The sequence below is a fragment of the Chelonoidis abingdonii genome, chromosome 5 (genome assembly GCF_003597395.2).
Source record: "Chelonoidis abingdonii isolate Lonesome George chromosome 5, CheloAbing_2.0, whole genome shotgun sequence".
Classification (NCBI taxonomy): Eukaryota; Metazoa; Chordata; order Testudines; family Testudinidae; genus Chelonoidis; species Chelonoidis abingdonii.
Window position 1 is genome coordinate 49,383,080 of NC_133773.1, and position 72,089 is coordinate 49,455,168.

Consider the following 72,089-nt stretch of genomic DNA (forward strand, 5'->3'; position numbering starts at 1 on the left):
CAGCAGCTGCTACTACATGGCCATCCATATCCTTCAGCACTGTATCTGATGCTACCCAAGTACTTGACAGTTGCCCTCTGCTTGATATCCCATCTGGGCAGATTATTACAGAGTGGAGAATACATGATGGTAGTGGCCAGTGATTTACTTTCATCTGGATTAATAACCAGACCAAAACACATTGTTTCTTGCCTAACCAGATCAGCCATCATCAGCAGCAATTCACCCAACTGCACCAACAAGACAATGTCATCATTCAAGGTCTAGAAGCAAATCAGTGTTCAGCTCAACACTGCTGACAGCTGCCTCTTCAAGCTTATCCATCAACAATTAATGCTGATATTAAACAATGGTGGTGACAGGATACAGCCTCACTGAACTCCTGTGGAAATAGGAAACGCCATATATCTGCTATTAACTTAAAAACGGCTTTCTGTTCCATTATATAGAGTTCTTCTATCATTGAGTCACATCATCAGACCCCATTCAGTTTCCTTAATGCCCTGAAATGAAAGACATGATGGAAGTCTATAAAAAGTGCTGCAAGTGACTTATTAAATTCAGCCATCATCTAAAAAAGCGGTCTCAAGATGCATCTGAAGAAGTGAGTTTTTTACCCACAAAAGCTTATGCCCAAATAAATCTGCTAGTGTTTAAGGTGCCACTGGACTCCTTGTTGTTTTTGAAGATAAAGATAGTGGACCAACAGGTTTAATGCCACAATGAGTATCCCATCCTTTGTCAGAAAGTACTTCACCACATCAAGGCAATGACATGGAAGCAAATACAGTTGATCCTCCCCTCTGCTCCCACCAAATTTCAAGTTGCTGCTGCAAAGCATGGAGGTGCTACAACTTTTTAACAAAATGGTTGTAAGAAATTTTCAAATAACATATTTTTCCTAATCTCATTCTCAGAAATGGCTGAACCTCTTTAGCTGAAACCTTACAAAATATTCAGCCTTAAGAAAAGCATATGGAAAAATTTAGCCCAAAAAGTTACAGTTTGGCAAAGTTACAAGCAGCTGAAAACAGGGTCTTATAATGGGAAGTTTGGGGCAACCTTAACCTTAGCCTAGGTGGCATCACTAGCTTCACCCATAATAATTGTAAACGTGTAGATGAATGTGCTATCCTCCCAATTGACTGCATAACTATAATGTGCTTGCCCTCATCCTATCACTTCTCCATGCTTAGCTTGTCTTATTGTCTCTGTCTCTGGGTCTGGTTAATGGAATTACTCATGTGAGTAAAGTTACACAGGTGATTATGTGTTTGTGAGTTTGGAGCCCAGGATTGTAAGCTCTTATGGGCATGGAATCTATCTTTATCTGGTTTCTAAAATGCTATACCTAACTGGTGGTATATCAATAACAAGAATACAAATAAATGTTCCTCAACACAAACTTAACCTTAGTTCAACATTTGCATTCTTTTGAAAATAAAGTCAACAAAACATTTTTCCCTATGATGAATAACAACAGCCACTTACATTATCATTGATGGAAAAACGAGAAACCTGAAGGAAACTCAGACACCTGGAATTTATTTTCCACTGTGGTTTTCGTCCCATTTGCACTACTACTAATACATGCTTAATTGCTAAATATAGTTGCAGTTCCACCATGTTTAAATCAGATTAAAAAAAGTTGATGGTTTAAACTGAATCATACCAAAGTTCAAAACAATATCATGATGTGGTGGAGTTTATGATATGAGATTCCCAGTACATAGCATTTGTGCTTCATGGTCGGTGTGGCTCATAATAGTACCATATTGATGGCAAAGGAAGAGAAAAAAACCTTATGAAAAACATGGAAAGTAATGTTACTTTACTTCTTATTAACATTAAAAAGTAGACGTGCCAAGAAATATCTTGGTACTAGGTAAACTCAACAATGCAGAAATCTCAACACTTTTCTACAAGCAAGCAGATTAACTAAAATAAGGGACTTTATTCTACATTATCTAGTATTCTTGTGCAATCATTTACATCTATGTAAAATGAGTACAAATTATGTTAAATGCTAATACCAATATAAGTGAGTGGCAAGTTCATATTTTGTAGCATTTTCCACTCACTTTGCACAGGTATAAATGACTTCATATGAGGCAAAGCTAAGGAGGAGGAAGGGTCAGGCCCAAAGCATTGTTGATTAACAAGCTCAGAATTTCAAAAGTGACTGTGATGTTGGCAGACCAAGTGCCAGCTCTTGCCAAATCATTAGGCCTCAGCCAAGCACTGACATTTTCATTGATGGAAACCACCACAGCTCACTCATGTCTTAATATGGTTAAACTGGGTATTGAACTTACAACAACGTATTGTAGGATTTAGACTTTATGAAATGCTTACAAGTTGCTGCATGCATTAATCTCACTTATAATATCTTTATTACATGGTATAATATAATATTAAAGTTTTTGCTTTATAACTGTAAAAAACATTTGCCCTGAAATTGTCAACCCATCCAAAGGGATCATCTCCTGCTCATTAAGAAGGCTATCTAAATTAAATGCAGCACTGTGGGACATCACAATACAAATACTTTATTAATTGCCTCTTCACACCCATGCAGAGGCTATATTCAAAAGGGCTCATCCCATCAGCTTGAATTCTGGAAGAACAAAATAAAGATAGTTAACAAAAAAATTGTTAATCTCTTTTGAAGTTTGGCCTCTCAAAGGACTGGAGCTATGAAACAGAAGCAGAGATCTCCATGGTCAACCTGGGTTAGCCCTAAAAGACATTCAGTGCTGACAGACTGCTGCAACTCTGACTTTGGAATCATAGACTGTAACTGATATGTGTATATATGTTGCCTGCTTTAACCTCTCTCATTTCTTTTTCCTACTTAATAAATCCTTATTTATTATAATTTATCAGATTGGCTACAAGTGTTGCCTTTGGTATGAGATTAGAGCTATAAATTGATCTGGAGGAATTGGGACTGAAAGCGACCTGAATCTTTTATCAGAGGGGTAGCCATGTTAGTCTGGATCTGTAAAAAGCAACAAAGATTCCTGTGGCACCTCATAGACTAACAGATGTATTGGAGCATGAGCTTTCGTGGGTGAATAACCACTTCATCAGATGCACGTAATGAAAATTTCCTGAATCTTTTGTGATCTTTGTTGTATAGCAACCATGCCTAAATTCAGCTTGCCTGGGTGACAAGATAGACTGGAATGCCCCAGGGGATTGTCTGTGATTCCATGGTAAGACTGTTACAGTGCTTCAGGAGTTCACATTTGTTCCTGGGTTGGTGAAATCTAATTATAGAACATACCAACAGTTTGGGATGTGTGCCCTGCATTTTGACCATCTGCCCTCAGGATGGCACTCATGGGCATGAACTACATCAGCAGAGTGACAATGACTATCGAGTTTGAGAAACTCAATTTTTCAGTGCCCTGTTTCAGGCCTCTGGAAGTTTGGAGCACTAACTCTTTGAAAATAAGACTTTTTAAAGGTGTCTCTAGTTGGGTACACAAAAACTGAGGCAGCCATAAACATTAATCACTTTAGAAAACCTTGGACAGCCTGTCTATTTTGATAAACATTGTAAAAGTGTCATTTGGCTGTCCAGAGAATGAGACATAATGGACATGATCTGGATTCTGCTATCCTTACTCACATTGAGTAGTACCTGACTGCTTGAGTAGTCTCACTGAAATCAGTTCAACTGTTTAGTGAGTAAGGTGTTATTCAGTGTCAAAAGGTATGAAAGAATCTGACCTTAAGGAAACAGCAAAGCACCTTTATTTGTGGGGACATCAGTGTTGCAGTCTTTACTCAGAGGAAACTCCCAAGGCCTTCTAGAGAGGTCCTAGAGTGTTTAATTCTTCACACAGGTCAGAGTACTATTTGTATTTCTGCACTATTAAAATAGGTGCATACAGTCATAAATACAGTGATGAGTTGTTATTATCACCAGGAGTCCTCCAGACTGTTAGCAGAAAGAGGTTGATTAACATGACATCTCCAAATTCCTGCTTATTCTTGCAACCCCACCACAGATGCACATCTCTGACATTGTTTGGAAAGCCAACAGAGACTGTCTTGATCCCTGGTGACCGCAACAAGAACTTTGGTGGATGCTATATTGATCAGACTCTGGGGCTGTTCCTCGGACAAATACTAAAGCAAACAGTTTCTATTGATTAGCCAAATGGTCTAGCCCAGTGGTTCTCAAACAGGGGTATGCATACCTCTGGGGGTATGCGTATCCTTGGGGGTACACAGAGATCTTCCATGGGTTACATCTACTCATCAAGATATTTGCCTAGTTTTACAGCAGGCTACATAAAAAGCACTAGTGAAGTCAGTACAAATTAATTTTTCATACAATTACTTGTTTATACTACTCTATATAATACACACTTAAATGTAAGTAAAATATTTATATTCCAATTGATTTATTTTATAATTACATGGAAAAAATGAGAAAGTAAGCAATTTTATAGTAATAGTGTGCTGTGAAACTTTCTTTGTATTTTTATGTCTGATTTTGTAAGCAAGTACTTTTTAAGTGAATTGAAACTTGGAGCATGCAAGACAAATCAGACTCCTGGAAGGGGTACAGTAATCTGGAAAGGTTGAGAACCACTGGTCTAACCTTCCTGTTTTGTCCGATCAATCACAATAAAGATAGAACTCACTGTGGGAGTGGTGGAGGTGGTGGCAGTGAACCTTTCTCCGCTCACATCAATATCTTTAATCAGGCCTTTCAGTTAATTTCTGAAACTGTTCTGTATCAGCGTCAGTGACTGAAGTAGGATTTTCAGTCTAAGGCCCCATCAGAAAAACCCACATATCTTCCCATTAGCAAAGCCGAAGGTTTTGTTTTGTTGATAGTGTCTTGTAAATCTTATTTACAATCTTAATCCCAACATTGATTTCAGTAATCTTTCCTGCACTAAGAATGGATATTAATTCTCTTAAAGCAGGACCTGGGTGGGTTTTGAAAATCCAAATAATTAAAATTAAGACAAATAATAACACTTCATATATCCTTTAAGAGTTAAAAACTCCATAAGTTATTTTAATGGCACAAAGAATGCCACAATATTCACCAGCCTGAAGACCATGGGTGCTGTTTAAAGCAATTTACTAAGGGCCAGATCCTGTCATCCTTACTAATGTTCAGTAGTATTTTACTTTATGAGTTGTTCCACTGATACTGCTCATAGAATAAGATACTACTCAATAAGAATAAAGACATCAGAATCTGGATTGAAGATCTTAGGAGCATGCTACTTTCGGTAGACTATATGATGCACTGTCAAGCAGATAACTAAGGTTTCTGGGTCTAAGCAGGTCTCAAATCTTGGCAGGACCAAGCACTGTACCACAAAGTTTCTTTTGTCGCTTCTTCAGTCTCAGAGAAGGAAATGATCAATGTTTAAATATGAACATACAGCAAATTTTTCCCCATTAAGAAAATCTGTGAAATCTTGTAAATACCTTTGCAAATGGAGGTTTATGGAACATTATGATGAACCCAGAACATTGATTAGCAGCCATATATTCTTCTTCCATGGATTGCTGTTGAAAAGTGATCACAATGTTTAAGAGATCCTTTCCCAAATCCAAAACCTTGAATAAGGCAGAGGGGAGGGAAACAAAAACTAGTTTCTGGAGGGAAAGGAGGGAAATGATGATCCAAAATGAGCAGTTTTGGAGGTGAGGAGAGATCACTTGCTAATTTTCCACCCCAATCTGAAGGATGGATTTATAAGCTTTAAGACATTAATTTACAGTTCTAAATTGCAGGGTGGAGCAAAAGGCGGCTCTGAAAAAGATTAGTCTCCATTTGGTGAAGTAAATGGCAGCTGAAAAGATGATACATGGTAAAGCTGTATGGATATATAAGAGAGAAGGTGGGTGATGATGACCCCCTTGTGTCTCTAACATGGCAAAAAGAATCTGTTTTTTCACTTCAGCAGGTGGGTATTGTAGATTGAGAGCGCCAGAAGAGTACCCAGAAGTCACCTACTACAGGACAGCTCCAACAAAGAAAATAACAGAATGCCACTAGCCATCACCTACAGCCCCCAACTAAAACCTCTCCAGCGCAACATCAAAGATCTACAACCTATCCTTAAAGATGATCCCTCACTCTCACAGATCTTGGGAGACAGGCCAGTCCTCGCTTATAGACAGCCTCCCAACTGAAGCAAATACTCACCAGCAACTGCACACCATACAACATAAACAGTAACCCAGGAACCTATCATTGCAACAAAGCCTGATGCCAGCTCTGTCCACATATCTATTCAAGTGACACCATCATAGGACCTAATCACATCAGCCACTCCATCAGGGGCTCATTCACCTGCACATCTACCAACGTGATATATGCCATCATGTGCCAGCAATGCCCTTCTGCCATGTACATTGGCCAAACCGGACAGTCTCTACGCAAAAGAATAAATGGACACAAAATCTGACATCAGGAATCATAACATTCAAAAACCAATGTGGAGAACAACTTCAACCTCTCTAACCACTCAGTGACAGACTTGAAGGTGGCAATTTTGCAACAAAAAAACTTCAAAAACAGACTCCAAAGAGAGACTGCTGAACTCGAATTAATATGCAAATTAGATACAATTAACTCAGGCTTAAACAGAGACTGGGAATGGCTGTGTATGTTAAGTTCTCCTCACACCTTCTATGGGTCAACTTAATTATCACTTCAAAAGGTTTTTTTTCCTCCTGCTGATGATAGTTCATCTCAATTGATTAGACTCTTCCTGTTGGTATGCATACTTCCACCTTTTCATGTTCTCTGTATGTACAAATATCTCCTGTCTGTGTGTTCCATTCTATGCATACGAAGAAGTGAGCTGTAGTTCAGGAAAGCTCATGCTGAAATAAATTTGTTAGTCTCTAAGGTGCCACAAGTACTCCTGTTCTTTTTGCGGATACAGACTAACAGGGCTGCTACTCTGAAACCAAACATGGCAAAGGTGACAGCCACCTGCTGGGCTCAATTTTCCTCAGTTTCTTTGACAAATAAATAAATAAATAAATAAATAAATAAATAAATACAACTATAAACCTCTTTTTGTGCGGGCTCAAAAGGCATGCCCAGTTTAAAGATACCTCAGGAGTTCTTATTAATCAATACCCCCTACCGAAAAGAGTGATGTTCGGCATCAGAACTGAAACAGTATTATTAGAAAATGATATAGTGTGCGTTAGGATGTATAATTCATGTTGCCTTCATTTGCTCAGACCAGAGTAAAAATCCATAAATCATTTTCTTGTTCATGTATTGCCTAAGTGCAATTTGTCATTTTGCATTAGAGGGTTGCTTCAGATCATCAGCACTTTTAATTCACTGGTTAGAGTTTAACAAAACACCAGCCCTGCTTGACAACTGAGACTACATAGGAAGGAAGCACTATAGTATGTAGCTTAAACAAAATGGAGAGGTGTGTTTGATTTACAAACATGGAGATAACGCACTTATGTGCTACAACTCTGGCACTGTCCTGAGCTGAGAAAAAGAAAACTGATCTGTTTGTTCTCAGAGGTTCTCAAAGTATTATATACTTGACAACCACAGTGTTTATGTGAGCAGGCTTCTTTGCTTAACCTAGCAGCTCCAGTGTATTTTTAATGTTGGCTGTATGAGAATTCTTCTCACTTGAATATATCCTGGGTGTCAATAGACAGATTAGTCATATTACTTTAAAATATTTATTTATGCTCCACTACTGAAAACAAACACATGCAATGTTCACCTAGAAGCAATGAGCTTGCTTTTCTTAATGAAATGCAGTTTCCTTGGTTTTGGTCGTCATTGGTTGTTTAATCACACAAAGCGGGCCATCTTTAACTTTTGAGAGTCCCTGTTTATTGTTACATCTGGACTTACTGCTTTCACTCAATTACTTTAAAAAAATCGCCTTTCTCGATTCTGAGTACTGAGCTCCGGCACACTGCAATAATAAGAGGCTTTAGATTAGAAACAGATTGCTTTCAAGTCATGTTAAATCACTGCAAATAGTCATATATCTAGACGTAAGTTAACGAAGTGGCTCCCTTACAAAGGAAAATAGGATAGAAATTCCGGGTTTTTTTAAGTTTGTTATTACACAGGTAATTACTGCATTTTAAAGAATGAGGAATGACTGCATTTTAAAGAAAAAATAAACAAAGGGGAAGAAAAATAAACAAATGATCCAACTCCAAAATAAATAGCCTCAGTCATTAAATCATTTTATTATAGAAAAAACAACTAAATCCAAGAGCCAAACTGTGCTCCTAAAACTTTCGTTTGTAACGGAGTGAGAGGTGGGGGAGAGAATTGTTAGTGTAGGGTCGACTTCCCGCTGTGTGAGCACTGGTGTGTAACTTTAATGGTTCACCCCCTTTCTAGGTTGCTGCTCTGCCGTAATTACTGCTCCCGTGGAGAGGCAGCACTGTGTTTGTTACATTGCACTTCAAAGCAGCCGTTATTACAACAACAAAGCCATTTGTTTATGTAATCCCTGTAAATTAAGAGCTGTGGACGCTGCCTGTGAAGGAAAATCAACAGAGCAAAGCGAATACATTAAACCTTAAAGTTGGTGATAAATGCAAAGGAATGCAAAATAAGATCCCAGCTCAGGGCGGGTGGAAAGGGAATTTCATGCGAGATGAAGTATGCTTGGGTCAACATCTGGATGTTTGCTAGATAAAAAATCCATTAAAATTCCCTAACTGCAGCTGCATGCAGAGCTTTGAACATTTTGGATTACTGCTCCTGCAAGCGAATAGAAAAAGGAGCATATGAATAACCAACAATTGAGTAACTGATGTACTGAATATAAACAGCTATTGAGATAAATAAATAAAAGCATCTTACATCACAGTTTCATCCTTTGGAGACACTGGGGAAATCCGAGAGGAGAGGAAAAATGAAGCCAGCGTCCTGCACAGAAATGCCTCTAATGAAATCACATCTTGCCTGCAGTGTGCAACTTTAACCGCTAGGAGGAGCCTGCTACCTACAATTGCAAAGCAAATCCACTCATCCCTTCAGCTACTACATCTGTATAAAACTTAAAGTGTTATAGTTGATGCAGTGATTATTTACAACCAGATCCGTCCATCTATTGTATATCCCTCTCTCTTTAAGATTTCCAGGTCTCAATGAGTTGCCGGCGCTTGCGTGAAACTCAACTTCCATTCCCAGATTGTCTGAAACAGAGATTTAACAATCTGCATTGTCATTCAGATGCTTTATTTTAGAGAAATGCATACAAAAAAACAGAGACTTTTTTTTAATGCACCAAAATTTCGAGGAATCAGCTAAAGCCCCTTCAAGTTACGTGTCCTTCCTTTCGGATTCTAGGAGTAAAAACAGAAGGAAGGAAAGGGGGTTGGGGGAGAGACAAGGATGATATATTGATCCGATGGCTGTATTCATATTCAAATACGCCATAATCTCCTTTTCATTGATCCACAGGTTCTTTTATAAACTGTCTCTCCATTCTCAGCTCCAGACATCACGCTGAAATCATTTTAGCTGCAGCGGCTTTAGCTTGGCTTTGCGGGTTGTAAATTTACTGCAGCTGGAAAAGGATTAGCCATTTTTTTCTGGTAACCCAGCTTTAACTGCTAAAAGATAGGACCCATTCACATGAAAGAAGAGAAGGGAGGAAGAGGAGAAGACCAGACAGCAATGAATGAACAGATAGAAAGATAAATACAAACATTTATAAATACACAGAGGATTTTTAGAAATGAACCGGTATCGAAATGTAATTTCCTCTATTTCCACAATAGAAAAATGCATCTGAACAGACAGCTGGTTGAAATGTATCAAAGGAAGCCATCCTTCCACTGTTTTACTAGTTATGATCAAAGATGTGATCACCAATCGCTGATCTTACAAGAAGTCTCTCTGCCTAATATTTGGTGTTCCTTATAAACAACAACCAAATAGCATTTAGCAAAAAGTGAAATTTATGAACATTTCATCCTAATTGTACCAGGTTTAGAAAGTTATATAAATGGAACTTCAATTTAATATATCACCAGGTATATTATATGGAACACTAACGTGTCCACAGTTTAGATATATGAACACTTGTATCAAAACTAATCTATAAATCTTAACTAGATGGTTTACATTTAATGTAGACACATACATACATATCTCTAAAATGTGTGTTACCTATGGACTTTAAATGCAAAACCTATTTATATCAATGCAGAAATTGTCATTGACCTTACTTATCACGGTCTTCTACGTCTATTGTCCTTCCACTACTGGGGTGGCAGGGGGAGAGAGAGAAGGCATTTCGTGTGCTGGTGTTGTACAAGGCGCAGGACTATCCCATGTGTGATCCTGAAGGGTACTAGTTTAAGTTGCAAAATAGTATTTCAGCAAAGAATACAAAAATGGATATTGTGTACAGTTGCGATAATGAAACAGCTACTAAATAGCATTTATCAAAGTGCTTTCCATGTCAGGAAACTTGAAACAACAGTAAACACCGATAAAAGAATGGTCCTTTGTATCCTGAGCATTTTAGTAAATAGTACTTTTCATCAGCAAACTTCTATTGACTCTTCCCATCTAATCTCCTTCTTCTCACACACAAACTAATTTCAGATCAAGCGTTGTTGACATTTATTCCACTCTGTCACACAAACGATCATATTCTGCTTTGATTTACATCATGTACCATCTCTTCCACTTCAGACAGTGAAGCTGCAGAGGGTGTAAATCAGGCCAGAATTTGGCCCAAATGCATGACGGTGTTAATTAGGTGAACTAGGAAAAAGTGTAGGCGTTTGATGGAAACTTGTACTGTCTCATTTGTCAACTGAACTAATTATTTAAGGCAGCCCAGAGTAAAACAAGGCACAAGTTTCCCTTGTTTATTTTTAAAAAAATGTTTGTTTTACCATTGAACCAGATATAGAGCTGGCCAAATAGGAAAAAAAAAGTCAGTAGCTGATGGAAATTCCTCCTCCACGGGGAAAACTGGTTATTATTGTCGTCTTGGTTTGCATTGATGACGATAGGTGATCTCCGTATTCAGTAACTGCAGCAGGGGAATAGTAACTTTCCGAGGCAGAGATTCCCTAGTAAGCGCTTCGGGAGCTGCAGGGTTATTCTCTCTCTCTGTCTCCCTGTGGCATGCACACAGACCAACTAGAGCTCTGGATTCTCCCCCCCTTTCTCCCCTGTGATGCAGCCTGCTTGACGTGCCCTGGACCCAATGAGCTGTCGCCCTTGTGGGTGTTGCTACACATTCATTGGTTGGCAGGAGCAGGGCGCTGCGCAAAAACAGAAAAGCCGAGTGCTCGGAGCTCAGAAACTGCCAGTAGAGATCACAGGAACTGGAGCCGGGACAGGAGGAGACCTGCAGCGAGAGAGACAACGGCAGAGTGAGAGAGGGTGAGAAGAAAAAGCATCAAGAGAAGAAAGACTGATCAGCACAACAATAACGAGCAAAATGATGGTCATCATCATAACAATGGCAATAAAAGAAGAGACTATAAATAAAGGAAAGAATATATAAAATACCAATAATTATTATTATAATAAAGGAGAAAAATCCCAGAGAAATTCAGGGAATGAAAGTTTTGGGCGGCAAATCTGTTCTCTGCCTTTTTGATATCAGATCTTTCTGCTGGTTATATATATATATATATTTCATTTTTTTCCTGCTTTTTTGCATCTGAACAGGGCATGTGCAGCGGTTCAGCCAGCAGCATCTATCCCTCCTGCTCCCATCAGGAAGGCAAACTGAGGACAATCTTGAAATATAAAAATTTCCTCCTTTGGATTTGCTGCTGCCTCCACTGCCGCTGCAGCGGTGCAGTGCCAAGACTCTCGGAATAAATAAGAGCGGGCTACTGTGTATACTGTGCGTATATCTATCTCCATACAGCTCTAGGTATTATTAGTTGGTCATTTATTTCGAAGATCACAGATGAGGTGGGGACGCCTATCTTCTTCGGTTGATCAGCGTGTGAAATAATCATAAAAGGAGCGAAATGGGGGAGGAAAAAATCCTAATATGAAGCAGAAAGAATAATAATTAAACAAACCCTAGATCTAAATCCCACAGAGATCCCCCTCCCTCCACGCACGCACACTGCCCTCAGTATTTTGAGAGGAGGAGGTGGTGGTTTCTAAAGGAGGAACTGGTGTTGGAGGGGATCTCTTTCCCCATTTGGAGATGATTGTGCTATTCCTCCTTGCCTTACTCTGGATGGTGGAGGGAGCCCTTTCTCAGCTTCACTACACGGTGCAAGAGGAGCAGGAGCATGGCACGTTCGTGGGGAATATCGCCGAGGACCTGGGCTTGGACATTACAAAACTTTCGGCTCGCCGCTTTCAGACGGTACCCAACTCTCGGAGCCCTTACCTAGAGCTCAACCTGGAGACTGGGGTGCTGTACGTGAATGAGAAGATCGACCGGGAGCAGATCTGCAAGCAGAACCCTCCCTCCTGCCAGCTGCACCTGGAGGTCTTTTTGGAGAACCCCCTCGAGCTGTTCCGGGTGGAGATCGAGGTGCTGGACATCAATGACAATCCGCCCTCCTTCCCGGAGCCCGACCTGACAGTGGAGATCTCCGAGAGCGCCACGCCGGGCACCCGCTTCCCACTGGAGAGCGCCTTCGACCCGGACGTGGGCACCAACTCGCTGCGCACCTACGAGATCACCCCCAACAGCTACTTCTCGCTGGACGTGCAGACCCAGGGCGATGGCAACCGCTTCGCCGAGCTGGTCCTGGACAAGCCCCTGGACCGCGAGCAGCAGGCGGTGCACCGCTACGTGCTGACCGCGGTGGACGGGGGCCAACCCCAGCAGCGCACCGGCACCGCCCTGCTCACCATCAGGGTGCTGGACTCCAATGACAACGTGCCCGCCTTCGAGCAGCCCGTCTACACCGTGTCCTTGCCAGAGAACTCGCCGCCGGGTACCCTGGTGCTGCAGCTCAACGCCAGCGACCCGGACGAGGGCCAGAACGGCGAGGTCATCTACTCTTTCAGCAGCCACATCTCGGCGCGGGCCCGGGAGCTCTTCGGCATCTCGCCGCGCACCGGGCGGCTGGAGGTGAGCGGCGAGCTGGACTACGAGGAGAGCAGCGTGTACCAGGTGTACGTGCAAGCCAAGGACCTGGGCCCCAACGCCGTGCCCGCCCACTGCAAGGTGCTGGTGCGGGTGCTGGACGCCAACGACAACCCACCCGAGATCAGCTTCTCCACCGTCAAGGAGGCGGTGAGCGAGGCGGCCTCGCCGGGCACGGTGGTGGCGCTGTTCAGCGTCTCGGACCGGGACTCGGAGGAGAACGGGCAGGTGCAGTGCGAGCTGCTGCAGAGCGACGCGCCCTTCCGCCTCAAGAGCTCCTTCAAGAACTACTACACCATCGTCACCGAGGGGCCGCTGGACCGCGAGCAGCCGGGCGGCGACGCCTACACCCTCACGGTGGTGGCGCGGGACATGGGCGAGCCGGCGCTGAGCACCAGCAAGTCCATCCAGGTGCGGGTGAGCGACGTGAACGACAACGCGCCGCGCTTCAGCCAGCCCCTCTACCAGGTCTATGTGAGCGAGAACAACGTGCCGGGCGCCTACATCTACGCCGTGAGCGCCACCGACCGGGACCAGGGCGCCAACGCCCAGCTCGCCTACTCCATCCTGGAGAGCCAGATCCAGGGCATGTCCGTCTTCACCTACGTCTCCATCAACGCCGAGAACGGCTTCCTCTACGCCCTGCGCTCCTTCGACTACGAGCAGCTCAAGGAGTTCAGCTTCCAGGTGGAGGCGCGCGACGCGGGCGAGGAGCCCCAGCCCCTGGCCGGCAACGCCACCGTCAGCATCATCGTGGTGGACCAGAACGACAACGCGCCCGCCATCGTCAGCCCCTTGCCCGGCCGCAACGGCACCCCGGCCCGGGAGGTGCTGCCGCGCAGCGCCGAGCCCGGCTACCTGGTGAGCCGAGTGGCTGCGGTGGACGCGGACGACGGGGAGAACGCGCGCCTCACCTACAGCATCGCGCGGGGCAACGAGGCCAGCCTCTTCCGCATGGACTGGCGCACCGGGGAGCTGCGCACCGCGCGCAAAGTGCCGGCCAAGCGCGACCCCCAGCGACCCTTCGAGCTGGTGATCGAGGTGCGGGACCACGGGCAGCCGCCGCTCTCCTCCACCGCCGCCATCCAGGTGGTGCTGGTGGACAGCGCTGTGGAGCGCCAGGGAGGCAGCGGCCTGGGTGCGGGGGGCGGCGGCGGGGGTGAGGGGCGGGAGGGGAGCATCGCCCCAGCCGCTCCGGGGGCGAGACCTCGCTGGACCTGACCCTCATCCTGATCATCGCCCTGGGCTCCGTGTCGTTCATTTTCCTGCTGGCCATGATCGTGCTGGCCGTGCGCTGCCAGAAGGAGAAGAAGCTCAACATTTACACGTGCCTGGCCAGCGACTGCTGCCTGGGCAGCTGCTGTTGTTGCTGCCCCTGCTGCAGCCGCCAGGCCCGGGCCCGCAAGAAGAAGCTGAGCAAGTCGGACATCATGCTGGTGCAGAGCTCCAACGTACCCAGTAACCCGGCCCAGGTCCCCGTGGAGGAATCGGGCAGCTTCGGATCCCACCATCACAACCAGAACTACTGCTACCAGGTCTGCCTCACTCCGGAGTCAGCCAAGACCGACCTGATGTTCCTAAAGCCCTGCAGCCCATCTCGGAGCACTGACACTGAGCACAACCCCTGCGGGGCCATAGTGACAGGTTACACGGACCAGCAGCCAGACATCATCTCCAATGGCAGCATATTGTCCAACGAGGTAAGGTTGAAAGGAAATTGTAACACTCTCCAACCCCTCCTTATCTAGTCCCTCAGCTGTGCACGTTCATTATATGTGCATGCCTCCCTGTGCTGCTTTGCTTGTTTGTTATTATTTTACAGTTTTGGCAACGAAAAATGAACTTGCTTTTGGTTTCTTAGGTACTCTGATGCCCCTGATTCTCACTCTCGCTAGAGTTTGCAGGTCTCAGCCACTTCTGATTTTCTCTTGTCTTGTCAGTGTTACTGTCAAGCTGCACTACAGTCTTTTTCCCAACCCCATCTTTGCTTTCAGTAAGTCTCTTGAAGCTGCTACCCTTCGTTTCCCCATGAAGAATGTCGCTTTTCTTTGCCCCTCCTTCATAATAGCCTCTTATCCTCATGCTTTTTTGATCATAAATATTTGCATGGTTTTAATCACCTGTCAACAAGAGAGCCTGACTGACACTGCATAATAGTTCTAGCTGTGATATTCCTTAAAGTGAGTCTGTTGCTTCTTTTCATTTGAAGCATCAGTTGTGCACTGGACAGCATTTCAGAAACTGTTGCATCCAAACTCCCACACCATGTGAATATGAGTGAAGCTTGCTAGTGTTTCTGCATTAAAATAACATGATGATGTACTAGTTTCTAATCTTATTTTAACTGTGTGCTGTTTTCTGGACATTGGTCCTGGCAAAATCACTGCAATTGGCATTAATGAAATTACCCGCAGAATGAATTCAGAGTTTTCCTAATGCAAAAAAGTAAAGCATATATATTTCTTTTTAGAAATCTTTGCATGTACAATTAATGCTGTGGGTAATCCCTCTGGAGTTTGTGAACATCTTTATAGTTGGCAGGAGCTTTAATTAATGTGAAAATTGGTGTTCATTAATTGACTTTTTTGACTCTGCCTTAACAGTTCTTTTGTATACTGAAGGAGAACTTGGAGATAAAACATCACAAAGAATTTTCATGAAAGCATACATCAAGGCTTAACGTTCTTTCTCACCCATTAAATATGTTGTCTATTTTGTACTATCTATTGCGTAAAGAATTTCTGTGAAAGCATATATCAAGACTTAACATTCTCCAATTAATCATTTTATCTGTTGTATTTTAACTAATGTGTGCATCAGTACATTATGATGATGTACCACTGAAAAAAACTGCAATATTCCTTAATACTGATTTGCTGAGTACTTCAAGGCCAGTTAAGATATTGAGTTATATTTTGTTTATTTTTTTTTAAATCTTTCAGCAAGATTTTAAATGTTAGCCTTTAGTGTAGACCCTACATCAGATGTTTGTAAAGACGTGGCTTCTGGTGCCTTTTGAGGGCAACAGGATATCCCATATTTCTTTTCAGGAGTCTATCTGTCTGATGATTACTCTCCCTTTTTCTCATACAGGAGATTTAAAAAATACACTCAGGGGCAGATTGAGACCGCCTGACCCACAGTGTATGGTACTTTACACCACAGGTAGCCCCATTGATTTCAGTGTAATTAACTTACAATTGTGGCATAAGATACTATTCATCATGATTAAGCGGTTCAGAAGTTGGCCTTAAATAACTGAGCAAACCCCTTGTTTATTGATCTATAATGCCATTTGCATGAGTAAGGCTGTTGGGATTTGGCCCCTTAAATGTAAGGAAAGAATTATTTATGGCCTACCTACAGCTGTACCTTTGTGATGAGTGTTCCTGGCTGTATGTGTGTGCCTTCTGATGTTGTTGGTTGTAGAAACGTTGAGTTAAAATAAATTCCAATTATTTTTTCTAGACAAAACATCAGCGTGCAGAACTCAGTTATCTAGTTGAGAGACCCCGTCGGGTAAATAGGTATGAACTTCTTATTCTTGTTTTCTTAATGTAGAAATATATCCAAGTTGTATTTTAGCAAGTGTGAGTGGGGATGCAGAAATGCATTTACTTCAGATGTAAAATAATATCTAAGCAACCAACATGTATTTAAAATTATGAATTTATTTATATCTACCATTAAATAAAATAAGCAGCGCCACGTAAACATCTCTGAACTATAGCTTTTGTGAATCTGTTTTAAGTCATCTGAAAAGAGAGCAAATTCTCATTCTGTACTTGTCTAAAATGTGCTTTAAATACTTATGAGTCCATCTGTAGATTCTGACAGATAATATTGATTTATCTGAGTGTAAATTTAGCCTTCCAGCTTAAGCAAATGCTACCAATTATTTATAACAACTACATGCAACCGAGCAGTGTAATAATGGCTACTGTCTATTTCAGTTGAATTAATAATGCCAGAAAACACAAGTTTTGTGTATGATGGACAGATTGATTCTGCAGAAATAGTGTTGCAGAGAGGTGTCCTGGATGAATGCAGCACCATGTGTGGCCATGTGATGGCAGAAGAATGTTTTATGAGTCTCTCTTCATGTTTATTCTAATAAAATTTTTGATGTTTCTAGTTCTGCATTCCAGGAAGCAGACATAGTAAGCTCTAAGGACAGTGGTCATGGAGACAGCGAGCAAGGAGACAGTGATCATGATGCCACTAATCGAGGTCAATCCTCTGGTAAGTCCAATAAGGGAATCTAAATATTTGATCTTTTGATAAGAGCCAGAAAGGGCAATTATGGGGTTATAAATAATATAACATGAGTGTTTATAGGTACAGCATATGTATATAATGTATGGATGGATGAATTTATGGTCAACTTAATGGTATACTGAGATAGTCAAGAGATTGTTTCTCAACCATGACTAGATTTTGAGAAGTATAGCTATTTTCTGCATGTTGTTCTGTATCCATGGTTCTTCCTGCACATTAAAGTAAAGCTTTTGGTATATCTTTATAGCAGACCACAGATTTTTCAACAGCCAATTTGAGGGATTTCAGAGCATTAGGCAACTTTGGTTAGTAGTGACTTTAGCTGGTGTGGTAGTGTGAAACATAGTGGGAGTTCCCAAGGGAAAGACTGAACTTTCTGACTGATTGACAGCCAGATTGTGAGGATTTTTGCCGGGATTGGTGGAGACATTTAGAGTTCTTTGAATATGTAATGAGTTATACTTTCAGACTTTCTGAGGCTTGATTTGTAGTTCGAATAAAGTCACTATATAATATAGTGATGTCCTTGTTAATGAGTACAAGGTATACAGTGGTGATCCCTTCAATCTTAATAAAAGAAAAAAGGTTTAAAAATACTATCATATCATGATTTAAGGGAGATAGATGTGTTTAAACAGTGGAATTATTTCTTCTTGTATGTTGTTCTCCCTTTGCTCTCATATTAGTGTAAATTCTTTTTGAAAGATAGGCTCTGTGTATTTGTCTGTAACACACAGACACAGACACAGACACACACACACACACACACACACACACACACACACACTACACTACACTCAGCTAATAATTCAGGTGAACACAATGACCAGTGGTGTGGGAACCTCAGATCAGTTATAACTTATTTCTCCTTCTTCTGCCCAGGCATTTGCTGAAAGTGTTCTATGAAAGCTGATTCCATACTCCCTCATTTCCCTCCTCTTATCCCCGTCTCACTGATCTCAGAATAGCATTCCCAGAAGCATCAAAAAGAAGTGCTGGTCGTTTCCCCATCTTGCCCAGGAATTGTGGCTGCTACAGTCCCCTGCTCTGCTAACATGCTGTGTCTTCTCATGCTCTTGCCACTGTCTCCTTTGCCATGGGAAACCCAGGCATCAGGGGAAAACAGGACACTCAAGGGCCCCTTTATATTGCTGCAAGTCATTAATATGCAGACCTAATGAGACTCGAGAAGAGCCAAGAGTCTCTGGAGCTCCCTGCTCCTTGCTGGGCTTCCCGCTATTTGAACAGAGTGTCTATTTTGTGTCTGGGAACCTGACAACAAACCAGGTCTTGCCAGAAGTTTACATCTGAACACAGAGCCCCCTTTCATTTTTGGCCTGTATATGGCGTATGATTTATTGTTGTCTTAAAAAGCAGTGCATTTAGCCTTCCCCCACCCATTCTTTCACACAGTTTCTGATGCAGCAGCAATCAGTGCTAGAGAGTTATAAAAATTTCCCACTCCTCCCGCCCCTCTCCCTCCATTTTCTTTTTTTTTTTTTTACATGTTTTACTGCAGCACTCATTTCGATGAACATTTCAATCAGTTTAGTCCCTCAGCATAATGAACCATAATAATCAAACAGGAGAGAAAAGAATAAACAGCTGCATAAGGGGCTGGATTTGAAAGACTGATGGTGGGAATATAATCACATAGTTGCACATCAGCCAAAAGCTATTTTATTTTGGAATCATCCAGTGCTGTTACTATAGTTATGTTTCTGCTTCCCCCACCCCCTCCTCTCTTTTAAAGTAGTATAATTCAAACATGAATATTGAAGCCATTCTCAAACTTGGCACCAGTTTTCAGACTGAGCCAATTCTTTTTGTTGTTTTTGTTTTAAAATGAAGAGAAAAAAATCTATTTTGCTTTTTTAAAGACATTTAATTTGTGTTAAAATAATGGTTTAATATGATTTATGGGCTCACGCAATTAAAACAGATTTGACATGAACAAATGAAATTTGACAATAAACTTTCTGCCTAATCAGAATTAATGTCACGAACTGAAAACACAAACATACAAAATTCAACATCCAATTTTGATGAACTACTACAGTGCATTTAGGGTAATTATTTTGCATAAAGATTTTTACAAAGCAAGTTGTAAATATGTATTTATAAGGTTTACTGGAAATTTCTAGATTAGGTTTTGGATCTATTGGATGCATTTAGCAAAGTCTAATATAAATCCTGGGCTGAAACTTGCTGTCGTTACACAGACATAGGCACCAGTGTTGATACAGAGAATGAATTTAGTATTAAACTTTTACTTATACACTTTCAGTACTTCTTAATGAATTATATGAAAGGATGGGAGTAAATCTTGTTTGAATTTCAATGATTTGAGGGAATATGATGTCTGAGGACATTGCTTCTCAGTTAATTTTAAATGTAGCTCTTCAATTTTCAATTCTTTCCAAATTAACAGAGAAAAGACATTGGTCCACAGCAAGGCTAGTAAAAACAAAAACATAATGATGAGCAACATCATCTCAGTGAAAAATTATATACGTGCGGCCCAACTGTGTTCTCTTATCCCCTTATGCTGCTTCTTTTCAGCCTTTCTGCTTATATGCTATTATCTACCATCTTTCCTTTGCATTTGTCTTTTTTCTTCCTCTAGCTCTATATTTCTTTCCTTTTGCTTTCTTCTCTTTCGCCTTTCTTTATATCATCATTTTATCATCTGTCTCTCTTCTTAAGATAGTACCCACCAGAGAATAGCATCAGATTTATGTCCAGAAATACTTGATAAATAGTTCCTACAGCAAAATTAAATACACTCCTAGTCATTTTCACACTGAAGCTGGCTTTGCTTGGAAAGGCATTTTGCATTTCACTTTACTCTTCCTACTGTTACCAGTTGTCCTATAGTAGTCCAGTGCCTGGTCAAAGTGACTGTGGAAGAGGTAGTGGTTTAATAATTGTGAACCATGGCACAGATACATATGCATAATAGGAGTCTTTCACTGTGTGATAGTTCCATCACGCACAACTGCCTAGGAGGTGTATATTGAAGTAAGTTGTTACAATCCTTTGAAATACTATAGGCCAGATCCTCTGTTGGTGTAAACTGCAGCTCCAGTGACTGAACCAAGAATTTGACTCATTTAAAAAAAATATTTTTATTAATATTGGTTGAATTTACTGCTTGTGAAAGGTGCTTGATTCTGTCTGTCTATCTTAGATACCTACATGGCCCCCAGTACTGTAGCATCTGAATACCTCACAATCTTCAATGTATTTATTTTCCCAAGATCCCTGTGAGATACAGAAGTACTATTAGTGCCACTTCACAGTTGGGGAATTCAGGCACTCCCATTAAAATCAGTGGGAGTTAGGTTCCTAGGTGCTTTTGAAAATACTGCTGTAAGTGATTTTCCTAAGATCATACAAGTCGTTTGCGGCAGAACAAGGAACAGGTTCTCTTGAGACCCAGTCTAGTACCCTAACTATTGGACATCCTTTCTCTCTGACTTAGAGTCTTGGAGAGAAAAGTCCTTATTTATCTGTAGAACAGATACAGCTAGATCAGTGACAGTTCTAGCTTCCCCACATCAACCTTAAATGTGCATCAATCATATTCTAGAGAAATCTCTTTCAAGAATGAAATTAACTTGTTCTCCACGCCTAATTATTTTCTTGTCCTCTCTTTTGAGATTGACAACATAAATGCCATTTACTATATATATATATATATGTACATTTAAGTTTTATAATGTAGACACCTGGCCAAAAGGACTTGGCGCGATGCTGCCAGTTCATTTCATATAGCTGGTCACCAAGTAACCATCTGATGATAATGGCTTTTAAACACTAGATTTTTGCTTGGGATCTGCTGAATTCTGTATATCATTAGTTTTTCATTACACATTTTATAGAATTAGTTTTGTAGCATAATTAGGCAGATATATTTCCATGTATATGAAACATTATATTACAACGATACACCCACGTTGTTCCATTAGGTACATCTACCTATTCTGCAAACTATTCAAAAATGCAATATCAGAGATCGCAAGGCTAAGATCTAAAATTATTCTTCCTCCCACTATGGGCAAGTGTACACTACAAAATTAAATCAACCTAAATTACATCGACATAGAGCCACCACAATAATTTTACACATCCACACTATGCTCCTTATGTCAGTGGTGTGCATCCTCCCCAAGAGTGTGTGCACTGATTTAACTGCCAGTGTGGGGCATTGTGGGATGGTTTCTGAAAAGCAACAATAGTCAATATAAGCAACACAGTATGTATACTGACACTGTGTTAACTTAACTACTTTGACTTAAGCATGATGCCTCTCCTGGAGATGGAATGATTAAGCCAGTGTAGTGGGCAAGTTACATTGGTGGGAGTTACATTTTAGTGTACTCACTTACAGAGTTAGGTCAATGTAAGCTGCCTTCCATTGACCTAACTCTGTAGTGTAGACCAGGCCTATATCTGTAAGAGACTGAATATTACAAAGACATCTGGTGAATTTCTAGGAGTTAAGGTGCCAATTGTGCCATTCCACACCCTCATATCAAGTGGTTCATGCAACAGCTTTAGCACGAGCGAATGTGTCTATCCGGTGGGATGCAGGAACAGCACCATATTGTAACTGGTATGGGGAAAACAGATTGAGAAATAACGAGAAGAAATTCCAACAGTGAAAGGACAGAAAAAAATCACTATTCCTTTCCAATAGAACAATTAAATACTGTTCTGAAGATCATTTGGGCAAAAAAACCATGGCAGTGAACATAAAGTGGTGTAGAAAAGTGCTTTTGACTCTAGGTGATTTTTTTTGTGGGAGGGGGGTGTGCAGGATTCTTGAATTCTTAATGATATTTGCATCTCAGTGATCCAGATTAGGCTTTGAAGTTATTGTTTGGAAGAACTGAATCTTGGAGATATTTAAATCTTTATTCATGCTGTTGTGAGGATGGAGACAGTTTTGTGCGGGACAGTATATCAGTTGCCTTCTGAAGGCTATCTTCATAACAGAAGAAATTACTAACATGCTTTCATTATTAATAAAAAATGATGCCGTAAAACATAACATACCCCGAAAAAAGAACAGTTGCTTTGTTAACACTTTATTAGTATTTGCTATTTGTATTACATTATTAACATCAATAATATGTTTGAATATATTCATTCATTATTCTCAAGGTTTGGCATGTGGATCATTTTTCTTTAATTACATTTTAAAAAATAAGTTATTTAAAAAATGAATCTCAAAAATTGCCTAAATATCTCTTTGATCTAAAGAGAGTCTTTCATGCTAACATACATATTCATAGACATTTTTGGTTTTGTCTTTTTAAAATTGGGATAAGAGGGATAATTTAGAGAATCAACTACATTAAGAATCTGTCCAAACCAACCAAATTCAGGAATGAGAGTTAACGTTGAAATTCTGCCCTCAATCCCTATCTCTGTTGGCCATCCTAAATATGTCAGGCCATGTGGCATGTGAAATTGTTCACTGTCCAGTGACCTATCCAATAACTGGATTACAGGATAAGGAATGATCTCCTGGTCTTTTTTTTCATGCATATATTAAATTGCAATGTTTATCACATATTGTTGTTTGAGAACTCTGTGCCAGATATTTATATTCTTTTGATGCACATATTGAATTTATTCTCACCTTTAAAATCTCAGTTTATCTGGTACATAAGACTTTATATTTTTCAATTCAATTATACTATGAAATATTTCTTCACTGTGGACTTACAATTATGATGGATAGTTTAGTCCAAAAAGACTGTACATCTGGCAGGATATATGAAGGAGATACAATGGAAGTGTTATACAGCCTGAACTTCTTTGTGTGTGTTATAAATCACAAATATCGTGTTTGGTTTATGAAGGAGTCCTGTGCTGGATGCTTTATTTCACTTTCTGTGATATAGCCTTCTTCCTGTAAAACAGAAAAATAGACAATCATTTTCCTTTCTCTATTGCTTTGCACATTGAATACTTTCTGTTAGAATGTTTTGCGAGAATGTCATACCATTAAACCATAATTAAAAAGGACAAATATCTAGCTATTATATCATAGTTAATAAAATTGAGTATAGGTAACCATGAAATTTCAAAACTAGAATGCTAATTTGAATTTACTGTGCTGTAAATATATTAATATCTAAGGGCCTGGCTCTGCACCCATTAAAGTCTGTGGGAATGTAGCCACTGAGAAGTGGGAGCAGTCATCCCTGGACACTTCCTCCCCCAGCCACCCACCCACCTATATACGCACTTGAATTCTGGCTGTCTATTACAGCCATGGATATTAGTAGCTAGATCTTTATTCTTAAATCATCTTCTGGTACCTTCCCTTTCCTTCAAGATAAAGCAGATTTGGAATATACAATATACATTTCAAAGCCCCCTGTTTTCATTTTTTCATTTATTAAAATGTTGATTTGTAGTGGCTATAACATAATTTTCAGGTCCTGTAATAAGCTGTTATATAAAACTGTTCAATGCACTGCTGTTGGCAAGCAGAAATCAAAGGAAACTAAGAAGTAATAGGTGCGTAGACAGAATTTTCCGGTTTAGAAGCTGATATAAAACCAAAATGGTAGTATAGCAGGTAATTTTCCAGGAGAAAAATAAACCTAGGGAGAAGTTAAAAAAAGAGTCTGCCCTTGAATAAATATCTAAAACTGCCTCTTCCCACTAGCAAAACAAACAGACAACAACAGTTCAGTGTTTATCCTCAAGCTTTTCTTTCCCTTTCCCATCACCGTTCAGTTTCAGAAGACATTGAATTAATTTGGTCATTGAGGTAATATTAGTGAAATGTAATGTGTAATAATTTTCCTACAAAATATATGGGTATTATTTACATTTGATGTACATCAGGAAATCTGAAAACAGAGTATATCAGTTTGTATTAAGCGTTGCCTCTACCTTCTGATTTGCAAAAATCCTTAAAACAGAAAGAATGCCTTACTCTGCATAGAAAAAAAATATTGGAATTGTTCTAATACTAGTGTTAGTAGTGATAGGTGTATGGCCACCTCTTTGTAGAATGTACATGGGTAAATCTTTCTTTCTCTGTTTTATTTATCATCCCTTTTTGTAGTAGATGCTACCATTATGATATCAAGAACTAAACTCGCCAGCTACCTCATGAACAATTTGTATGTCTTGCATGCTGTTCCTGTCTGTTTCCTTAATTCCAACTGCAGTTCACGTTTGCATTCCTCAACAGCTCACTGATCAGTAATTTATTTCCAGACTTCTGCTTACCAGTTATCAATGGATGGTTATAATCAAAGCTGGACTTAGTAACATACATAGCTTAATTTAAAATAAAAAGTCATTATAAAGTGAGATTAATCTGTGATGAAAGCTTCTTTTTTTATCATTTATCTAAATGATTGCCCTCAGATCTCAAGCACTTGTTGATAACTCAAAGGAGATTCTTATTTGCTGAAAAATTGTTTTCCACAGTGAGAGATAACACATAACTATTACTAATATAAATCAAATTGCAAAGCAGAATTGTGGCAGAATTTTAAATACTAATCCTCACCCAGAAGATCAAGCTTATCAAGTTCTTTATGGTGTAAACTGATGAATAAGCTACATTACATGAATCTTGTTGTAGGTGTTCAGATTTTTTCCTAGTTCTCTTTCAGTGAGTTATGACACTTCTTTGTAATTCTAATACACTGGCTGTAAATACAATATTTATAACTGATCTTGTTCATTTTTGACACATATATATTCCAAAATATTCAGTTTACTCTACAAATAAAGGAAAAAAATACCTCTCAACAATTGTGCTCTTTCTTTATGCTGTTGAATGTCAATCTGAGACAATAGTATTTATTCCATTTTACTCCAAAGACTTCAGAGACTACTCCTCCCTCAAGAAATTTAAGCCAAAGATTTAAGGAATCAGAGTCAGGAAATATTCAGTTGAAATACCAGTCTGAAGATAGTCAGTGGAAGTATTTCTTGTCATTGAAATCTTAATAGCTTTCAAGGATTTGTAAGCAAACAGTTTTCAGTTGGTGGAGACAACTGTTTGCTGATATAGTGAGCATTAACACATTTGTCAATAGTATCTGCAGCCATGTCACATTGGACTACAGCTACCTTCGTGCCACTAATTACAGTAATTTACTATGGGACTCCCTCCAGTCACTAGAGTGGCTTGATGATGGTAAGAACTACTATGGTGGCAATAATAACTAACTCTGAAGAATGAAAGGATGGTTTTAATAAGTCATTTTCCTCGCACACTCAATTGAGTCCTAACTGCATTTAGTAATTCATAGTCTCTGTCTATATACATTCATATATACACAAACAATTGCTTTATAGGAGTTACTAGTATTGAGTTTTCAAAAGCAAATTCTCAGATTTCTTATTACTGAAATTTTGTTCTTTTTGTAAAATCCATGTTCACCTTTTTTTTTTGTCATTTGCACCTTATTAAGTATTAACAAGCGATGATCTGCTGCCATCACCTGTAATTTGAGTTAGTCTTGTACCTGAAAGGTTCTAGGAAGTAAGGTTCACAAGAGATTCTGAGAAGTGAATCATCATCACACTTCTTCTCATGATTGTTTTGCACACTGTGACATTCTGGCCATACCTCTCTTTGTAAATGGTGGCATTGACTGGTGAAGACCAAAACGATCAGATCTTTTGTTGGTGGAATGAAGGCAGTGGAAAGAGTTCTAGTAAGATTTCTTTTCCTATCGCTCTTTTCACCCACCGTGTTCTTTCTCATCTGTCAGCAGCTTGTCACGATGCTGAAGCTTATATCTACAGTTTCTTTCTCTTTCCTGCTTGCAGGCATGGATCTCTTCTCCAATTGCACAGAGGAATGTAAAGCACTGGGACATTCGGATCGGTGCTGGATGCCCTCCTTTGTCGCATCCGATGGACGCCAAGCTGCAGATTATCGCAGCAATCTACATGTGCCCGGTATGGACTCTGTTCCAGACACTGAAGTGTTTGAAACACCGGAAGCCCAGCCTGGGATAGAGAGGTCCTTTTCCACCTTCGGCAAGGAGAAGGCCCTTCACAATACTCTGGAGAGGAAGGAGTTGGATGGACTGCTGACTAATACACGAGCGCCTTACAAACCACCATATTTGAGTAAGTACTATTCAAAAGGCTGCGTGAAAATGTTCCCTTTGCGGGAATAAAACTTGGCTCTCTGCTATCCTTACTATGAATAGTACAGTCAGAGTATAGGAGGCAATCAGAAAAAAAATTACTGCTCTTGGATTCAGATACCACTGAAAAGGACATTGTTGAATCTACTTAAAAAAGAAAAGACTTTGTGTCATGATAGTAGGTCACTGTTGCTAGCAGCAAAAACAGTATAAGGTGATGGCAAGCTACATTTTTGTTTACAATTTTAACTGCTCCAAGTGCCTCATTTTCTTATACTGAACATTATTCATCAAGCAGTGCTCATATCATATCTACATTGCTAACATGAGGCAGGGTTTGGAAGGCAGCAGATGAGTCATTTTTTTTACATACTGTTCTCACTATCTTTTACTTTCTTGGTCATCCTACAAGCTATAAACTTGTATATTCTGATCAATGCTTTCTATCTTGTTCTGAATTCTTACCTCTTTTATAGTCACCATTGTGGTTGGGTGACACAAAAGACAGTGTGTAGACATAGGAAAGATAGTTAATTATGCGTTTTGGATTCTGAGCTAAAAGGTGTACACTAAAATTATACTTGGTCTAAGACATTTTTTACTAGCCCATTGTATTTTATTAAGACACTACAAGATCTCCCTTGACTTGAAGAGTTTATGATGCTCATTTAGTCTGTGTGACTGGAGCCAAGGAAGCAGTGTTATACCAGTGATCCTTCTTAAGCAACAGCTGTCCCTTAGGACATTAGGTGAGGTGAGGAATATTTCTCTGGAGTTAGCTTTTTATTTAATTTTTAAATTTCAGATGAATTCAGTAGTTGTGAAAGGTGCTGCACCGAGAGCCCTGGAAACGGAAGTCTGTCTCCAGAAAGGTTCAGCATGGACAGCAGTGATGCTTGTTTTTCTGATCTCCCTCATGTCTGTCCTGATAGCGTGGAGGTACCTTTCAAAGTGTGAGGGTAGTTCAGTCTTCTTACCCATTCAATCCTTGGATTTTCTGTTGAAACTATGAAAAAGATTGGAAAATTATTAGTTTTGTGATGTGCACACTCACTTATAAGGAACTGGCCTGAGGCAAGCATCTCATTTCACACAGGCCAAAAACACAGCTATCAGCTAGCAATGTCTCCTATACTCTTCTGACAAAGGTCAGATGTGAACTGTTGACCTTGTAGTGAACTCTTCTGTTTTTCATTACCAATCCTTTATAACCATCCAGTCTTCCAAAAGTGTCTCTTAATATCAGGGCACATTCTTGCCATGAATTATTAATTTCATCTTCATAATTTCAACTAAAATATTTGGATTTTATAGCACTTCCAGCCTCATTATGACAATGTCTCTCTTTTTGTTCAGTTTAGATACATTTGTTATAGTGAGGATTATCCATAACGATGCCAAACTAATGCTTCTGTTTAATTGTTCTATGGCTTGGAGGTTGATTATTTTAAAGTAAATGTGCCTTTTCTTGTTAGTTTAGTTTTTAAACTTGTGTGCAGTTAATATAAACTATTCAGCTTGTCAATCTTTAAGCATATTGTCCCATAGTTTATACTTTATTTTCCTCACAAACTATGATATGAAAAAATAAAATAGTTGAGGCAACATTGGAAGGAGTGACTGGTATGTTGTGAACCAGATTCAGCAAAATTAAATCTGGACTCCGAATTGCACTGGACTTCCAATACAAACCTTCAAAAAAAATCTAAATATTTCTGTCTTCTGTTTTCCCATATTTAATGTTTTCATTAGTACAATTTTAGATTTTAAAATGTATAGCAAATAATAAAAGAACAAAGAAAAGAAAGTGAACCTATTACACTGTAGAGCTGAGCAGATAATTCACAATGAATAATTTATTCCTTGAACAAGAAAAGAGAAGAGGCTAGTCTCATTTTAGTGTTAAGGAATACACAGGAGATGCATTCTCCAGTTCAGGAAATAACTACAGTTGAGTCACTAATTAATAGTGACCACAATATAATTAAGATTAATATCCTCATGGGAGGAATTGCACCAAAAAGTGGTATGGTGATAATAAATTTTAGAAGGGGTGATCTGGAGAAAAAAAAAAAAAAGAAGCTAGTCTAAAAGGGCCCTCAAATGAGGAAAATAAAATCTATTTAAGCACACCATACCAGAATCATAGCGCATATGTAAAACTCTACGTGAAAAGAAAGCAGGAAGGTAAGAAAAAAGAAAACGTGGTTAAATTGCAAGAGGGAAGAGGGTTACTTTAGATAAATAGTAAATAGATAAAAAAATGCTTAGCTTAAGTAAACCCAGTAGAAAGAATCATAAATTAAAACACATAAATTGTAAGATTGAAATTAGGAGAGATAAGAGGGTATTTTTAGAACAAATAGCCAAAGATATGAAAACTAATACACATTTTTTTTTTTTTTTTTATTTTTTTAGTATTGTAATAATAAAAAAAAAGTATGGCAGACTTGTGGAATTTTTTTTTTTTTTTTAGTATGTCAGAGGTAGGAAGCCTGTGAGAGAACAGGTAGGTCTGTTGCTCTGCAATTATTGAGGGTAAAGCTATCACAGAGAAGCTAAACAGTATATTTTAGTTGGTCTTTACAAAAAGAGTGTTAGGTAAGCTTCCTACCCCAGACCAATTTTTTTTAGTAAAGATGAGGAAAATGAAACTGAGGTGTGAAAAGATGAGGGGCCTGAATAAATGGATACATTAAAGAGAAACAAGTCACTAGAACCAGATGGTATTCATCAAGAGTTCTGAAAGAAGTTTAGAATTAAATGGCAGAATTTGTAACAAAAATAAGCTATTGTCGGGGGCGTCTATTAGGTGGAAAATGTAGTACCTTTCATTGGAGGAGGGGTCCCCAGCCAGCAAGCCAGAATCTTTATTCAAGTTCTTTGAATACTAACCTGATCCTGAATAAGTAATATGCAAAGTAGTATGTTAATATTTTATTGTAAGTATGCCTTAATAAAAAGTGTGGGTTTTTTTAAAGACACTAAGCATGCTCCTGAAAATTACAGGCCGGTACCTTTCTCAATTTAGTACCAGGTATATGGCTGAAGTGGTAATGAAAGATGGAGTTTTAAACAATATACAATTATGAATATGATATATTGGAAACAAACCAGCATGTCTTCTGTAAAAGAAAACCCTGCTCTTCACTCTATTAGAATTCTTTGAGGATGTTTAAGCAATGGTGGATAAAAAAGAATTGGTTGATATATGAACTTTGTCAAAAGCTTTTTGGAAGTTCAGACAAATTATAAGAGGCTATTAAAGTGATGAAGCATAGTCACAGGGTTAGAGGTAAAGTATATCACACATTTGAAACTATCTAAGGCCAGGTCTACACTGCGACTTTAAATCGGTTTAATGGCCTATATACCGATTTAACGCTGTATCCGTTCACACGACGTCGTCATTAATATCGAGTTAAACGGCTCCTTAAATCGATTTCGAATCTCCAAACGAGAGGAGTTACCGCTAAATGCGATATGATAACGCAGATTAGGGTTCTTGATGGACAGAAATCGGACGTTTATTGGCTCCGGGGCGCATTCCAGAGGTGCGCACTGACCGCTCTGGACAGCAATCTGAACTCGGATGCAGCGGGCAGGTAAACAGGAAAGCGCCCAGCGAACTTATTTGAATTACGATTCCTTGTGCTTGTCACAGCGGAGCTCTTCTGCACGTCGGCTGGGCGATGCAGTATGAATCGAAAAAGAGCTCCAGCATCAGACTCTGTAACGGAGAGAACCTAGGTTTGATCGCTGTATGGAGACAAATCTTTGCTATCAGCTCCGTTACAGAACACAAGATGCCCAAAGCGTTTGATAAAAAACGCTAGATACACAGCCTGTGTACAAGCGTAAGGGAAGCCAAGATCTCAATATGGACGCTCATGAAGGGGGGGGGGGTACTGAGGACCTCCAAGTCTAGTCCCACAGTCCACAGCAAGTTTTCTGATAAATTATTTCCATCTTGCTGAGCTCCTATGTTGCTTAGTTCAAACGTCAGTGTTCTGGCGTGGTTCAGGGGAACGAGTCCTCAGTTTATTCCCCCACCACAACGTGATTTAAAAAAAGGGAAAGATGCTGTAGCTATTGGCGTATTGTGCTCAATGCACTCCGCAAAAAAGCGGTGTCCAAGGTTGATCTGCTGCGCTTCACTAAATGGAAGGTAGAGGCTGCGTACCCAGCACCACCCGGGGCATGTTGTTGTGCCCATCAGGCACTCTGCTCTTCAACACTGGAAGTGGGAAACTATGGATAGCTTGAGAACAGCACCACAGTGCACCGCTCCTGAAATCGATGGTAGCTTTGGACCATGGACGCAAACAATCGATTTCGGGATCCCACTGTGGACACGCTAAACCGATTTTATTAGATCTGTTTTGTAATATCGGTTTAAGCTAATTCGAAATAATCGTGCAGTGTAGACGTACCCTTAGAGACAGAAAATTATTAGGAATAAATGGATTCTTTTCGGCACCAACAGAAGGCTAACAATGGGGTTCCACAAGGGCCTGTACAGGGACCCATACTGCTTAATATATTTAATGATGTGGAAAAAGGGATGAAAAGTGATGGGGGAAAATTCGCAGATGACAGTAAATTATTTTGGTTAGTCAATACTATAGTATAGTGTTTCTCAACCAGGGGTACATGTATCCCTGGGGATATGTTGAGACCTTCCAGGGGATACATCAGTTCATCTAGATATTTGCCTAATTTTACAACAAGGACTAGTGAAGTCGGTACAAACTAAAATTTCATACAGACAATGATTTGTTTATACTGCTCTATATACTAAATGCTGAAATGTAAGTACAATATTTGTATTCCATTTGATTTATTTTGTAATTATATGGTAAAATGAGAAAGTAAGTAATTTGTCAGTAATAGTGTGCCGTGAAACTTTTTTGTAAATTTATGTCTGATTTTGTAAGCAAGTAATTTTTAAGTGAGGTGAAACTTGGGGTACGCAAGACATATCAGACTCCTGAAGGGGGTAAAGTAGTCTGCCGAGGTTGAGAATTACTGCTAAAGTAGACTGTGAGGAACTTCAGAGGGACTTAGCAAAGCTAGGGGAATGGGAACATAATATAAACTGGAAAGAGTTATTTGAACTATTCTTGTACCTTTATAGATTATAAATTAACTGTTACCACTGGGGAAAAAAAAGACTTTAATATCACTGAGGACAATGTAATGAAAAGCATCTGGTTCACGTGCACTGGTAGTTAAAACAGTAAAGAAAATGCTACGTCATACCAATAATGGAATAGAAAATATACTGAAAATATTGTAATGCCATTATGTACATTCATCATATCCTCTCACCTTATTGCTGTGTTCAGTTCTGGTCACTCCAGCTGAAAACAAACAAACAAAGCCAAACACACAAAAACTTGTAGCATAATGATTAGAGGCATGAATATACTTCTTTGTGAAGAAGTACCGGAAAGATTAGTACTGATTAGTTTAGGGAAGATGTGAAAGGGACCATGAGGAATACAGAATAATAAATGATACAGAGAAAGTAAATTAAGCAGTCCCATTTACCCTTTCTTATAACAAGAGAATGAGGGGGCAACGAAGGAACTGCAAAACAATCAATTTAAAATGAATAAAAGGGAACTACTTTTGATACAATTCACAATTAACCTGTGGAATTCATTGTTATGAAATGTAATTGAAACCATGAATTCTGTAGAATTTAAAAGTATTATCAGACATTTGTATGGATAAATGAGAACATCAGCAATTACATTAGAAAGTATGACGATATAGAAAGGGATATAAATCCTCACGTTTCAAAAGGGTTCAGAAGAAACATCTCCTATGAGTAGATTATTCCATTATAGGTTTTTCTTCACCTTCCCCAAAAGCATCTGGAATGGGCCTGTGTCAGAGGCAGGGCATCAGACTAGCTGAACAACTGAATTTATTCAATATAGCAATTCCTATGTTCCTATGAATTTAGCTTATTTTTATGCTAATGGAACATCCACGAGCAGATCAGGATATCCTCAAATTCCTTTGTTATATGAGGTTATTTGATTAATATCTTTTCAAAATGTTCATTGTGTGAATTTATCATAAATATTTGAAATTCACGCTGTGCTGCTTAGTTGTGACTCAGGCAATAAATCACAGGGCCCTTTACTCATTTCTGATTGGATAAATGCACAAGCTGTACTAAATTGAATACTTGTGCATGCAAATTTAAAAATTCATTTTCCTCAAGTAGTCAGGCATGGACTTGAAACTGACTTTCTTCAAACATCTTTCCTATTAAAACTTGATCATTTGAAGGGTCACAGAAATCAAATCCTGAACATGGGCCAGAGCAAATTCATTTAAAAATTTGAATGCATATTGGGGTGGGGAGAATTGCATTTTTTCCCCCAGCTCTAATTCTAAACCTTTGTTCTTCTTCTACTAATAGATGTGTGTTGTTTTTATGGTCTAATCTCTTTGGGCCAGGACTGTGTCTCACTACATATCCGTACAACACACAGCACAATGGGGCCCCAATCCTCATTGGGGCAGCTGGACCAAAGGGGTTAGACCATCAACCTGTTCCAAATCACCTAGGATAAGATCCTGAAATGGTATAAACTGGCATAGTTTAACTGAGTTCAGTGGAGCCATACTGACTTCCAGCAGCTGAGAATTTGACCCTTAATTTTAAAAAATGCATTGACTTTCATCCTATTTAAACAACTTTGTCTATCTTGTGGGTCCTCCTATATAGATAGATAGATAGATAGATAGATAGATAGATAGATAGAAATACTTTTGAGCGCTTCTGAGAGTTGTGAATTGATGTCAATAGAGAATTATTTTTTCTTATCAGCAGCAGAACAGGCACAACATGTACAGCGGCAGTGTAAGGCAGGAATTAACCAAGTTTAGCTACACTATTCACCAATGTGCCTCATCCTGGACCTGGAGTCTCCCTACATTTATAATCTTTGACCACGATTGTTATGGTTTTGTTTGATATGAACTCCAGGGCTTCAGTCCTGCAAAGAATAAGGTACATGCTTAACTTTGCATGCATATAGCTGCATGTAGCTTAACTTCCCATTGAAGTCAACAGAATTGTTCTTATGCATGAAGTTAAGTATATGCATATATCTTTGAAGAACTGATTGCCTAGGAACTAGACTATCAATTAATCTCAAACAAGCTACCAAAGAACAATCATAAGGTATGTTTTTTTTCCCCTCCCACAGCCATTATTAGGATTAGCAGAATTCAGTTTGGGTTTGTTTTATTTTGTTCAGTTGTTGGTTTTTTTTATAATTTTGATGGTTAAAGTCAATGTTTATTTTTAAGCATTTTTTATTTTTATCAATTTAAATTTTCACAGGTATGGAAAACTGGGGGAGATCAGATAGTGGGGGCTCGGAAAATAATTATTTATCGACAATAGATTAGATGTTGAAATTCAAAAGTTAAAGCTTTATAACTGTTAAAACATAAATCGTCAATATCATGTTAAAATATACAAAGTAAATATCCTTAAATCGAACTCTAATAAGTTCTGAAGCAGCATTTTTATTACTTTAGTTTTCTGAAATTCCTATTATCATCGATGGATATATATATTTTTATTGGTTTGTGTGTGTATGGACATATCAATGTTTACCGACATTTACTGTTAAAAATCTGATCCTTCCAAATGTAGTCATTATCCATCAAATTGAATTGGTTTAGAATAAATGACCCAGAAGTAAAAAAAGTGTTCCATATCTTTTTAACATTACACGGAGTCAGTCGCTGCCCTGTGGTGATTTTTCACAAGGAATAAAACTGTGTTGATAAGGATTTTTATTTTATTTTATTTATTTATTTATTTATTGGAGTTTGGGTATCCCAAGTATCAGAGAGAAATGTTACTTCATGATAATATATATACCACAAAACACTTTTCAACAAAAGGTAAAAGCAAATCTAGGAAAAACAAATTTCATTAAGAATTCCATTGTATTTTTTGGAAAAATTAAAAATCAATCATGTAATTACTGAGGCTCTTATGTGGTCAGTACTGTGAAAGCAGAATTTTCTTTTCTTTTTGTGTAGTTATGGCTGCCTTCTGAAAAACTGTTTGCATAGCTTTACCATAGCTTTAAAGTATAATAAAAATAAATAGGTACCAAACAAACCATATATTCACCAATATTCTGGCATTATCGCCCCCGCTCACAAAAGTAACATTTGAAAAAAAAATAGGTGCTTGTTTTTTAAAAGGAGAGGATAATGGCCTTGTACCCATTTTAGCACATGCATTTATGCACTTACAATTTCTCACACAGTTGTACAAACAAAGCAGATATTGGTATCACAAGGCTTAACTGGGCCCCTAACTCATGATTTTTCTCATGCAAATGCAGAATTTTCATGTAAAATTGTGGTACATATTTGCAATCAAATATATATAAACATGCACCAAAAATGCATGTGCAATTGGGTTCTTACTTCTAAAAATTGACTGTAAGGGTTGCATTTTTCAAAGGTGGCTTCAGACAAGTCTGCACTGAAATGCACAAGTTCAAGTACTATTATTTGGCTGTGCAATCAAAAGAATGTGTATGCGTAAAACTTTGTATGCATGCTTGAGTGAGTTATACATATACAAATTCTATAATTTTGTGCACAAAGATGGCTAAAAAGTTGCTCCTCATCCTGTAATCTGACCTGTAAAGGTGATACCCTTATGTTGGTATGGAGTTCCAGTTGAGTGAATGGAATTGTTCCTGGGCATCCATATGACTCAGTTTTCAGGATCCAGGCTTCTATGTGCAAATGATTTGCACGTGCAAAACTGCACACACAAAAATTGGAGGCTGAGTTGCATAAATAGCTTTTAATGCCCAGAAACCAGCTGTGCATTTGGCCTGTTCTTCTAAACACTACTAGGAACTCTTGGTTTTACCACTGTCATTTTTAAAACGCTGAGAGACAGAAGTTGTTATATAAGTAAAACTTATCAGTGTAAATTTGTTGTGGGACATTAAAAGTAATTTAAGCTATATTTCTAAATAAAATAAAATACTTAAAAATCTTGTTATAGGAATGAATAAGGTGAGCGTGAAAGGTGATATGTATTCACTGGTTACAGTAAGTACTCTATGACCCTACATAAATTACTCATGATGATTCACTACTCAGCCGTTATTGAGTAACTTACATAATGTTTTTAAAATTCCTCTTTTCCACTATTTTATATTCTTCATGTGACTGTATTCCTCTTGCAGTCATGTCTCAAAGGGAGTAATGGTAACAAGGTATCTAATGCTATAATAGTTAGAGAGGAAATGGATAAGTCACATGACAAAATCAAGAAGGAAAAGTTTAGAAAATGCAGAAATAACTGAATATGTTCATTTTAATATGACCTAATAAAATTTACCCTTGAGTGATGTTATTTTAATTGAATTGTTCCATTTTTTTTAACATGAAGAAAAATGAGACACACATTCAATTTTTCCATTCTAAACCAGGAATATTAGCTGCCTTATTTAGGCAATATTACCGGAGTCTTTTTATATAGCTAAGACACTAGACAGAACTTCATAGTATCCCTCTATATCAGGGGTCAGCAACCTTTCAGAAGTGGTGTGCCAAGTCTTCATATCTCACTCTAATTTAAAGGTTCGCGTGCTTAGAATACATTTAACATTTTTAGAAAGGTCTCTTTCTATAAGTAATATAATATATAACTAAACTTTTTTGTTGTATGCAAAGTAAATAAGGTTTTTAAAATGTTTAAGAAACTTCATTTAAAATTAAATTAAAATGCAGAGCCCCCTGGACTGGTGGCCAGAACCCAGGCAGTGTGAGTGCCACTGAAAATCAGCTTGCGTGCCGCCTTTGGCAACTGTGCCATAGGTTGCCTACCCCTACTCTATATTATAAAATAGCAAGGAATGCAATAGTAAGTATAGCAGTGGTTCTCAAATATTTGTATTGGTGACCCCTTTCACGTAGCAAGCCTCTGAGTGTGACCCCCCCTATAAATTAAAAACACTTTTTAATATATTTAACACCATTATAAATGCTGGATGCAAAGCGGGGCTTGGGGTGGATGCCAAACGCTCGCAACCCTCCCCATGTAATAACCTCACGACCCCTTGAGAACCCTTGAAGTATAGGGAACACTTTCTCCACCACTGAAATGCAGCCACTTCTGAGATGAAATACCACAAAATCAGCAACTTGCAACAGTTTAGGGCAAAAAGTAAATAATACATTTTCTGTTTGGTTTAAAGAGGGATTTGTTGTGAGGCAGGCAACTTGAATTTGACCAGGTTTCTTGAATTTACCGCTATACTTTTATAAAAGGTGCCACAAGCTCTATTATATCAAGTTGTTGGAATCTTGTTTTTACATCTCACTGAAAGATAGCAGATAGCTTCCTTCCTGCCTCACCCCACCAAACACACACCATTTTAGAACAGTGGTTGCATAGTGTCAGGGTATGTCTACACTGCAATTAAAAGCATGTGGCTGGCCTATGCCAGCTGACTCAGACTAAGGGGCTGTTTAACCATGAGCCTCCATTGGGGCTCAGGCTGGAGCCTAGGCGCTATACCCTGCAGGATGAGATTGTCTCAGAGCTCGAGCCCAAATGTTTACACCACAGTAAAACAACTCCTTACTTTTGGGTTTTTAATTGCAGTGTAGCCATACCATCAGAAAATAGAGTGTCATCTTCTGAATCACCAACACTAAAATATTAAAGAAACTAACAAAAATTCTGCTGAATATATTGTTGGTTATTTTTGAGAATGCTGTGTCTGTCACCATAGGGTAACATTTTCAAAGCATCTCAGTGACTTAGCAGTCAGTCTCATTTTTAAAAGTGTCTTCGGCAACAGGACTTAGGCTCCCAAATCACTTAGGCCGTTTTGAAAATTTTACTCACATTAGGCATGCAATGTTACATAGAAGTCAATGCTAGCATCACATTTTTTATGAAGGCTCACTGCCTCTGTCCTTTTCTCTGGTGATTGACACTGGAGTGCAGAACAGAACTTGCTCCTACCCCTGGCTCTATGCAAAGTAGATTCTCCTCACCACAGCTTCAACATATGCACTCCACAGTGGAGGAGGGACATCAAGTGGTTCTTGCTCACAGCCAGGGCCAGCTCCAGGGTTTTTGCTGCCCCAAGCAGAAAAATAAAATAAAATAAAATAAAATAAAAAAAAGCTGTGATCGTGATCTGCGGGAGCTCTACCGGTGCCACATCAGTCTTCGGCGGCAATTTGGCGGCAGGTCCTTCGCTCCGAGAGGGAGTGAGGGACCCACTGCCAAATTGCCACCGAAAAGCCAGACGTACTGCCCCTTCCCTGTGGCCGCCTCAGCACCTGCTTGCTGGGCTGGTGCTTGGAGCTGGCCCTGCTCACAGCTCACTCCATGGCAAAATGATCTTCTTCATATACCCACACTAGTTAGCTCCTGTTCCTTTGCTTGTCTCCTCACTGTTCTATATACAGCAAAACTTTTAAAACACCCCTCCAAAAGGCTTTGCTTTTCTGCTTCTTCTTCCTCTACTTTCATTTGTAAAGGCACATCCCCTTTCCCAACTGTTTTTCCCCTGAGGGAAGGAAAGAGGACAACAGTTTAAAGAACATGATACATAATTGGTGGAGGGGGAGGGGAGGAAAGGGAAAGCAGTCCTCAGGAGTAATGGCACTGATATCTTCTTGACATTTACACATGAACACTCTAATGTCCAGGACCACATTGTTACCTGACAAGCCCATTTCTCCATAGACTGTGTTTCAACTTTGTTCTCACATGTCAGCCGCTGACCATGCCAAGAGATTCATGCTAGAAATGGGGATTGCTGCTGGCATGAAGCTAATATAGTTAATTTGTTTTCAGAAGTCACTGCAGTCCAGTGAGGTCTCAGTGAATTGGAAAATGACACATTTAGTAACTTGTTTTAAGAAAGGGGAAAGGGAGACCCAGGTAATTAGACCATTAAGTTTAACTTCAGTTCCTGGTAAATTGCTGAAAAAAAAAAATAAAGCAGTCAGACTCAGTCTGTAAGTACCAAGAGTAAAATAACATGGTGAGTGGTGAGCAATGTGATTCATGAAAACCAAATTAGACTAAACTAATTTAATTTATTTCTTTGATAGGAAAACTATCTTTATTGGTTACAGAAAATATAGTCTACATAGTGAAGCAAGTCTTCAAAATATGTTCCTAAATTCTGCCTGCAAAATGTATGCATGCATGAGTTGCAAGAATAAAACCCATATTTGCATGTACACATAATTGCCAGTTCTACATATTCTGTTTTAGTATTTAAACATGCAATATGTACTGTCCGATCTGTGATGTGCAGTCCAGAATCCTGGTTTCAAAAATTCAGAAATGTGGTCAAGCGTATTTTCCTAATACAGAATTTCCTATTTATTGTTTTACATGACATTTTCATAGGTAAGCTAAATAATGTAATGTATAATTATGGATGTGGAGTCAATTAAGAGGGACTGATAATGAACAGTGCTTCAACTCAACCTTTCTGGTTCTGCAATATTTCACCTGAGCCTTTGAACCCTTAAGTACAGTCAGTTCAACTACCTGGCTATGCTTTCATATGACATCTAAATGACAGCAAATTCACAGTCACATGACATTTAAGGGTATGGCTACACTTGAAACTTCAAAGCGCTGCCGCGGCAGCACTTTGAAGTGCGAGTGTGGTCGCAGCGCCAGCACTGGGAGAGAGCTCTCCCAGTGTTGCACGTACTCCACATCCTCTACGGGTGTAGCTTGCAGCGCTGGGAGCCGGGCTCCCAGCGCTGCGGCACTGTTTACACTGAGGCTTTACAGAGCTGTATCTTGCAGCGCTCAAGGGGGGTGTTTTTTTCACACCCCTGAGCACGAAAGTTGGAGTGCAGTAAAGCGCCAGTGTAGCCATGGCCTCAATGTGCCACACATAACTTTGAGTGCAAAAAGGAAGGGTGAGTTTTAAAAAACTAGCTCACAAATAACAAAAAACAATAATTGTTGTTATAATGGGCTAATATCAAGCTAGGGAGAGCATATTTGTTGTATCTTGAAGACGCCTATTCCAGACTCATTATTGACTTGGAAGATACTGTGGAGATATGTGATAATCATATTTTTGACAATAGAATCTTGGAGAGCATTACAAATGCTTTCTAGAATATAATAAAACACACTGTAATCTTAGTAAATTGGAGGGACTAGCGGAAATTTGAAAGTATGGTATTCAGTAAAAACTGAAGCTTCATTTAAGAAGGACAAATAAAATGCTTAGATAAAAGAATACCATCCAGATTATACTACCTCACAAAAGCACCAAAGCTTATTGTAAATGTTAAATGTGGCACAAGACAGGAATGCAGTGCTGGTGTAATATTGTATCAAAGTGCTGTGTTCAGTTTCAGGCTTCTCAATTAAAAAAAAACAAATATTCATAGATGTCAGAAATATGCAGTGAAAATGTTGAATTATTTTGAAAATAAGACAGACAAAAGGCTAAGCGAGTGCGGATTAATAAATCTAGATATACGGAGATTGAGAGGGAAACGAAAGCTATATAAACAGCTGTTACAAAGAGGATAGGGATCAATTATAATCATTAGTCAATGAGTAAAGCACAGGAATGAGTGGTTTAAGATGAAGCAGGAAAAATGTAAATTAGCGATTAAGACACGTATGCAGTGGAATAGGTTGCCAATAGACAATTTAGAATTGCCCTCACTGGAGATGTTCAATGCTAGATATAACACTCATGTATCAGGAATGGTTCAGGAATAATGAAATCAGTCCCACCAGAATGCATGAGTATAGATTATGTGACCTATCCAGATGTCTTCAAGTCTGAAATATTCTATGATTCTCTCTGTCTCTAAGACAGTGATGGTGTGTGTATTATTACCATGTTATCAGAAGATATTATGGTTATAGTACAACAGAGAAGGAAAAATTGCTACTGGTTGGTACTTCTAGTGAGAACATTGGCTTTCACTTTTCTTTGGTCCATTGTAGAGAATAGCTGACTGTTCTCTGCATTCACCAGTAGTATCTGGAAGGCATCATTTCCACAATAAATATGGTACCTCAAGTCTGCACTGTGTGGCAAATTGTTGTAATGGCCCCCAATGTAGCAAAGTATTGAGGATTTTATTCTCAGAACTATGATCATCGTACGTTTTTTTTGTTTGTATTTTTTAGATTGGGAATGAAAATGGAAATGTGAATGGTCCATTAGTCCACACAGACATGCACGTACAGTCACCAGTGTAGTCAATTTATCTGTAGGACCTAGAAGTCAAAAGCATATTAAAAATGAGGAACTTAAATTTCTTAAAACAGGTTCTGTTAAATCCCGCACTGAAACTAGTCAAGTTGACTGAGTGTGTGTCAGTATAGAATTTGGACAACAAACTTTAAAAACAAGTTGATCATCCATTTAGGTGTTGGTGCAGATTTCAGAATTAACTTCTAGTAGGAAAAATCACTGCAAAGTGACCCTCTTGTATGTAGACAAGTGATATGCCTCTTTTTAATGGGGAATGTGTGGGGGGGGGAAAGGGGGTAATATCATCAGTATCAAAGTAATTCTCAATAGGCTTTAAACACTGTATGATCAGTGCAATGTCCATCAGTGTCAAATCTCCAGTTGCCTTGGAATCATTGTCCTGGAATTGATTTACGTGAATTTGGACAATTAAATCTTATACACACTTATGCAAGACAAAAAGAAAGGGCTCTGTATGTGGTTACTTTATTTATTGTGGGCAAGATAACTCTTGGATATGCTTGTGTAGAAAATCCTAAGTGTGTAGAAAATCCTCAGTGTAGTGAACAGAATTTAATGATCTTTAGGATTTATTTATTTAGATAAAAGCAAGGATGTTTGTGAGAAAGTGTTCAGCATAGCAATTACTAATCCTTTGTATTTCAGCCTCATTATTTTATTCACAGCCTGCAGACCTAATGCTCACGTGTCATTTGATTTTACACAATCTGAGTAATTGTACATATCAGTCCAAATGCTACCAGATTTCAAGGGACAAATTCTGTCTGGCTGCAATAAATGTTGGCTGGGGAGGGGGGAGGTTCTTCATACTCTTCCCAACTTTGAATAGTTCTACCAGGCACAGCCCTGTGCATAAGAAAAAGCATGGACTATGTGTTTCCTACTCCTCTGGTGGACAGATAGTGAGGCTCCCACTGCAAAAAGACACACTCAGACATATACACACACTGGCCAAGTGAAGTGGCTGATCTCCCTAAAGAGTGTAGTCTGGGTTCTGGAACTATGGGTGCTGGGGGGTGCAGTAGCACTCACTGGCTTGAAGACGTTTGATGATATACAGTGTTTACAGTTTGGTTCAATGGCTTTCAGCACCACCATTGGAGAATGGCTCTTCATATTCAGTCTGAGGTGTTGGCCCAGATCCTCAAAGGTACTTAGGTGTTGCTTTGTTGAGCAGTGCAATGCCAAATCTATGGGCGGCCTGCCACATAGTTGAATCCTCAGTCCTGAGTTAGGCGCCCAAGCAGAGAGTTAAATGCTTAAGAAAAGGATCCTCTGAAGCCAGCGAAGTGATCATAAAACCACTTAAGTTAGGAGTGAAATGCTGAGGAGAAGAATGGATGAAAGAGGAGAGGAGACTATTCCTATGTAGCTGACCTAGTGTGCTTTCTTCTGCTCAGGAGCCTCAGATACAAATCCTCTCCTGGAGTTAGGCCCCTACTCCAGGTCAGCTGCTTAGGTAGCTTATCTCTTAGCAATCAAAACCATTTATCTCCCTCTGTCTGCTGCTCATGACTGATACCTCTCTCACACATCCTAAGTTTCCCTGTTCCCTGACTGACTTTGGTGCAGGTTCTGTGCTGCTTCCCCACTCATCAGTGGCCTGCATCTGGCCATCCTGCTGTGGGGCTGGCAGGTAACAGATGTTAGGCGTGCTCAGAGCATGCCTATAGAGTCAGTCCCCACTTGTGAGATAGGCAGTCCCTGCCTCATTTGAAAATTGAAGTTCAGGGCGTCCAGGACTTTGACTTGAGCCAGGGCTCTGAGCTGCTCATTAGTTGTGGAGTAGCATCAGGTTATAGGCAGCTTTGCAAATGCTGACCATCAGAAACGTAGACATCTAGGGAACTTAGGTGTGTACAGGATCAGGCAGCAGTTGAGCAGCAATTTTGAAAATGTCATTGGCACTTAATCAATGTAATTCAGTGCCTAAAGAGGCAGATAGACACCTAAATACCTCTGGGCCATTGTATCTTTATACCACTTCTTACTATGGGAACTGTATCTAAATGGCACCATGGAGCCCTAAGAAGTTATCGAGCCTTGATGTTATTCTACTCACTTCAGTAGAGCTACAGCATGGGTGAACTTGGTTGATTTTTCCTTCTAGATATGAAAATGAGTATTTTTCCAAAGTCCTTTTTTGCAACACGTTGTTGTCATGCAGAGAAAGTTTTTAGCAAAATAAAATCCTCTAAATTGTGACTTTGGAACTCTAAAAACAAACATGCAAATGTACAGATGTAGGCATGGAGCACAAAACATCCCATTTAAGCTCTTGAAAAAAAATTCCTCTCTGCATTAATCAGTAAGGAAAGAATATTTGGGAAAATGTCATCTTCACATCTGCGAACTAGTGATTTGGGGACTGCACAAGACTGACAGTATCCCATTAAGAAATATCTGAAATGTCTTTTAATGGCATTTTCATAAGATATCATCAATAATCATTTAAAAATTCTCTTTAAATATTACATATTTAAAATGACTATATGAATTGTGAAATGTACTGGATTGACAGCTTTGGTGACTGGAACATTCTCTGTCCAGAGAACAGCTTTAATGTGGGCAGCAGGAGCGTAATCTTTCCCTTCCCACATCCCCACCCTGGCAATGTATCTCATCCTTTACCTGGATAAACCGCCACAAAGGGTGTTCCATTGTGACACTGTAATTCACTCTGCATTCCCATTCACTCCTTGACCACTCTTTAAGAAGGGACATTTGAAGTGGTTTTGTGATTTGGACACCTGCCCACTAATTACTAGACTGAGACTGCCAATTGTTTTCATATAAGGCAACAAGCTACCATCAGATAAAATGCAATCACTAACAAACTGGGCCAACTTTGCACCAGAGATACAGAGCAGACATATATTGCTAGTCATCTGAGTAATCCATTCTCTCCAGCATCCCTGGTGAAATCCTGGCCCTGTCCAAATCAATGGGAGTATGATAGTGCCAGATATCACTCTCTTGTTTAAAACATATAATAATGCAAACAAGCTATAGAAATATAAAGACAGTTCAAGACAACTAATAATGCAAATTGAAAATCAAGATAAACATAATGTAAATATGATGTAGGTTGGGGACATCTGCCACACAGCCCTATGACTGCTTTTTTCTTTCCTATGGCAGCAACACCCACCTTACCCCGCAAAGTGACCCTCTGTGCTTACCTCATAGAGACAGGCATGGTGACAAATACTACAGTGCATGGGATTGTGCTCTTGCATGGCAGCCCAGACGGCAATCTCCAGCACAGCTGCTATGTGGGGTTAAGGAGTATAAAACTCTTTGTACTTAAACTCCACACTAAATGTTAATTTGGCTCTCAGGTAGTAAATATAGCGTGTATGGTGCTGCCTTGTTTCCCTTCTGTTTTTCGGTTACGTGGATGTCTCTGAAGAGATTTTTCTTTTCTTCCTCCTCTTGGTAGCAGTAGCACTAATATTTATACAGCAGCATTAGTATGCATGACATTTTACATGGTCCCTTCCCTGAAGAGTTTTCAGTGTAAGGCTCAATTCGATCTTAAAACTACTGCCCTATTGTGAGGGAAGTATGGGGTCGCACTGCTACAGGTATTATGCCATGATTTTTTTCTGGCACTGTCAGTGCATAGGCTGGACATGACTGCAGCAATGCCATAAAAGAGGTGCAACATGCACTCCCTTTTGCAGCTGACCCTCTCTGTTGGCCATTGTGAAGGGAAGCTGCAGGGTCACGGCCCTGCCTCCTCTTCCTGTCCTTCTAGGGTAGCTAGCAATGCTTAACAGGACTACTTTCTGTTCAGAGAAGTGAAAGGTTTGCAAATATGGCAACTGGCAAGTCCCTGTTTGGGAGTCATTAGCATAAGGAATGCTCCTTGTACCTTTCCCCCTCTTCATAGCCAACCTAAAATCTAGCTGTAATCCAGACCTAAGTGATTCCTTGGCAAGATGAGAGAAAACAGACAAAAGGGCAAATGGGAAAAGAGTACAAGGGGAAGGTTTTGTGATGGAAAGTTTCTTCTGAATGTATCTTGATAGATCTTCTGTTTTGTTCAATATATTTCTGTTGTTGTTTATAAGCCAGAATTGTTAATAATAGTTATTGTATTTTTTCTTTTATTTTTCCTATTATCTTATTTTTCTTCCCTTTTCATTTCTTCTTCTTCCACCAAGTCTTTTGTGTGTCTTCTTTCCTCAATCTCTATATGTAACTATTAATGGGATAAGTATGGATGCATATCAGTGGAAGAATAAATATTAACGTAAGGCTGCTGTACTCTGCTTCCAATTTTTATTTAAATCTATTGTAAATTTTCTATATTATATACTCTCACAGTAACATTCAAAACCCTTGCCCTTTGGAGAATGACAACTACCTCCAAAATAACATAGATTATGGATCTGTAACAATATTTGGACTACCCTTCATGCAAGTTGTGATGGTTGGTGCATGATGGAAGCATCGCATCGTGGCTAGGAGGTCAGCTCCTCTTTAAGACAGAGTAGGGCTGGTAGGGGGCCCCCGGACTCTCCCACTGCACAGGCTGCAGCCCAGGGTCCTGTAAGGGTTACCAAAGGGCAGGCACCCAGGAACGCCTTATAGATACCTTCCCTGGGCCACTTCCAACCCCTCATTCTATAGTCCAAGCTTTGCAGTCTGTAGCAAAAGTTACTGAAGAGAAGGTGTTTACTGCACCTTTAGTCTGTCTGGGCTCAGCAGGTAGGATCTTCTTTTCTCAGAAACACTGTCATAGCATCCCTTCTCAGTAGCTTCTACGACAGGTCCTTCTTCCTTTCTTGTCAGCCTCTTCTGACTATCTGGCTTCCTTTTAAACTCCACCTCCATCTTTATGCACCCCATCACACAAGTATGCTAATAAGAAAAATACATACTTTAAAATGGCTTTCTATTTGTGCTGATTATTTAGTCCTCCTTCTCCTTCTGCCTTAAAACACTTATTAAAGGGTTGAACTTATGTAAGTATGTAGTAACATTATTAAACTTTACTAATTTAAACATTTGTAACCAAAAACTGTCATTCCCAATGGCTGTATATATAAAGTTTTCTACTCCACTATATTTCAGACTTCATTAATGAGAACAGAGTACAAGAACAGTTAAATGGGGACAAAGAAAGAAGTGTTGTCTGAGATAAAGACTGGGAGCCAGGAGTTCTTGAGTTTTTATACCAGCTCTTACCTTACTTTTGATAATTTCCAATTCTACAGTGCTTTCTATCTGTGGATCTCAAAGTGAATTATAAAGAATAGTGATTTAAGCCTTGTTGTACCTCTGTGAGATGGGTATAAGATTGCTTTCCTATTTTACATAAGGAGAAATAGTGGCACAAAGAGATTTGGTGATTTTTCCCAAATCCACACAGAAAATCTTTAGCAGAGCCAGGAATAGTCTCCAGATCTCTTGGCTTCCTGCCTTCTGTTTTAACCACAGGACCATCCTTCTTCCCTTTTAGCTCTCTGACTCAGTTTCCCCATCTGTAAACAAGGATAATTCAGTGTCAGACAAATTTCTCTGCACATGAATTTCTAGCCAGGCACCCTTGCAGAACAAAGAAGAGGAGGTAGGTTTGATCACCACCCTTGGAATCCAGTAAATCTGTTTGTGGCGGTGTTCCACATGGAAGAGTTCTCTTGGGTTTTGGGACCAGGAAAGACTTGGATAAGAAACTTGCAAGGCACAGACATTACAGATATGTACTTAGTGTTATAAAATGGGCTAATTGTAGTGTAAGCACATACATTAAAAATAGTAATTAAATAAAAAAAATTTACACACTGACACAGGGTAAGGCAAAGACATCACCAGCCAGCTACTACAAAAAATGTACTCATTCACTTCTAAGGAAAGCCTAGGCAAACAAAGAGATCATACTGTGTGCTTTGAGAGACCTAGATTCGAATGGCCCAGATTCCAATGCACTCACACTGCCAGATAGGCAATAAAGGCCAATAGACCTAAATAGAGCAGCAGTTGTCCCTGATGTGGATTTGTAAGGGAAGGAGGCTTCATCCCCTGCAAATTCCACAGGGTTTCAAATTAAACTGTCTTAAGGGAATGCATGACAAGAATCCCAGTTGTGATTTCCTGCATATCTGTCCCCTTCCATGGCTTTCTCAATAATGGCAGGCAATTGGGGCTACTGTGCTTAACTATTTTACCAGGCTATTGCGAAGATTAATATATGAGTGTTTATAAAGAGCTTTGAAGATTAAAGAAAATATATATGGTATTTATTTATTTATTTATTTATTTATTTAAGGATGTGAAATCCAGTACTTAGAATCTGAGACTTTTGTGCACGGTGTGAGCTTCTGTTGAGTTTAGTGGATACCACAGTGATACTCTGACTGAGGATCAGGAGCTGTAAGTGGCTCTTTAATGTGTCTCCTGCGGTTCTTTGCAGCATATATTAAAATACTATGCAATTTAATTATTCACCAATCTAAGTTATTAACCAGTTGGGATGCTTTTACTATGTTATTAATCAATTGTAAAATACTTGGTCAGTCATTTTGCTGTGAGAGTAATTATCTATTTATCTATCGAGTACAACATCATGCAATATACACACAAATTATTACAGTATTCTATTACAGCAGGAGACACAGTCAGGACCTTTACATTCTAAAGCACAGGCCTCCAAAACTAAAGCCAAATAAAAATTTCATTTTTTTATTGTTGTTTGTTGTGGTTAATATGAATTGTAAAGTTCCCCTCCTACACACACACACACACTCTGTTCAACTGCAACAGAACAGACAAAAAATATATAGTTTTATAACAAATATACACTAGTAATGTTGGTGAATATTTATTAGAAAAATATCTCATTAGTTTATCTATTTTGATGCATTTTGCCAGTGGAAAAAATCTTTACAATTCATAGTCACTAAAAAAACCAAACATATTTCTTATTTTGGTTTAGTTTTAATGTTAATAACAGATCTAGTCATTTGCTGTGTTGAACTGATAGGATGATATACTGAATAGACGTCATCTCTTATATTTGTAAATCATGAGTGCCAGATGATAGTCTATGTCGGCAGATTAGATTAGATGAATACATAATATATACACTAATAGATTTCCCCATAAATAATCTAACTTCATTGTGAATTGTATTGTACTGATTTACAGTATTTTTTAGGTGAACCTAATTGGTGTCTTTTTAAAAAAAAAAAGAGACTTGGGATAGGTCTATGTGATTTACATATATGAAGTCATTATAAAGTTAGGAAGGTTTCTTTTACTTTAATTGTAACACTTCACTTCCATGAATGGACTAATCTTTGTTTCCGCTACATCAGACTTCGCCAATTTGAAGTGTAGGTTAAAACTTGAATTTAACATGAAATCCTTTAGAAAAAAATCAAGACGTCAATCTAGTGAGCCAGTTCCATTTGTTATCAGCATCAGTGTGACTGAGATCAGAATCTGACTCAGTGTAAGGGTACGTTTACACTACAGGATTATTCCAATTTTACATAAACCGGTTTTGTAAAACAGATTATATAAAGTCGAGTGCACGCGGCCACACAAAGCACAATAATTCGGCAGTGTGCATCCATGTACCGAGGCTAGCATCAATTTCTGGAGCATTGCACTCTGGGTAGCTATACTGTAGCTATCCCATAGTTCTCGCAGTCGCCTCTGCCAATTGGAATTCTGGGTTGAGATCCCAATGCATGATGGTACAAAAACAGTGTCGTGGGTGATTCTGGGTAAATGTCGTCACTCATTCCTTCCTCCATGAAAGCAACAGCAGACAATATCGCCTTTCCCTGATTGCATGCAACGCCAAGGCAACATGGAGCTCCGTTGTGGCCCTTGTCGACTGGCACCAGTATGTACGGAGCCGCAGACAGAAGAACTGCAGCGCTAAGCAGCAACATTCTTGCAAGGACAAGATTTACCAGTCTTTCTTACCGTCTGCTTTGCCATTTAAATGGCGATGAGAGACGGTTAATGAGTCTTCTGACCGTCCTGCGTCATCGCTTCCCTGGCTGACCTCGCGAGGTCACCATGGCCAAAGACAAAAGAACGACCCCCAGTCATTCCCTCCTTTATGTGTATTAAAAGAGTCCATCCTGCTGAATAATGGCAAGGCACTAGAGATCACTCAGAGAGCACAGCTACTCCGGTCAGACCCACAGAAATGATACGCATCCAGTCCAGTCCACTGCAACAAACCACCCATTGCTCCCTCCGCCCCAACACTCTGGGTACAATTGCACGGGCCCCTCCATGTGGATGAGCAAAAGAAATGCTAGCAATAAGCAACACTGATTGTTAGTGAGATAAAAGAGGGGAGCAACCCTCCAGCTGCAGGAAGGTCCAGCGCAGGACATAAACATGGGGAAGGACCCAGCATCCCGCTGCTATAATATCCAAGCATACAGAATCTTCTTTAACATAAAGGTGGGGAGGCGAAAGATCCAGCCCCATTCTAAGGAGACCAGCTTTCTGTACCATCTCCAGGAAAAACCTGGGATCATTCCTATTTTACCCAGCCCTCGCCCACTTCACCTGAGGTCTCAGCCAGGACAAACCATGGGCATGATCAAAGAGGCTAACAGTCCATACGCACTGTACCGTCTTGCCACGGCGAGAAGGAGGGAGAGGGGCCAACGTTCAGTGGCCCAGCAGTGTACATCCAGTAGCTCAGTACTTACATCGACTTGAAAAAAGTCAAATAACAATTTTCCCCTTTCTTTCAAGGGTAGGGGAGGAATAAATTGAGAGATTAACCCTGAACCCCCGCGACATGGTGTTGATGCAGCAACGGAGTCATCAATGATGCAAAATGCTTCAGAGACTGAGGCTTGGATGTGCGAGTCCTCAGTCCTCCCCCTTCCCCATGTCATTTGATTCTTTGGCTTCCGACCTTAGTCACACCTACGCTGGTGGACTCTGTATTAGCTGGAAGATTTTTCAACTTTGGCATTCGCGTTCTGTAACTGGACTCTATTAAACAGTTTTTTGTCTCCCATACAGCAAATCAATCCAATATTCTCCCGTACGTCCAAGCTGGAGCTCTTTTTGGATTTGGAAGTGCATCGCCACCCATGCTGATCAGAGCTCCACGCTGGGCAAACAGGAAATGCAATTCAAAAGTTCACGGGGCTTTTCCTGTCTACCTGGCCAGTGCATCTGAGTTCAGATTGCTTTCTAGAGCGGTCACAGTGGTGCACTGCAGGATACCGCCCGGAAGCGAATACCATCGATTTGCATCCACACTAACCCTAATCCCATATGGTAATACCGATTTCAGCACTACTCCTCTCGTCGGGGACGAGTACAGAAACCAGTTTAAAGAGCCGTTTATATTGATATAAAGGGCCTCGTTGTGTGGACGGGTGCAGCGTTAAATCGGTTTAATGCTGCTAAAATCGGTATAAACACGTAGTGTAGACCAGGCCTCAGTGTCTTTTCCGAATGCTAGTACAAGTAATTTGTTAACTTTGCTCCTAATTACAGTTAAAATAGCCAATGCCTGGAGCTAATATAGCTACCACAGCTGGTGGATTAGGATACTGGTTTGCTAATGCATTGACCTGTTTCACCCATGTAACACTAGTTCAATTTCCACCATGACAATAAATGTTTGGATTTAAATTGTAGAACTAATGCATATTTTTTTCATATCTCTGTCAAACCAGACTAAAGGGTCAGTTGGTGATGAGGACAATGATTCTCTTTGAAAGGGAAGGAAAGTCGGCTTCTGATTCTTTTGGAAATTCTAGGTCTTGTTTCAAATAAAAAGATGAACTAGAAAAAAATAGACTTGGAAATATCAATAATAGTGAACTTGGAAGTGTGACTTTTTGCCTTATTCATAAACCGATTTTATAAAGGCACATTGGAGTACTTGCCATGACATGTTAGACAGATAATAAAACAGCATGCAATGTTTGGTTTTCAGAATATCGAACCACAGTAAGACTGTTCTCTGAAAAGCGATTCACCATTAAACTATTTGCTACAATGGGAATTCCAAGTGACAGTTTGTCACAAGTTTTGATTGTTTCTCTACACGTTAAGAAATACTAAAAGAAAGAAGTGTTGGAGACTGATTTTTTTTTTCTCAGAAGTGTCTTTCTTTCTTTCCTGCAGCGCGGAAAAGGATATGCTAGTCAATTCTACAGGACTTACCTGAAGCAGCATGATTTGCACAAAAGTCGACCAACAAAAAGCATCAACTTTTCAACTTCATTATCTTGGCCATCCAGTTCTATGTAACTGAAGGATTTGTGTGCTGTTGGAGACATCATGGCCAACAATAGGACCTAATTGCTCTCAGCAGGCCTGAGAAATGAGTTGAAATGTGTGGAACTGTAGAAACTTCAGAGGCAACTGATCTTGCCTTTCTGATCAGTGTGTGCCTGTTTACAGCACTATATATCTTTCTCTCTCCAAAATGTCACTGAGCCCTTTAGATGTTTATATTCACCACAAGAAGCCAATCGTACAGATAAAAGAAATGTGCATTATAAATGCAATATCACTGTTTTAAACTTGACTGTTTTATATTATTTTTGTGTGATCAAGTGTTCCCCAAACTATTCCAACTTTACAAGAGAGATTGTGATCATAATCTTTTCACCTGTGGGTCATAAAAATGTTGTTAATCTGCAGACCCACAAAATATCAAAGACATTCTGTAGTTTATACACGTGTTGCAAAGTGTTTACTGTACTATTTCAAAGCTTCTAAATAAATATAAAATATATATATATATTATATTATATATAATTTTCCGAAAAATGTGGTACAATTTAGTTGATTTTTAAATGGATTCATATAGTCCAAACCATACACTAAAACGAGAAGGTAATTCAGGGTCCCTAAGTTATCCTTGCTAAAAAAAAAATAAATCTTTAATAATATTTCCCCAATTTTGGTATTTTGGTCAGTCCTGTTTTTCCTTTGTTGTTGTTGTTTGTTTTTGTTATTTTTAAAGCTGTAAGAAACAACATTTTGTTTAGAAGTTGTACTGAATTTTCAATGCCAAAGATGCACCTGTCAGTTTTACCAGAATGAGCACTGACTACGTACTATCAAAAGTATATCTCAATCTCCATTATTTTGTTTCTATTTCTATGGTTTTTAATTTGGTATCACGACACCTTTTATAAAGGATCTATAAACTCACCTGTATATGTTGTTAAAAAGAACACTGGGTGTCTGTACATTTTGAAATGTAAGATGTAATGTAACTGAAGATAACTGTTCTAAGAAAATCCTCCCAAACTCCTGACACACACATCTTTCTTTGACATAATTTTGTGCAAACCTAAGCAAATATATATATCTTTTCATCTTGGCTAGAAATGTTTTTTGATAAAAAGCAAATCACAAAGTCAAAGAGTTGGCTGAGCCGTAATTTTTTTCTTCTTTTTTTACATTAAAGAAATTTGGAGTAGGAACATGGTACATTCTCAGACTCACCTTACTCTCACTGGAATTAATAGGAGATTGACCAATGATTTCATTGGGAGCAGGATCAAGCCTGTCCATATTGTTTTTACCTTTTTTAATAATGCAACAGACTGAAATGTTATCTCACAGATTTTTGTTCATACATATATAAAAAACTTGTTTGAAAAGAAGAGCCGTGAAAAGTAAAGTTTAACTTTACTTTCAAGTCCACAGACTTGAAGTATCATTTACAAATGTAAAATCTAATAAGATGTTTCCTTTTTTACATTCTCTACTGTACTGTTCCTTCTATTTTTCCTAATTATTGCCTGTCAAATACTGAAACGAAATTATAGAATGTTGGATTATCAGCCCATTGACGTCAATGGAACATGGAATTCCCATTAACTTCTGTGACTTTGGATCCAGATTCTGGAAGCCTTGTCAGTGCTGAGTATAAATCACAGCATGAGTAAGAGTGACGGAATCTGACCTCCAAGTGGTGGAAGTTGTTTTTGTTTTTCCTTTTATTCCAATGGCAATTACTATTAGATAGAGACATGCAGATCATTTGTACGGAGGTTGCCGTACTATTGACGCACACGAGACTCTCATTGCTTTCAGTGAGAGTTCCATGCACAGACTGCTACCTGGATTGAGCCCTAATGTCATCAGTTTATTTCATAAGTCTAACAAAATAGGCTTGTTAAACACTTTTAACACATATTTCTAGCTTATTTGTACAACTTACGAAAACTTCTCGGGATCCTTTTTAAAATGTATATATAAAAATCACGAAAAAGCACAGAAAATAGCTATTGAGCTGAACAAACACAGCAGTAGGATGTTTCTTTAGCTTTAGGTAATGGGACTTTAGTCACCTACATGCCTTGTTAGTTTTATGAAGAATGGGCTATTTTAGTAATGAAATGTGTGAAGTATATTTCATTTGAAGAAGTCTGTCAATTTGTTGCTGCTTTTCAGCCAAGAAAGTGATTGCCCTTCCTGGAACTGGTTTTGCTTTATTTCTAAATCTCTCCTTAAACTGAGATATATACTGTAAAATAAGGTTGTTTTCAGTCTTGGGAGGGAAAAAAAATCACATTTTTCTTTTTTAATAGAGTATTGAAGTGCTTTTTATTTATTTAAACCTCATTCACACTGTGCATGCAATTTTTTAAAATAACCATATCAAAATGATTTTATATATCTCCATGATTGGCCTTGTTCCATGAACTCCGTACTGTATATGTACTTGCATACATCCATTTCATTTTTTACCATAACTAATCCTGCTATCAGTCCACACAAAATAATCCTACTGAGTGCAGTGGAAAAGCCATATGTAGAACAATGGTCAGACTGAGCACTATTTAGGTCTCGTTTGTGTTTGTAGCACTTAGCTGATAGTAGAAAGCGGAATGTAGCTGCATTGCCATAGGAGGAGCTCTGCATTTAGGGCTGTCCAAATAACGGAATAATCAGTTCAGGTGCAGGTCTGGAAAAAAAAATTAAATATATTTTGGGTCAACCTGAAATGAGAATATTTCAACATTTTCTGTGAGCCAAAATCAAACTCCCATCATGCTTTCTACTGGCTATATTCCTGGATCTGTGTACATTTGTGCTGACCAAATTGTTTCCATAGATCCAAAATGAATAATTTTTTAAAAAATAAATATGAAATTGAAGTAAATTCTGAAACAAACTGTCCTTCTGAAAGAAAAAAAATCCATATTTGTGACTTTTTAAATGGTTTTTGACTGAAAAAAATTGCCAAAATTGACTTGAATTTGCAAATGGTTTCATCTAATCCAAATCTGTGTTTTTTGGCAAAATAAAGTTTTGCATGACAAATTTCACCAAGCTCTACTTGGGATGCATTTTACCCCTGAGAGACAGACACAATCATTCCCATGGCCCTTCATTGCACAGGAAGGGAAGCATACTCCTCACCTTGCATTCAGGCATTGTGCTGGCTATTTCATGGGGTGTACAGTTCTATAGGCTTGATTTCAAAATATATTTAGGCATCTATAGGTGCAAATAGGCATCTTGTGGAATTTTAAAAAGTGCCTAGGTGCCTAATTAATCACTAGCTGCCTATCTGCATCTTTAGGAATCTAAAGACATTTAAAAATTTAGCACTAGGTCTCTGCCCATTTCCCTCAGTTCCCACTCTCTTGCTCCCAGGGGAAGCTTGCATATGTACTTGCATTCATCTGAACACCAAGGCGTGCATCTACATATAGCTCTAAATAGATGTGTAGGAACTGAGATATCTTGTCTTTCCTGCATGGCTACATTGAAGTTAGGAACAATCTAGCTCTGAATTAGGTGTCAATACCGTAATATATATTACAATTTATTGGCCCAATACTGCAAGCTCTCATAGTGCAGAACTGCCTCTGAAGTCAATGGGAGTTACATGCAGAAAAGGCTTTCAAGATCAGATCCTATGAAGGATAAGAAGAGGATAATATTTATTTTAAATTCATTATAGATACATATGAGAGAATTTCTAAGTGGCTTGCCCATTCAGTTTCTTCAAAGCCTTTCCAGACTGACTTTGTGCCAGAATCTAAATTGTAATAACCTCTTTAGCTATTTTTTTTTTTTTTTTAAAAAAAGGTAGTTTAACATAGGCTTTTATTAAATTATATTTTCTAAGGAAAAATGAAGTATTTCACATAATGTATTACCAGCTGATTTGACCAGTATTTAGAAAGTTAATAAAGCGAATATACCCAGTGTTACAAAAGGATGTTGAATGACCTACATACAGATGAATACAGTTTGATCTATTTGTGAGGATTCTAATTTATAAATAATATCCATAATATATGGAGATAATTCTAATTAAAATCTGAAAAGCTGCAAATGAGTTTCTTTCAGAGGTGTGCTATCCTGTCAACAAATGTTGACATAAAACACATGTACACATGTAAAAAAAATAAGGTTACTTACTATGGAGGTAATGGCTCCATAACGAAGACTGGATTAAGTTTTCCGTGTAAAGTGGGAATTCAGCCTCGTTGTTATTATATTACTCTCTCTTTCTCTCTCTCTCTCTCACACACACAGACCCACGCACACCCCAGACATACAAAATTTTACTTGCTCATAGATAAGAAAAAACACGTTTTTCCATTACGATAATTCGTCATGGTTAAGGGCAGATAAGTATATATTCTTCCTGAAATGGTGTATTTCCGTGGTAGTATTGCAAAGCTGTTATGTATTTATATGGCCTTTATTTTTTTTTTAAAAAGGACTAGGCATACCCTCCCATTGTTCTATGTTTGGGTCTCCAGTTTATTTCCAGAAAAAGTTTTGTATAAAAATCTTTAAATCCTAATTCAAAATGAGCAACTTTGATGTAAATTTAGTCATTTCAGTTTTACGGCAACACATTGGCACCAGATGTCTATAAATATGGAAAAGTTGTTTAATCTGTTTGAAGTACAGTGCAGCAGGCCAATAAGACTTCATTATGCTATTACACTATGAAAAATTCTGAAACTGAGGTTAATCTGTTCCACTGACCCCCACAATCAGAGCCCAAAAGCTTCTTAAAAAGCTCTTCCATTCTATTTTCTCACTAATCTGCTAATCTGTTTTGGTATATAATAGATACACATACAAATACACACACACATTTAAAATCCATTGTTGAAAATCTGTGTCTTTGTAGATATCCTCGTATGTAAGAAATGGGCAAAAACAAACTTGGACAGCTTTCTTGAACTGAAATTGTTTTTTGAATTTGAATTTGTTAATAAAGTTCATGATATTGTATGTTGGTTGAAACATTAGAAAGAATGAAAGCTATGTGGGTGTAATTCTCTAGGAAGCAAATGCCTCATCTAGGAAGCATCCTGCCTGAAATGTTAGAAATCTAAATGCTGGAAATTTTATGGAGTGAAGATGAAACAGACTGTGATGAAGCTACAGAGGCAGTGTTCTTGTTCGGTGTGTCTGAACTGATGAAAGTATCCACTGAATGTAAGCCAGTTAAGTTAGTTACCCAGAAAGCATCAACACTGCTTTTGGGTAACAGATTTACTGTTCTTGCTGCAAATCAATGAGAGGAAGAAAAACACATGCACACACAGAATGCAAATCTGCAATATGCACAAATGTAATAAAACCATGTGCTAATCAAACAATACATCTCTGAACTGAAGTGTACAAAAGTCAGGAAAAGCCGAAAACAAAGGTTGCTGTGGTGAGATTTAACTCAATTTTGTTGTACATCCGTCTATTTTTAGTAACTGCTCTTTGAATTACATTAATAACAAAGAGTAATACACATTACTAACAAAGGGTTACATTGACAACATGACAGAGTGAAGATAGCCAGACCAACCTTAACTTTTTGAATTTCCTGACTCAAGCTCTTGATCTTGCAACCTTAACATTTTATTAACAGTTGCGTTGTGCATTCAGAGACCAAGCCTGTTTCCAATGAAGCATGTCCCAAATCCCACTGACTAAATAGGAGAAAGATGAATTTGTTTTTCTCCACACAACTTTTTAGCATGTGTAGCTCACAAGCTTTTCCAGAGGACCCTTTACATTATCTGAAGACAATAAAGGAAAATCCAATTTACTGTGTATTTAACATATGTATGCAGTGTCTATAGCTGTGTGAACATGTATAAACTTAATGAAATCTTCTATTGCACCTGATCAGTGTGAAGTCTTCACACGGCCATATTTTAATTCCAAACATTTTATCTCAAATCAAGCAAAAGCAGAGAGGACTATATCTATGCTCAAAGCTTCAAATTTCAGAGTGTAACTGTGTCTAAAAAACCCATTATTTTATGGGGTTTTTTGTTTATTTTTTAAATGAAAAAGGTGTATTGATTCCACTTACAAAAGAACTCAAAGCTGGCCAAAGAGTTATGCTCATGCTATCTGTGGAAAAATAAATATAAATCTGTAGGCAGAAAGCAAGAATAGGAAATATCAGCCCAAAAGGTGAATTTGGAAAGTTTACAGACAATTATTATAGAAACTGCTCTTCAGCCTTAACTGTACTGGACACTACCAAATCTTTGCGCTTATAGGTTCTCAAACTAGGTGGTGTAATTTATTCCACCCCAAGGTTCCAGGATGAAATGGTACTACCTTTTATGTCTGGGGGGAGGGTGATCTCAAAACCTTTCTGTTAAAAACACAGCAGTAATATGTGTCCCTCCCCACCCCCCTCACACTCCATCCCTACGTGTTTGGACATGTTCTAATTTTGCATTTATATCTCAGTGTAAAAAAAAAAAAAGCATCCTGGCTCTGATGCAGTTTGTAGGCTAAATTCTGCTTCCAATTATATCCATAGTAATTCCATTGACATCAGTGGAGTTAATTCCAGATGTATATCAGTGTAATTGAGAGTAGAATCTACACAGGACAAAGAATTTTATAGAAGTGTTTGATCTTTTTTTTCTCTTGGTAATAACTCTAGTTTTACTTGTCTCACATATGCCATGAATTGGGACATAATAATAGTCTGTTATTCATCATCATAAATATCGTGAGAGAGAAAGAGCTAACTGTGACAGCAATGTGTTTTTTGTGCCTTAGTGTAGCTGGGAAAAGATGAAGAATGTAAGTGAACATCATACACCCTGAAGATGATGGTCAGTGTTACCCTTGGAAGTCACAATCATTCAGCTTTTTGAGAATTTTCAATTTGATTTATATTTATGTTGTCAAGAGGGGGAAAGAGAAAGACTGAGAGGGAAGTTACTTAATACACTCTAAGGAGAAAATACAGCATACCTTATAGTGATACCATAAACCTCCATCAGACCCTAGAGCAGAAAGATTCATCTGAAAAAAAACCAAAACCAGTCTCATTCCATTTGAGGTATATACTGTTAATAAAACAAATAATGCTGACTTTAAAGGGGCAGTAAATCATTATTTACAAACAAATGCCCTTATTACTATGACTTAGATTATTAGATTTGGAAAAATGTTAACAACCTAGATTACTTTCGGTTACCGTTTGCATTTTTCTCAATATAGATTGTTAAAAATTGACCAGTCAGTTTAAATTTGTACTCAGTTAATACTACTAATATAATTATAGGTGGACCAAGTGCAAGGCTTACATAAAGGATGCCTAATGCTTTTCAGTCACTTATAACTTTAAAGTTTAGCAAACACCTGGGCAAAATTTTTCCATGTTTGTTTCAGCCTCAGGTTTAAGTTTTTTCAAAGTTTTAGCCAAAAAGTTCCACTCTTTCCAAGAATAATGCTAGTGAAAAATAGGATATTTGTAGTCTTATATGAATACAAAATTTGTATTGCATCCAATCCGTGATCCACAAAAATGATCCACAGCTATCCATATCCATGGATGTGGATTTTTGCTGATATAAAGAGAATATCTGAGGATTTCAGGGCTTTTAGATATTTGCCAATCTTTTTAAAAAAAGATTTGATCATTTTGGACTACCTCTAGCACACAAGTGGCTAGGAGCAGGGACTTGAAATTGACCCAGGGACTCTTGAGGTCAGAGAAGTGAAAAATCTGACTGTGAAAAATCAGTCCTGATTTGGCAGTAATTAGCCAAGCAAAATAACTATTTGCATATACACAGTAGAATTTGTTAGATATTTAATCCTTAATGTTGTGAATCAATGTCCCAACAGCACAGAGAATGTTCCCATGCCACATTGAACCTCCTGTATTGTTCTAAAGTAACCATATAGACCTGAACCTTCAGTCTGGACACAAATGAAAAAGTCCTCCTGTTTTAATCCATCAGAGTAACCTTTAGCCTAGGTGAAGGTGCATGTGTGTAGAAGCCAGAAACCATGTATTTTAGACTCACCTTCTCTATTAACAGGTATTCTATGTACTTCACATAATTTATATTAAACAAGGCCTCAGATCCCTGGTTTAAGAGGGATACAAGTACTAGTCTCCTCATTGTACTGAAGGAATTACTGAGGTTGCATAATTAGAGAGACAAAATGGGTGGGATAATATATTTTATTGGACCAACTTCTGTTGGTGAAAGAAGACCTTTTGAGCTTACGCAGAGTACTTCTTCAGGTCTGCAAACAGGTTGCACAATGCAATTTCTAAATGAGCTGGGAATAGAGCCACAGTCTCTAATGTGGTCTCATCCATATAGCCACAGTACTGCCCACATTTAAGCTTCCAACTCTACGTGCTTGGCTATGCAGTCCATAAAGCTCATATGTAATTTACTGGTTCGCTGTGATATGCATCTCCCTCTAGAGCTTGTCAACAGAGGATAACAGCTTACTACAGTTAACAGAGTTAGACTTTTATCTTAAGTCACAAAGGTCTCTGTTATAAATCTGAAGACCTTAGATTCAAACCCAAATGATGGTTTATGTGGACATTATTACAGATGCATATGATGGAAACCCTTTATTTTCTTTTTCATTTTTCATCTCCAAAAACCCCAAAGAAATTGCATAACAGCCTCCCCTCTTGTCATTCCCAACTCATACAAATAAAACATTGTGTCATATAATGTTAAGACTGCAAAACTGAGTACTCAGGACTCCTATCTCATTCAATGTACAGCATGGCTAGTGCTCAGGGATTGGATTAGGTTTGTGTAGTGACTGAGTCAATATGATCCTTGCCTCATTTGCTGCAGAATTTGAAAATTATGTAGGAAAAAGACATATCTTGTGGATAAAATGTGGGACTGGGACCCAGAAAACTGATGTCTGAGCTACAAACTTCCTGTGTGATGATGGGCAAGTAACTAAAACCAAAATGTTCATAGATGACCACTGTCACTAATTGCATCTTCCTCATTTTCTGTCTGTCCATTTTGAGACATGTAATGGCTGATTTTCAGATGTGCAAATCACTCATAATTTCACTTGAAGCCAATGAGATTCTCAGAAGCTCAGAAACTTGGAAAAATGATGCGCTAGCTGTGTCAAATTGAATGCCAGATTATTGGGGTAGCCAAAATTAACGGACAGTTTTGAAAATGTTGGCCCTAGTCTTTCTGTGCCTTGATTCCTTCTCTGTAAAATACGGATAATGATACTTTCTTGCCTTATGAATGCTTTTAAGACAGCCAGGAGAGTCCATGAGCATCATCAAAGAGGCTATAAAGAAATAATATATTCCATATCCGTTGAACCTTTTTGAAGGGGTACATTAATGAAGGCACACAACAAATGATGAGGATAAAAATGAAAGTTGAGCTTCTATCTCACTCCCAGAGTACAATCCATCTTGTGAATTGAATGAGGCATGGTTCTTGTGGAAAAAAAGTGTATGTGATCATGTAATCAAAGATTATACCCTAATGCACATACACAAGAGGAAATAATTTAGTCACAGAGAAACTTAATTCTGGTGTTTCCTAACTTTACTTTTTATTAAGGTAAAGATACAACAAAATATTAACATATTACATCATATATTATTTATTCAGGGTCAGGTTAATATTCAAGAAACCTAGCTAACGATTCATTAACATTATTTTTAAAAATAAGTTTTCATATGGAATACAATATATAGAATTCAAACTTGTGCTCACACTTTACCAAACAAATAGAGTTATAATCCTTGCCCCCAAAAGATTACAATCTATTTTTAGATGTGTCACAAGTGAGAACTTGTCTATACATAGAAGTTGCCCCAGTATAAGTTATTTTGGTTTACTTAGATCAATACAACTATTTCAATAGGGCTCTTTCACACTGTTGTGCACCAGTGCATGTTGCCATGCTTATGTTCATACAGCAGCATGCTCCATCTGTATAAGCATAGTTCATTGTGGTTAGATATCCCATGGGCCTCTCCACCATTAGTAGGTTCAATGCCTTATGGGAAATGTTCATGGTCCACTAGGATTTAAAAGAATTTTGGGAGCAGGGATCTGTCACAAGGTGACTGTCTCCTTTAAGAGATAGGATCCAGTGCACTTGTGACTTATCTGCCTCCAGCTATGTCTAAGAGAAGGTACCTGGACCACATGAAATGTGAGATAAGAGAGGGGCATGTGAGAGTTGCCCGAGAGAGACAGGAGAATATCTGGACCCAAGAGCTACTGGTAAGAACAAAATGTGAAGAAAATTTTTGCTGAGGACTGGCCACAGCTGAGAAAGCCCAACTGAATTACGTGAAGGGTTGTATAGGAACAGGGGTAAGAATCAACCTGGTTAGGAGAAACTGAGTCTGAAACAAGAGGCTTGATGCTCCAGGGTGGATCCCAGGAGCAGGGATAGGAGCCACATGCAGGGAGAGTGAGTAGAACATTTATGACTGACCTGACTTGAGGCTACTGAAGAAGAGTTTATGGGATAAAAGCAATTCTAGGAACTCTCAGGTAAATGGCCTAGAGGGTGGGGCCCTGGAACACAGGGACCGCCTAGCTGGCAGAGAAAGTCCACTTTCTCTGCTAGCTAGGCGGTCCCTGGACTGGAATCCATTGTAGAAGTGCCCCAACGCCAGATGGGAAGGGGATCCCTGCTATGTAACAATGAAACTTATCTTGCCTGACCTGCTCAATGTACCAGGCCCACTGTTGTCATGATGTTTATTTAAAAAGTATATTGTGATATATCATTTGAAAACTAAACAAGATGCTGGTCATTAATATCACTATGAAATTTATGTGAAACTGTGGATACTCTCTGAGAGTGTTTTGGAGTCTGTGAAGAGACCAAGGAAGCAAGGAAGATTTGTCTCCAGCCCAAAGAGAATGGCCGACACCTCTTGAGGTCAATCACAAATTAAGTCAGATGTGACCAAGAACAATGATCATTCATTTGCATTTGGAATCACACAAAGATTATTTGCATTGAAAAATTACAATTTCCTGGTACACACAGAAAACTAAGCCCCAAGAGGTCTTCCTGACTTTGAGAAGAAAAGATAATTTTTGAGGATATAAGGAATTGCTGAAAGAATCTATCACCTAGGGGACACCCTGTGAGTTCATGAAAAATAGATCCTCTTGGCCCAGGAGTCAAGAATAGCTGGTAGCTGAATACAAGGTGAGAAGCCTGCACAGATGAAGATCAACACTGTTACTACATTGCATAGACTAAGACTGAGATGTGATGAAATTAAGTTTTAAATCACTAGAAAGCATGCTTTGTTTTCTTTTTAATCAGACCTGTCTCTATTATTTATTATCAGGGGATGTTATGATGGGATAGTTTAATTTGGGCAATTGATTTTGGATTATCGGCAGATAAGTCTGCTCAATGGTCTGTGAGGGGATGTTGGATGGGATGGGAACTGAGTTACTGCAGAGAATTCTTTCTTGGGTGCTGGCTGGTGAGTCTTGCCCACATGCTCAGGGTTTAGCTGATCGCCATATTTGGGGTCGGGAAGGAATTTTCCTCCAGGGCGGATTGGCAGAGGCCCTGGAGGTTTTTCGCCTTCCTCTGCAGCGTGGGGCATGGGTCGCTTGCTGGTGGATTCCCTGCAGCTTGAGGTCTTCAAATCTCAATTTTGACGATTTCAATAACTCAGTCATGGGTTCGGGGTTGTTATAAATGTGTATGGGTAGGGTTTTGTGGCCTGCCTTGTGCAGGAGGTCAGACTAGATGATCATATTGGTCCCTTCTGACTTATGAGTCTATGAGTCTATGAGTCTATTTTTGTTTTGTTACAAAACCATCTCTGTGCTGTATATTTCGCTGAGAATTTTACCCTTCAGTTTAACTACCAGGCTGGTGTGTGCTCTGCTTCTCTGGAGGCAGCAAATTTAACTTCTCTGAGGATCTAATGAAAGGGACTAGACTAGTGGTCCCCAAACTTTTCAGGGTTGTGTCCCCCACTTACTCTTGTCCATGCCCCACCTTACCCCACCCACCTCTGGAGTCAGGGCTGGGAGTGGGGATGTGGCTCCTGGAGTGGGAGGGGAGACTAGTATAGGGGTAAGGGAGTTAAGGCTGGGGTCACAGCTGGGGGCAGGGCTGGGGCTGGGAACAAGCCAGGACTGGGAACTGAGATGCAGCTGGGGGTCAGCCAGGGCTGAAGTTGCAAGCGAAGCTGCAGCAAAGGTGGGAGTGGAGCAGGGCACCTGTGGTGCCCTCCCCAAACATTTATCTGTGCCCTGCTAGGGGGTGCACCCCACAGTTTGGGGATCTCTGGACTAGAAACTGTGGTGGAGACTGTCTGGAGGAGACTTGAGACTGGAAGGGCTGTTGGTGTCATGTTGTAAGGAGTAACCAGGCTACTGGAAGCCAGAGCAATGCCATTGTGTTATGAGAAGGCTGCTGGTGTCAGGTCTATAAGACAAAGCTGCATAGCAAAGAGGTAGCTATGGTTACAGGGAAGGTGTTGACAAACCCCTTTCAGCTCTAGGTGATCCCGATAATGTCACAAAAGGGTAGGCCTGGGTTTCCCTGCCAACCACTGGGAAAGATGATGTGAAGCACCTGATATAAAGAGATAAGGACTTTCAAAAGGATTACAGGGGTCAGAATTGGAGGTGAAGACCTGCTGTGAGGCCATGGTGGTGCAATTGGACTTTGTTAACCATAAGGGATGAGACTCAAACATGACCTGGCCAGATGACTGAGCCATGAGGACAGATAGACCACTGTTAATAGAGAGTGCTAGGGGAGGAGAGCCTAGGCTACAATTCCCAGCTATAAAAGCACCTGTTTTAGAGTTTGTACAAGCACTGCCTGTGTATCAACAGAAAAAAGAGTGAGCTCTCTGGGTGAAAGATGCTTTGTACGTGTCATATGTTAGTATCAATGTTGTTTGATTAAGGTCATGGTGTCTATTTTACAAATATTATAATCAAACTGTGCCTTCATTGTACTAACCCACACTGGGGATAGAGTCTCAGGGCATATCTACCCAGAACAAGCTATACATAGACTAGCCACTCTGTTGAATCTAGTGAAGCTAGTGCAGGTAATGATAGCAGTGAAGAAAGCAAAGTGCAAGTTTCAGCATGGCTAGTAGAAGCCTAGCATGGATCCTGAGTACACACTTGGCTTGCTAGCCTGCTCTGAAGTCCACACTGGGCTTTCTTCAATGGCACTGCTACCTGGGCTAGCTGGATTCATGCTAGTTCAGGAGGCTAGGCCATGAACAGTGTTTACAGGGTACAGACTCACAGATGACAGCAGCTGCAGAGTGTTTCCTATGAGATTGTGCATTCTGGACCCCCATCCTGTGCACTCAGCCCATTTTGGGGCTGCTTCCTTTGGGGGTGAATTGTGGTCACAGAATGAGCAATTTCTGAGGTAATTAAGATTAATCCTAGAAAAGGATCAAGAAAGGCTCTCCTCTCCCATATTTTCCTGTGAAAAGCTTATTTGCAACCTGGACCCAAGAAACATGGATTGGCTGGCTTCGAACACCCTTCTAAATATCTTTTTGAGCTATGTTTTACTTGAAAGCACTTCATAATATCTACAAATGTTCATGTCCAGAGCTGCCATCCAAGTCAATGGGAGCCATAGCTACTTCGTGTGTCTGAAAAGCAGATTTTTTTTTAACATGTAAAAGTCTGACCTGACTTCTGCCATCATCGTACCACACAGCTCCCATTCTCCTGTTTTTCCTTGATCAACAAACATAGGATCAGTTTGCAAATATCTACTGGAGGTTTTAGCTTTTTTCCCTTCTAACAGTTTGTTTTTTGAGTCTAAACAGAGTGCTTATTTCCAGATGGAAATTTACTCAGGAGGCAGTGTTGACACACCCTTGTTTGTATGGTGGATACCTTCCAATTTACTCAAGCTCACCTGCTGCATCTGTCAGCACTTCACTGGAAAACATCTTTCCTTGACTGCCTGTTACTCTTCAAGAGAGCTCTTTCCCTCTTGTTCATAAGCTGTGCACAGCATTGTTCTTCCTTTGTTAGATCACTTCCCCGAGAATTCACAATCTTTAATAAACACATCATCAACAAAATGCTTTCATCTATTCATTAAATTTTGTAATGCCACTAGAAATGACTTCTCTCCTTCTACATATCTAACAAACTTGTCAGCAAATCTGTTTACATCATTCTTAAGGCACTAGAGGTTTTTTTCTTTGTTCTTTTCCCAGCTCAGTAACTTTTCATCAGATGACTTACACTCTTTGTCATTAATATTTTTTAACTATTCACCATGACAATATTCTTGATCTTACATATAACCTATACTCAGACAGTCCATCAACATCAGTGACATTTTGAGCTATAGAATCTGTAGGATCAGTGGCTATATTATATTTAAAACACATGTGGTTCAAAGTTGAATTGTCCTCTGGATTTTTAATCTCTCTTTAGCTTTACTATTTAGTTTAAATTGCGTCTGTGCTTTTCAACCCATACATAAAAATACATAAAGTCACTGGAACAGAAAGTTCCAGAATATAATAATAAAAATATAGTGCCACATATTGTATATGTATGAGGAATTTTGGGGGTGGGTAACACCATTGTAATGTAATTGGACAGAATACGCATCTCACTCTCAAGTGGTTTTAGACACTAGCTTATTATTTATCTATATTTGTATTTCTGTAGCACCTCAGAGACCCTGTCATGAATCAGGCCTCCATTGTGCTAGGTACTATACATACATTTCTAAAAATGAGTCCATGTCCCAAAGAGCAAACACAATCTAATTATAAAGTAAAAGAGGAGGGAATGGGAGGCGACAGAGAGGGGAGCACAAGGAGAGAATGAAAGAATAAGGGGAAGATAGGCACCAGCCCACATGGTGCCAAACCTCCATGACTCTAAAGAAATATACTGTGCTAGAAGGACGGCCAAATGCACATGGAAATGGATGGTGTTGTGTTCTTGGGCAATTACGGGCTCATCCAGAGTGCTTTGCAAGAACGAGGCCCACACACACTGTGAGTTATTTGGCTTTAATGAAGGTAAAAATGACACATCTGCAACGGGGACTTCAAGCATTGCTGTCACGGAGACGGGGAACCCAGCACATGAAAGCTTGGCCTGGTGCGGAGTCCAAAGGCAGGGTCAATGCCCTGAAGCAATTATAAGATTATGCTAACACTATGCAAAGCAGCTCATGCATAAGCAAGTTGGGGCTTTCCAGCAGCAATGGCCGCCCCCTTGGCCTACGGCCAGGGGCTTTCTACAGTTTCTTATAAATACAGGGGCTTCCCACACAAGGCAGTTCTAACTGGCTAGAAGCAAAATATACTGGCATGCTGTGTCCTATAATAACCTTCCATCGAGAAAGCGAAAAGCCCTAGCTAGGCTATAACAAAGTCTTCTGTGGTCCCCTACAGATGGAGATTTGGGTTTAGTTCCTAGCCAGACCTCTTATGACTTTGGGTAAGTCACTTAATCTACTATGTGTCTCAGATCCCTGTCTGTAAAGTGGGGATAATACTTTTCTGTCTCACAAACATTGTGAGGATAAAAACCACTAATTAGCAAAATTAGCAGTGACTACCGTTAGGAGGACCATATAATAAATAATTAGACTGAGGTGCATTCAGATCCCTATCTCAGCCTCCATATATACAGGTCACAGTGAAATGGGTGCACACTGCTGTCCTTACTAATCTCCAAAGTTGTTTAATCAGATCCACTAGCTGACATGACCCACTACGGATTGCTTAGTGACTACTCACACAGCTAACTCTTTAAGCTATAATCCTGACAGTGTGGGTTACATCTGCACTCTGAGCTACAGCTGTGATGCCTAGCTCACACACACATATGCTAGCCTGAGTATCAGGGCCATCACTTCATTTAGGCAGCCTAGGCAATCGCCTAGGGAGCCAGGATTATTGAGGGGCAGCATTTTGCTGGGGGGGGAGGGGGGCGGCAGGCGGCTCCGGTGGACCTGCCGCAATCATGCCTGCGGAGGGTCCTCTGCTCCCGCGGCTCCGATGGACCTCCTGCAGGCACGGCTGCAGCAGCTCCACCGGAACGGCGGACCAGTGGACCCTCTCCGCAAGCCAGAGCGCGGGGCGGCGAAATGGCCGTGCACCTAGGGCACTAAAAACACTAGCGCCGGTCCTGCTGAGTATAAATAAAAGTGTAGCTGGGGTAGCATGGGCAGCACTGGCACAGCTTATCCTTGCCAAGTGAAAGGCCACCTGAACCCATAAGGGCTTACTCAGCACGCTATGTGATGCCACCACTGACCATGATACTGCAGCTACACTAATATTTAGCTCAGTGAGAGCTAGCGCAAGTATAGCATGAGGGTGTATGCAAGCTGGAAATCACACCCCTTCCTTATGGTATAGATGTAGCCTTAGACTGAAGGTGAGAGTTTGTTCTTAATGTTAAAATACTTAAAAACCAAACAAAACAAACAAAACCCGATCAACTCTTGCTGGTAACCATTATTTTAATAGCAACTAGAATTTTAGATCAACAACACAAAAATCAAATAGTTACCATAGTTCATTCTTAGCTTGGAACAAAACAGAGCAGTGATTATCCTTAAAGCTGTTATTACATATGTAAGTACAATTTTCTACTCTCCAGAGCCTTTCCCTCATTATACTGTGTGATTCACCAAATTACACTATTGTGATTAGTGCCTGAAACAAGTGTCCAAGTAGTATCAGGCAACTACTGGGCTCCTTTTGCTGAGGTCAATTTAATTACATTGTGCATGACAGAAACCAGGCCAGCTGAGTATTGCCTTTGCCACCAGCAATTGACACCTGAGTGTTAATGAGCTGGTAATTAAGAGCTGGCACAGATAGGCACATTTAAGTGTTTAGAACTGGGATTACCATATGATGTAATGCTTCTATGCTAAAAGCCAGTTCTCATTTTCTAGAATATACAGCATTTTTGAAATATAAACATACTAAGGCATTTCCAAATAAGAAGCAAGAAATGCTTATATAAAAGCAAGAATGAATGATAGCTCTTTACACCTTATGAAAAACAACATCTCTTCTAACTTACTGAGCATTTGATTATAATGCTTTTTAACCAACACATGTGTTCAAATTTAGATTGATTATGTTCTGATTTTTGTATTTTTCATGATTGTTTAAAGGAACCATTCCCCAGTAGTCCAGAGTCTCGGCCAATCTGTTTTCTTATTGTTAATCCACAGTCTTTTATCTCTTCATTCCCAAAGTCATAGTTCCACTCCTCTACAGAATGATCAGACAGCTTCTTATCTCATACTGTCCAAGTCATAGGTTCTCCAAATCCTTGGTTTTGCCATCTCAGGCAGTTCTAAGCTCCCACTCTGCCACTTACAAAGGTCAGAAAATGTCTGTCTCCTTGGTGCTGTGGACCCACCCCTGGGAGCAGTATTGGGGTGGCTCGTGCCTCATATAATACCCCAACAGGAGGCAATAGGCTGCTGGTTCTCGAGATTGACAGAGAACTGGTAGAGTCCTCCTGTTACAGCTGCTAGCTTTAAAGCTGCTATTCAGGAGACAAATGTCAGGATGTTTACTGTCTGTATATAATAATATATTCAGTTTGCGTGTGTTTCTTACCTCAGAAAGACTGCCCTCCACGGCTGCAATATTTCAGACCTGCTCAATTATGCATGACCAAGCTGCCCCCTGTTGTCCACAGGCTACAAAGGATACAGGCTGGGATTTTCTAAGGAACCTAAGGGAAATTTGGGAGTTGGGTGCCTAAATCCTTTAGGCTACTTTGAAAACCCCAGATATAAGTCTTATTAGGACTTAAGGAGGGAGAAAGAGAGAAGATGGTCATGATTTTATTGTGATATTTGGTGTATTTCTTAATGTCCCAACTCTTAGCATCCTGCATATATGTAAGAATCTCAGCTCATTTATACACAGAACATACACACAAAAAAGGAAGTTTCTAACTATCAAACTGTCATAATTACAGAGAAAAGCCTGAGAACATGGCCCTAAAGTTTCAAAAGGTATTTTAAAAGCAATCCCAAGCATATTTTTGTAAATCTTATGGTTTTGGGAGGGTTGACTATTTTTGAAGGCTTGGGGTTGGCAATACTACAAACCAATTTATTTTTTCCTGGGTATCCCCTAGTTTCATGATGATATTTGTGACTACACTTTATGTAAGTCAACTGCTATAGCAACAGGACTTTGATATTTCCCATGGAATCAGAACATCTGTAAAAGCAAGTTACTGTGAAGAAGTCTAAGTAAATAAAATAAAGAATTACACATCTATTAGAAAAGAGCCGTTACCCCTTGTTCTAGCTGTTCCTTGACAATTTCTAAGTAAGCAATAATGAAATAAACTACTCCTTCCACAACCAATAATACACTTGTAGAAAAACTAAAATCAAAACCAAAACCCACCCATTCTCTCTCTCTCCAAGTAGCAGTGTTATATACCAAAGGGGTGAACCATTTCCAGAGCAGAGAGGCCCTTGTACCAGCTACATTTTGACACAATACTGACACAGAGCAGTAGCTTAGACAATTTTCCAGTGCCTTTACAAACCCACAGACTGTTCACATCAGAAGAAAAATGTTTTAACTTTACTGAATCTTAGTTATGGGATTTTCTTCCAATTTTCTTCTTTGGAAGAGTCTGCTTTTTCTATTGACGCCTCTGTAGGACATATAGCCTTTTATATGCAGATTGGTATAATTATGCTTTGAAATAGCTCTGAATTCCCAGTGGCTTAAACTGAGAACATGAAAGGGCAAATGTTATACTGAGCTGAAGGATATAGAAGTGGCACATTCATCAATCCAAAATGAGATATAGAAATGAACAGCTCTTTACACAGTGATGTCAGTTTCTGACAGATTATTGAAGGATCTTTGCAGCCACAGAGACTGTCTTGGGTAACATGAAAACTCTGCCTAGGGATATCCTTATCCGTTTGTATTTTTCTTTTTAATACTAAAAGGTGAGTAGATGTTAAGTAAAACAAGGGAAATATACCATGACAAAAGCTTTAACTCTCTTCCCTGAAGAATGACACCTGGCCCCTAGTGGTAAAACGGAAGGCAATCTGATGATGGAATCATCTAGTCCAGCTGTCAAGCAAGGAATGGCACATCTAGAGTGGGCTTGCCATCTGGGGAAACAGATAGACACTCCAGAGCCCAACCTCCATGTCCACTGAGATCCAGATGACAGGCAATTGGCTTCTCAGCACAGGGGGAGAGATGGTAGTTCTACTGACAGATGTGTCAAGTTTCTACTTAATGCATCCAGACTTTTCCTTATCACATGGAAAGGGACAAAAGAAAAACAGAGCAAATTCTTGTCTGTTTGAAACCATAAAGTCAGGCATTATGGCTATTTGAGTTAGCACAACTCAGTGTCATCATTCTTTTTACAGACTATTGCAAGATAAATGGAAGAGCCAAGTTAAAAGCATTTAAGGTAATCAAGTGAGGTTTAAACACCACTCATAAACCTGTCTGTGTAAGTGTTCACATAATGCATTTTTTTGTAATGTGAATGTATATACCTCAAAATATCTATCAGCATCCTAACTACAGAAATCCAACTCTCACAAAGTTGAAGAACATAAGATGAATGACACACATTTTTGCTCTGATATCCATTAGAAAAGCAGCATGTGGAAATATCAGAGAGCAAAAGTGTTACTCTATATACAAAACATGTTCTGATGTACATCTATTGATTGTAAGCTAGGACTCTATGGGCCAAATTGGAGTCCGTGAGTCTGTGGCTTACTAGCTGAGGTGTGAGGAGCAAGGTGTAAATGTCTCCATCTTAGATTCCCTCAGGTTCTAAATCTCTCCTGGCCCCTTCTATCTCTCGCCTTCGCAGATCTCCTCAGGGGTGTGCACCTTTCCCTAGGATGTCGTCCAGGGATACGGACAAAAGGGAGGTGGTAGCAGAGTCACATCCTTGCCTCCTCCCTGCCCTCTTTAGGGTACCTTGTATCTCAGAGGAATCCACTGTGCTTGCGGAAGGATAGGGACTGGAGGTGTGATTAGCCCATGTGCAGGGGTCATGTGCTTTCTGTACTCCAAACATCTGTGAAAGGGCTAGTCCCAAACACTTTCGCTATCTGCTTTGCTTTTCTCCTAAAACAATGCTCCCGTCTTCCCTTCCCATTATTTACTATTATCTCTCTCTTGATGTGCCACTCACCCACCACAATCAATTGCCACTATTTGTTGAATTATCTGTGTAAGAACCTAATCTAGGAAAGTGCTTACACAGGTGCTTAATTTACAGCACATGAAGTTCCATTAACTTCAAAAGGACTGCTCTTGTGATGTATTGTGGGATACAGGGCACAGTTAGGGGTCAGTATCATCTTCCTTGCTCTTAGATAAATTGTGTCTCTATGGCACAGTCCTGAAAAGAGAGTGGGAAAGAGGGGCAAATGGTGCATGTATATCTAGTCATTTAATGAACTTTTAATTGCATAAAAATGCATTACAATTGTGCTACTAATATTTTATTTAAAAGATTCATGCAAATTGCTTCATGAATGAAAATGTAGAAGGACCTTTTGTGTAAAAACTTATCTGTATTTTAATAGTTACCTTATATGCATAAATCTTCCATTTTTATTTAAAACCTACTGTCTACAGAAATGTTCCCTTTTTTCTATTTGAGTTTGCACAGAAAACATCTGCATTCTAAACATCTAAAATGCTTGTACATTTTTGTTTTAATTAAGATATTAGGTCCCATAAAATATTAAAGGGCCTTGTTCCCTCCTCCCTCAAAAAAATATTTTTACTTGTTCTGTTTGTGTTTCAATAGCTCTCAGGGTAAGTCTACGTGGTAATTAAAAACCTGTGTGTCATAAACAGATAGTTAAGGGTTAATGTCTCTTTTACCTGTAAAGGGTTTACAAGCTCAGTGAACCTGGCTGACACCTGACCAAAGGACCAATCAGGAGACAAGATACTTTCAAATCTGGGTCGAGGGAAGTCT

At 39.3% G+C, this 72,089-nt stretch overlaps 1 protein-coding gene across 1 annotated transcript; it reads left to right on the top strand.

Moving 5' to 3' along the window:
* Window positions 1-9,332: 9,332 nt before the first annotated feature.
* On the top strand, window positions 9,333-54,814 carry PCDH10 (protocadherin 10). The gene is given in 6 exon segments (XM_032765125.2): window positions 9,333-14,255; window positions 14,258-14,791; window positions 16,560-16,618; window positions 17,227-17,333; window positions 26,190-26,495; window positions 50,956-54,814. Coding segments are annotated over 6 exon segments (3,087 nt in total). The 5' UTR covers window positions 9,333-12,194; the 3' UTR covers window positions 50,976-54,814.
* Window positions 54,815-72,089: the final 17,275 nt, after the last annotated feature.